At 38.1% G+C, this 65,073-nt stretch overlaps 2 protein-coding genes and 1 long non-coding RNA gene across 4 annotated transcripts; 1 reads left to right on the forward strand and 2 right to left on the reverse strand.

Annotated features, from left to right (window-relative positions):
* The first annotated feature begins 12,116 nt into the window (after positions 1–12,116).
* LOC135475638 (uncharacterized) lies at positions 12,117–30,549 on the forward strand. The gene is made up of 12 exons (XM_064755570.1): positions 12,117–12,189; positions 17,496–17,647; positions 19,405–19,507; positions 20,205–20,351; positions 20,803–20,940; positions 21,292–21,364; positions 24,385–24,533; positions 25,580–25,619; positions 26,187–26,302; positions 28,201–28,653; positions 29,389–29,484; positions 30,386–30,549. Exons 2-12 carry the CDS (start codon positions 17,585–17,587, stop codon positions 30,547–30,549), a joined length of 1,542 nt encoding a protein of 513 aa, XP_064611640.1. The 5' UTR covers positions 12,117–12,189; positions 17,496–17,584.
* Positions 30,550–36,055: 5,506 nt separating this feature from the next.
* LOC135475903 (uncharacterized) lies at positions 36,056–41,993 on the reverse strand. Its single transcript, XR_010445072.1, has 3 exons — positions 41,823–41,993; positions 37,293–37,383; positions 36,056–36,639 (listed from the first exon to the last, which is right to left on the reverse strand). It is a non-coding gene; the product is annotated as an uncharacterized LOC135475903 (long non-coding RNA).
* A 2,027-nt stretch (positions 41,994–44,020) lies between these two features.
* Positions 44,021–58,044, reverse strand: LOC135475935 (tumor necrosis factor receptor superfamily member 9-like). Of its 2 annotated transcripts, none has more exons than XM_064755900.1 (7): positions 57,992–58,044; positions 48,777–48,871; positions 47,735–47,858; positions 46,120–46,257; positions 45,575–45,727; positions 44,758–44,830; positions 44,021–44,174 (listed from the first exon to the last, which is right to left on the reverse strand). In XM_064755900.1, exons 2-7 carry the CDS (start codon positions 48,813–48,815, stop codon positions 44,042–44,044), a joined length of 660 nt encoding a protein of 219 aa, XP_064611970.1. In that variant the 5' UTR covers positions 48,816–48,871; positions 57,992–58,044; the 3' UTR covers positions 44,021–44,041. The 2 variants fall into 2 exon arrangements, with proteins under 2 accessions (XP_064611970.1, XP_064611971.1); XM_064755901.1 differs by lacking the exon at positions 57,992–58,044 and adding an exon at positions 52,572–52,607.
* Positions 58,045–65,073: the final 7,029 nt, after the last annotated feature.

Here is a 65,073-nt window from a genome sequence, read left to right on the forward strand (position 1 = left end):
AAAAATGTTCAAAACCTTTACTGTGACATAAGCTCAGAAGAACTGATTTAAACCACGTTCGGCTGAGTCACTTCCGCTGAAAGGAACGCACAACATCAGTTCGTCTTGTTTCAACAGAATTTCATTTATATCACAACGGTATCATCCCGTAATAGGAGACACTAGGCACGACACGTACTTTACCAAGTATGACTGTACTGAGAGATGACCGTCAAGGACATGGCGTATCCTTTTATTGTCAGAATGTATCAGGAATCCATCAACATTCTACGCCAACGGTAAAGTCTTTACAGTCACATCACATTGACGTAGAAACTCCATTTCAATGAGTTTTATGCATAGTCTGTTTTAAACTTGTTATATGTGTTTCTTTCAATACACCTTTATTGAAACACAGAACGTATTATGACAAACATGCAGTGCCTTAGGAGAAAAATGCTGTACAGTATAATATAATTTTCTGCTCGATGATTTGATAATCGAGGATTGCAGAGATAACGAACGCTATATTTAGCCGTGAGATTTTCATAGTAAAATTAATATTGTGTTTAATAAACAAAGAGAAGTATACAATCCACCCTATTAAACTTTGACTATTGCAACATTATTCAAACAACCCTCACCCTCACCCCCAACCCAACCTCCAACCACCACCCACACCACTAAAGTTTTAAGATTGAGTTCCTTGGTGTTTGGAAAGCACCTATTAGATTTTAAAACCTCCATGTATGTATACAGCTTACAGACGAGTGAAACCATTATTTTCTATATGGTTGTCCACACTCTTGGGATGACATTAAACAGTTTCTGTGATTTACACCAACTATATAGTTGCTACTTGTAGCTTTCAATCTTCCTAACTTTGGTGTAGGCCTATCATTCTATCATATTAAATTCGAATTTCTTCAAAACTCCGATAATCCTTAATTTTTAATGGCCTGACTTATTATTATGACTTATAACCCCACGTCGACAGTTTGGCAGCCCTACTATGACCAGAACTAATCAAATGAACGAGGATATATTTCCAGCACAGTCTGTGTTGATTTAACTGCCAACCACATGTATTTCCAGTGAAAGTTCATAAATATTTAAGATCACCAGGATAACACATGCTTTGGAATTTAAGATCATACACAATGAATGTTCTTAGATAGTTAAGTATTTATTGTCAGTTCTTAAAAAAGCAGGAAAGGTGGTAGTCTTCATCACTATACTTTAAAAATCCGAGTGGCTTTTAAATCAACCATTTAACTGTAACCATACTTGATCTCTCAAGTACGTTCAGAGAAAAATGTCAAAATATTAACATCCCTAGATAAGCATGACTTTAAATTGTATTTACATTAATGTTGTCAGTCCTGGGGGAAAAAAGCTGAAGAATGAAGCCTGTACAAAAATCCCGAAAATGTCATTACTACACTTTAAAAACCAATGGCTTTAAAATTAACTATCTCATTTAAATGACCATGATACTTCACATCCGAACAATGTAAGAGAAAGTTTTCAAGATATTAAACAAGACTTGGACATGTTTCTTGGAAATTCATATGATACGCATTAGTGTTGTCAACTCTCAAAAATGCAGGAGAGTCAAAATAAAACATTGCAAAACTTCCCCCACAACATGCTACAATGGCTTTAAAATCAGCTACCGCATTACAACCATACTCTAACTCGAAACAATGAAGGTTTTACAATTATTGTATGTCACCAGAATAAAACATTCAGAAATTTTTACCAAACATTCAACATCATGGAATAATGAACCAGACAGATCTGCCTTGGATATCAAGATGTCTTCATTCTATTTAAACTTGGTCAGTGAGTGCAGCTGACATGTCTGAAAGTCATTTGTGTGGTATTTTGCATGCTTGGAAAGTTTAGTAATAAAGGTAATGACTTTTCTCGGCATTGGAGTTTCATCCTTTAATCCAACAATAATCTCAAACAAAAGTTAAACTATTATAAACAGTTGGTGGGTATGCCAAAAGTTATGTGCACGACTGCCGTCAGTTTCTAAATTTAGCTTGCCACTGTTTACATACGCTGAGTTCGGCGCCTGCAGTCTGCCTCTGCCTTAGAATATTCCAGAATGCGCTCAGTTCGGTGCCTGTTTACATCAAGTGTTCAGGAATTTTCTTATTCTAGACAATTCCACCAGGCTATATAAGACCTATGAAAGCAGGTCAAAAGGGAAGAACGGAGAGAACGAGAGAACGGAGAATTATTGAGAGTTTTGGATGCTTTCGCTGTGTATTACCTTAGTAGGCCTTTTGTGCTGAATTTTGGTGTCTTTATAGTCTCTGGCTTTGTTATATCCCATCTCCACGGAGCACTTGTTCAGTCTGAACTTGTATGTTTAATTTGTGCTCTTGTATACACAGTGCTTATTAGTACACGGACCCTGTCTGTGGAATTTTGTGTATATTTCGTCACACACTCAGCTATACTGTGGATTTTCCCTCTTGTAAATTTGCCTCTGAGCATTTATGCCTGTGTGGTATATATTGTGGAATATATGCGTCCGTTTGGACTTTTGACACCGTAAGTACTTTAGCATTTGTATAGATACTGCTATCCTTTCTTGTTAAACTTAAGTACTTTAGTATTTGTATAAGTCTTATTATCTGTTTTTGTTAAACCTAATAAATTGTTGTAAAATAAAATCTGCTGGTTTTGGTTACTTTTTTGTGCGGCTAAACTGTCATGTATTTCGAACAAGCCATCTCTTTATAATACAGACAGTTTGGGTCGTAACACAAATTAAAAATATAATAAACTGCCAACTAGCACACAAGTCCTGGGATCAGATCAAAGGGATGAGCAATTGCTTCATTGTCTGCAAATAGGATATACTCTGCTGCACCATCATTTCTGAGGTTGTCACTACTGTACACCAGCAATGGTGAACTCACATGCTCTGGTTTCTGAAACATATAACAGACACAGCGTCTAATCAATGCAGCTAACAAGGTATTGTGACAAAGACTACAAGGCTAAGAATAATAGAAAAGTAGTTCACAATGAAGAATCAATAGATGAATATATATCCCTTCCTATGGAGAAAATATGTTAAATTTAGAGTGAAATCTTAAATATGGATTATTGCTCAATTGGGTGTATTGGGCTCCTTAAACACAAGTCATTTAGAATTCATTACACCATTTAACTTGATACAGTTAAAGGATATACGAGAACCTCGATTTTATTTCTTAATACATGTAGCCTGCTGTGGTAACGTCAAATGTAAAACAATGAATAACACATCAAGAAAGGAAGCTAATATTCGACCACAAACACATGGTCTATTTCGTTAAATGCACTGACACTGAGTACTTGGGTGAACTACATTCGGAAATTTCTCCACCTTTTTTCATGCCTCTATAATAGGTTTCAGGCGATTCTCACCTACAGACTCACAAAAATAGTTGTAAAATGTAAACTTACGGATCTTTCCTCACAAAGGTTTTCTGGCAGGCATTCCTTCAAGACAGTTGGTGAGACAGGCAGTGAGCAGTAAAAACCAGAAAGCAGAAAATGAAAAATGGTGAAGTCAAGATACTATGTACAAAACAGATACATGTATGTAGTCATTGAAAATAAACTCAGCCAACTGAAGTATAGTCTCCACTGACTTTGTCTTGAAAGATTTTTTATCTGTTCATTGACAAAAATATATCACCAATGATTGAACATTAATTTGTTATGTCTGACCAACAGATTTTTACATTAGACCTTGAAACATATTAAAGTACTGATTTCTTGATTATTTATGATTGATTCATTGATTGGTGTTTAATGCCCTGCTTGAGGAGTTTATGAAAACAAGCGTAAACCTTTTCCAGGGACCTGACAATAAAAGTTTTATTGTGCTTTTGGTAGAGTTTCTTATTTTTCTCTTAATGTCAAATTCTTTAAAATCCCTCTCTTTTTTATTAGCCAGAATAAGGAAAAAGAGATTTTCATACCCGACTTACCCCACTTTTTTGACAGAGCTGGGTTATGTCCAACAAAGCATTTTTTTAAAGATGACTTCATGTAAATATTTTCATGTAGTCACTTCTTTACTATGATGAGTGGGCCAGCACCGACAGGAGACATGTTTGAGCCAGTGATCTTGTTGCTGACAAGCAAAAGAAATTTTCCTACATGCACAACAGGTCTCTCATACAATATATAACTACTGTGTGTCTTTCACTGGCATTAAAAAATTTTTATCGGCTTCAGTTTTAGATGTTTCCATAGCATTTAGGATCTTCTCTTTCTCAGAATTTGTTGACTGGGTCACATCCAGTATCCTTTTGCTGTAAGTATTCAATCAGGCCGTCCACTTCGGGAGCGGTAGATCCAGGATCAACTTAAGACTTTAAAAGAGGAAGTTGTAATTTCCTCGCTTAGCGTTTAGTATGAAAGGGGTAGTGCTACGACTGGTTGACCCGTATCAGTATAATGGCTCGGGCTTACTTGCCCTCGGTAAGTCGTCTCAGTGAAGCCGCCCTAGTTAAAAGAGCCGGGGAAATCCGTCCTGCAACAAGGACGGCACATTACATACACCCTAAGGATTCCTTCGTCGTCATATGACTGAAAAATTGTTGAGTACGACGGTAAATAATGTGTGTAGCTGAAACATTTGTCATCATGTCTTCACCAAATTAGAAATTTTATCCAGGTTTGGATCTGTAATACACATAATGGTTCTCTTACTGACAAATGCTTATGGGTGTGTAGCTCACATAAACCTTGACTTGTAGACAAACCTTGTTATCTTCACCGCTGTCTGAGGGAAAATGCTATTATTTATAGCGTGAATAAAGAAGATGACCCAAAGAAATGTGCCCGCATATTCATTTAAACATCGCTCAGAAGTACACATAAAATTATTCTCTTTCAGAAAAAAATGTTCTTTTCTGTAGCGAATAAAAAAAGACAAACGTGGCACACCACAAAGAGTAACATCTTCTGGGGACATGCGCACCTACAAAAAGTATTATTTTTATCCATAAGAAGGTTTCATACATAGATATAAATACCAGCATCTAACAAAAAGAGATTATAATTATGCCCGCCACAGTTATATTGTTGTTTACAAGGAAGTTTTGTCCTCTCGCGCAAAGAGTTGATCCCTGTCAAAGTATTATTTGGGACAGAACATTGCCCTCTTCTAGCAGTGTATTTCACGGCTTGGGGACAATTAAAATTGCCTGGGAGTCAATGGTAGCACTAATTACATAGAGTACCATTTGCCCAAACAACAATTCTTACAGGCCCCATCAAAAGCAATATTTGTTCGTGGGGAAAAGGTTTTGTACACTATAAAACAATATGATTTGTCTGGAAAACAATAATTAGAGACAAGAGAGAGAGAAGCATTTATTTCGATATGACAGTATGATAATGTACTCAACAGACAACCACGTGTGTCGGCCGGTCGGGATTATAATTATGCTTATGTGGCATTACATAGAATAACATTTCTCTGGAAGAGAAGCTTATACAAGCAGTATAGCAATTTTGTGGAAGACAAAGATTACATGTACATTATTTACGGCATCAGCTAAAATGTTATTTGAGCTACAAACAGTAATATTTGTCAAGAAGATAATATAATCATTAGTGCTACACACATTCTGTAGGCTAAAGGCAGTATAGTATGGGGGATGAGGAATAGACGGGCCACGGACTAACAACTACTCTGGAAGACAAAAATCTGCGATATTATTAGAATTACGGATACTCACATTTCAGGGAGACAATAATTATTTGTTGTATGTAGTTTGATCTAACGTCAAACCACCCACAGTGGTCCGAACATTTCTAACCTAGTAATACACTTATCCCAGCAGGACTGCATCCTTCAGGTGTGGCTACCTTTACAGCATCATGGAGTGGTGATATAGTAACGGTCAGTTGGTGTAGTATTAGCTATGGAAACCGAGATGTCCACAACGGCGCTATTTCGCTGCCTGGACAATATCACAATTCCAGGCCCTCGCGAGTTTTTATTATACGCGTTCGGATCAAAACGGACACAACCACGCGCGAAGGGGCGAAAGAGCAAGACTTGGTTTCAGTTGTTTCTAGATCCTCTTTCATAAACATGAAACTTTAACATGCTTAAATCAGTTTTAATATAAGCGATTAGACAATGCAACAACAACAATGTAATGCTGTGTCAGGATATAGGCATACACTGTGTGGCGATGAGCCAGAGGTGTGCTGTAGCTATTGGCGAAATATATGTGTATTAATCATATCAGAGGCATAATTAATCGCAACACTTACGTACATGTGGTGTATATATGCAGCTGATTACTGTTTATAAATCTGCTCATATCTTGCTCACGTCAGACGCCGTATAGGCCTACACACGTAGACGAGGCCTATAGCCTAACCTATATGCATGTATGCCTTCAGTTTAGTGTTATGACAACTAATAGTTTTGCTGCCGACAACTGAAAGCACGAATGTTTTTGCGTAATTAAACTTTAAATGTAGGAAGTCACCTGTATATATTATTAGCAATTTTAATATACGTTATTTCTTTGGAATATTGCAAACTTATACAAATCATGTACACGGTCGTCAGTTAAATCCCACCCAACACGTGCAGCGTGTATTCAACGATGGTCACGTCATCTGAAGTACAGGCCTAATGATTTAAATCAGCTACACCATGATACAACTTTTTATCAATGAAGGCATTTACGAACAATATGTTGTTCGAGATATTTCACCCAGATGGCTTACCGTTCCTACGGCTTGGTTTTGGGTGAAGGAAATGGGGATTAAGCCCATGGACTCACGAATACATAATATATGCATGGATATAAAAAATAATGAAATAATCTTCTCGTTCTGCTGGTACATTTATTTACTGTTCTTATCAATTTCCCATTTGGTTGATTTTACTTGAGCATTGTGCATTTTTATCTGCTGGCATTATATATGGGGTACATTATATTTTACCTATCCTACACCATAAAATAATATTTCGTCGCTGTTACTCCATAACATTTACAAATCCATAAAAGTACGAAATACAAATTCATAAAAGACGGCTTAGAACGGACTCGGAATCTACGTTTATACTTAAATAGCCATATATAGGTAAATGTTTATATGATGTATATGATGTAATTTTTACATATCCGCCTCAAGCAACGCCAAGGCTCAGGTCTTTTTCATTCGAAATTGAAAGAATGCAGTGCATGTTAAAATTTCAGAGACTCTTAAAAATGAGTTTGTCACCTCAATTAATAAGATGATCAACGAATACAGGTCCGAAAATTTCGCACACGCGCCTATGAGTCTGGCGAGATGGCGATAGAAAGCTATAGGCTTTCATAATTTGTCGTATACATACGTGATATATAGACCTATATGTAGGCGGGAAACTTTTTTCCGATTTCAACCGTGAACATGGACCGTAAAGCTGTCAACTTGACCACTTAAAATGAGCTGGTCCAGTCCGTTACATCTGGCTAAGTGAGTTAAGCTAAGGCACATTTGGTTGAGACACATTCATTATCTAGACTATATAGTAGTATCTGCCATAAAGTCATTGGTTATCTGCACAGCGGCATGCAGCCAGCTTTGTCTAGAAGACAGCCATTAAGTCAGTAAGGTTTGTCTACAAGGCAAGGGTTAAGTGAACTACACGCACAAGAATTTGTAAGCTCTACAATAATTATGTGGAAGACAAGGGTAATGCGAATTACACATTTGCCAAAAGAACAATATTTACACCTCCCACAGGCAGTAATATGTTTTTTTAGGGACAAGGGTTTGTACACTATAAAAACAAGATGTCTTATCTGGAAAACGACGATCTTGTGAACTACAGGAGTCAGTAGCATTTGTCTAGATATGACCATATAATAACGTGCTGAGCAGACAATCACGTGGGCCTGGGTTATTATTATGCTGATGTGCATTATACTGACAGTTACGTTTAACCAGAAGGCACATGTAGTTTTGTCTCGACTATAACACACATAACATCCGCCGTATATAGGCGAATAGCTCGACTGTTGTGGATCACTTCACTTGGCGTGAAACCACCCCCAGTGGTGTGAACAGTTCTAACCTATGGCTATAAACCTACCCAAATAACTCACACTGACAACTAAATCCCAGGAACGCTCGAGTTTTTATTTTGAACTCGTATGGACCAATATCTTTTGGTCAGTTTTTATTTTCATCATTACTTCAGTGTTTTATATTGAATGGTTAAATGTCGCATGCTTTTACACACTTTCCTTACAAACTGATGTGAATGTAGACAAGCAGAAAAAGCTAAGCACCTCCTTCTTTATACACGTTTAGACAATGACATATTTAAAAAGTAGAAGCAGGTTAATCACGTTTTCTTTTGGTTTGTGTATAGGTATCAAACATGTTTAGCATACCATGTGTTTGAGGAAACATGTTTAGGATTTCCCGACCATATTTTGGGCCCTCCACGTGGTTAATGCCTCAACATTTCATCCTAAACACCTTTTCTCATCGCATGTTTAGCGAAGCATGTGCTTAAAAAGGGAAAGCAAGATTGTGTGGAGCTTTGTGTTTTAGGTCCTAAACACATATTTTAGAGTGTATGCGTGGGTTAATACTGAAACATGTGGGTATTAACCCAAAAAGTTGCTTCATTCATTATTTAACTGACCATGTATACTGACTCTCAGAACAAATGAGAAAGAGAAGACCATGAGACTACCCCATTACACAATGTGTAAGCTCACTTTAATACAGGCATGCATAGCCGTTTCCGACTTACAGCTCTGAATATATATAATAAATGGTTCGCAGGGATATGGGAAAGAAGACAGAGGAAAAGATAAACGTACAGAGAGATTGTGAAATATGAGAAAAAGTAGACTATTTCAGAGCAGAATGTCAACATACATGAAGTAGTAAAACAAGTTTCACATACAGAGATCGGAGTGGACTGGGCCGAAGGATGGACGAACGTTGGACAAACGGGGCAACAGGGGAATAGCAAAGGTCTATTTTAAACATGGTCCAATGTTCAAAAGAATAAATGTTCGATGCTCAGTACCACGCATTTTGGAAACAATTGGAGGTGTAAAACACCGATGTATCCTGTTGTATTTCCATTTTTCAATACATAAGCTACGAAATTCAAACAACACACATAACTTTGTGATCAACATTTTATTTTCAACCATTTTTATGCAGATTTAAATAAGTAAAATTTAAAAACAATTATTAATAAGCAGAATCACGAATATCATGAGTAGCAAGGCTTGACTCATCGTAATGATGTATGACCATGTAATAACAGTTTGAATGAAACTTTTTCTTTAAAATACACACAAGCCTAATACATCTTCTTCAATCAGCACAAGATATGTAAAGCAATTTATTTTGTTGTACTGCATGAGCAAATTATAAAAAGAAATTTATAAAACTGCATGGTAGCATATCTATAATGCGCACTCCCATGCACAGTCACGTTTATGGTAAAGTTCAATGTTTTGCGGGGGTTGGGGGGGGGGCGGGCGTTAATGTTTTCTTCTCGATTGTTTTTTATTATTATTTGTTTTCTCAGTTTGATTACCATATTTGTTTTTGTAGAGGTAAAGGTTACAATATCCCATGGTATACATTTCGATACATTTGTTGTTTATTTTCTTCTCTGAAAATTCTCATATTTTTTCCGTCGTTTTCTCCTTAATGTCCTATTTTAAGCCGTTTTGGAAAAGGTGTGTTAACCTCTATCCTCCCCTCACCCATACAAAATAATAAATAAGAAAAAAAATAAGAAAAAAATTAACAAACATTTCAATTTTGGAACCGTGTATTTTTAAGCTTGATGTTACACAAATACATATGAAGTAAAAGAGATAACATACCTATATTTCAGTAGCTTTTTATTTATAACCACAACTTTCTACCAGACTGAACCACATTTCAAAAATATGATCAAATGAGGATCTTTCTGATACTTGATGGTTACCTCTGTGAGTTTTTTTCTTTATTTCCATGTATTCCCGCTGTTTGCATTTTCCGATATGTGCCAGTGAGGGAGCAAAAATTCAGTGCTTTTTTTTCTGTATGACAACACATTCTCTGAAAGGGTAATAAAACACAGAGATGTTGGCGACAAGCATTGCATCTTCGCCAAAAATTTTGATAAATTTAAATAAGTTAAATTGAAACAAAAACATCCAAGATTTAATATTTGCAAACTGATAACATACTACAATAGAAGAATATATAAAACAGTTTGTTTTCCCATATTCTTTGTGTAAATGGTTACACATGCAATGCTCATCTTGTTCTTCAATCCATTAACAGATGCAGGACTTGTTTCATTTTTAGCATGGAGTTACAGATATAGGAGATGTATAAACAAGACAAGAAATGAATTTTAATATGGTAATACCCTATATTCTACAATAAGTATCTCTTAATAACAACCAAGGCCAGATTTCAGAACAATTTTATTGATTACAAAACACTACCAACCACCACCACCACCCCCACCCACTCTTTTTTTTTCTTTTTGGACAAATTTAATACGTATAACTCAAACGAAGACATTCATTGGAACTTATTCACTCAACAAAAGATGTGTAACATGGTTTGCCATGTTGCACTGTACTAATTTTAACTTGTCGATAAAACACATTTCCAGGAGATGCTGTCATTTTTTCCTTCCTTCATATATTTTTGATGATTTGTTCTCCAAGTTTCTCTTCCTCTTTATTTACAAGGTTAAATATACAATTGTCCGTACACAAACGTATTATTTTAGTACAACTTTCATAAATCTGTTTGGTAAACATCAACAAAAATAGGACCAAAAAACAAGATCACACGAACTGGTTTGTGTTATATAAGGGTTTTATTTTGAATCCTACAAAGCTGAACTTAAAATATAATACCGATACAGTTTTGCTGATAACAATTAACATTAAACAATTAAACTGGCCATTTCATACAGCTGGGAGGTCAGTTATCAAAGGCATAGGCCTATAGTTCTTTAGTATAACTGAAACAACTGACTTCTGAAGGTCTATATGTACTGTCAGAAGTACATTACGCTACTTAATACTCTCTTAAAGTACTTCTGGGATGGTGTAATGATAACTTGTCTGTCCGTCTTATCTCATCCTCAGCCTGCTTCTTCTTTCAGCGTCTTTGTCGTCAAAGCGTTGCACCATGGATACTAGTTACTAGGCGACGGGTTCTTGACGTCATTGACCGTGTTCGTCATTCCTTTTTTCAAAAAATGTAGCAATTTGGATGACGCCATTGACGAGGAGATGATTGAACTAGCGCCACTTTAAAGTCATGACGTTCCAATATGTAGATCAAGACTATCCATTTGTGCAGTTTATTAGCAGTTTGTATACGGTAAAGAAATTGTATAAACATATAGGCCTATACAAAAAAAAATCAAAAAAAAAAGGTAACGCAATTATCAATTACATTGATCCCGACTAACATATGCAACAATCGCTGGCCCACCCTGATACACAAGCGTACCGAATAGCCGGTATCAGCAGCCCATTGATTTAACAATAACATAACACAGGAATATCAATAGCTTTTTCCAGCTGTATGTCCGTTTTTGAATATGTTTATTTATTTATTTATTTATTTATTTGATTGATTGGTGTTTTACGCCGTATTCAAGAACATTTCACTCATACGACAGCCCACATTATGGTGGGAGGATAGCGGGCAGAGCCCGGGGGAAACCCACGACATTCTCCCCCCCCCCCCCCCCCGACTAACTTTTCACAATATTTAAGGCGTTACTCAACCAAATAACGTTACGAAAGCTCTGCAGAAATACCCAGACTATTTGGAAAGCTGAAAATTTTACAAATTCATGCATCGGATACAAGATCGATGACAGCGAATCGAAAATAGGCATTTTCTTATGCAATAACGTTGAGACGACCGTTTTCTTCACCCACGCCGTTTGTTACTGAGAATTCATTCAGAATTTCGCACTCGAAATAAGTGGAAATATGCACTCCGCACTCCGTTAATTTCACTGATCCGTTATAGTAAGTACAACTTTCCCAAGCTTCCTGGTTCCCGGGCCTCACATCACGCGGGGTCCCTTATCCAGGCCCGGGAATCAGGGTGGCACGAAGGATGGCTCGGCAGTATCGTTCACACACCAGCTGACAAATTGGCTTTGATATGGTAAGTGGCATTAACTGGAATGATTGCATTTATGCAGATCTTGATACTTGTGTAATAAATTAAAATACATGTGCATACATCTTGTACATGTGCATAGATCTTGTACACTGAACTGTGGAAGGCTTTGATAGAAATGCGTGGGTACCGTAACGGCCATCACTGACATTGCAACAACAACAACATGTCACTGTCGGTGTCGACATGTTCCCTCGGTTCCCGTTGCAGTCAGACGTGAAAACGAACTAGTGTTGTTAAAGACATAGCTGATGTCATTTTGTATACACACATGAAGCATGAATGTGTAAATGAGAAAGACAAAAATGAAAGGTGAAATTAAATGCCTGCCTTCAACCGTCTGTAATGACCCAGGAGTCTCTCACCAATGCGGTCGCTGTGAGTTCAAGTCCAGCTCATGCTGGCTTCCTCTCCGGCCTTTTGTGAGAAGGTCTGGCAGCAACCTGCGGATGGTCGTGGGTTTCCCCCGGGCTCAGCCCGGTTACCGCCCACCATAATGCTGGCCAGCGTCGTATAAGTGAAGTATTCTTGAGTACGGCGTAAAACACCAATCAAAAAAAAAAAAAAAAAAAATCAACCGTCTGTACGTTTGTAACACAGGACGACATTCCAAAAGGTACTGTAGTTGGCTGTGGGCATCAGTACTTGGCTGTAGCCCTAGCCTTAAGCTGAGTTAGACATTCCTACCGTAACGCCCAGCTGTGGTCATATACCCTGCCACGCGGACATTTTCACTGAAAAAATCAGCTCAAACCCAACGTTGTTTTTGCTATGCACCGATTTCCTAAAGCTCCCAAAATGTAATATGTCAAAGTCAGCCTTGGTAAACCATCGTTCAACCCACAGCCTTTAAACTTTCAAGCCTGACAACTCATATCAACTGATTTTTGTCTGCCATGTTTGGAACTTTTTTTTCAACTTCGGGCAAGGTGATGGGCCTTATAAATTTTATCCTACCGCAAATTCTCTTTAATTAAACGCTTGTCGTGATTGTTGTAATTTCTTAGTGAGGAAAGTATGGCAGCTGTGTATTCCTGTATTTGTTTGAGACTTGTAAGACGAACAAGACAGTGTCCCATATTTAACCTGGGTAGGCAGATCACTGTTTTGATCCAACTAGCAAAACTGATGTTGTCACTGGATGCTTGGGTCTTGCTAAGCAATCATAGCATCTTAGGGGAATCTCACATTGTGGCTTTGCAAAACCATGGGCAAATGAGAACACAGGACCTCTATTGATGCATAACAATTCATGTGGCTCGAAATATCAATATAATCACTTCGAAAGTTCATCCAGTTGCGCAGTATACTCTGCATATTACTTACATTTCTGATTACTGTGACAATTAAATAACAGTTATGACATTGTTTTGCAATAAGCAGATCTTATGTCTATCTGAATGCATATAAAGTCTTGTGATCCATAGTCATGTAAGGTTTCCAAAGCAAGTGACTTGCATAAGGCGAGTAGTATGCATTGATATTCACAACTGCTTTTGGTGGAGGAGAGAGTACCTCTTTTCAAGGCCGTTTTGGGTCGGATTTTTCATAGCCAGAAATTATACGGTTTCCACATTGTTTCTGCCCTTGTTTGTGTGCTTGTATACGCGCACGCAATGCCACGATGGCCTGTGAGTGGTCACAAATGAGTTGCTCATCCACATCCTGGTAGACCCTCGTAGCAGCGGTTGTTGTCAGAGTATGATTTGTACGGAAAGCAGATATTCCGCAGCTGCGACATATTCTAGCAACAGTGCCGCACAAAGTATGCAGTCCAGTGGGTTGTGTGGAAAACTGAATATCTGATGTGGGTTTTTCTAACAGCCATAGGCAGAGCACAGTTGTAGTTGATAAAATACAAGATATAAACATGTTAAAACTAGTGGCTCCATTTTGTATTGAGGACTGTAGCTTATTGTGCACTATGTGGACTATCAGGGAAAGATTATAATAGTGTGTTTTGATGCGTTTTTATTCCACTGTACAAATGACGTATCCTTTACAAAGGAGAATGAATTGGATATCAAAGGTGGTTGAAAATGCATAGGTGTTCCTTTTTTGATTGTTGCCTCATTGGGAATACTGTTTCAGTGTTAAATATAAACTTACCAATGCTGTCTGTAGGCTTCGAAGACCCTTAGAATACATTTTTCAGTATTGGTCCAATTTTTGTAGACATACACAGTTTTACGAGTTTGTCATCTGTGAATCAGTCCTGTGTTAGTTTTAGAGGAATCTTCAACATAGTGTAGATACTTTCCCCCAGTGTCGTTTGTTATTAGTTTGATTTGACAGGGGTTCCAACAAAATTGGCGATGTTCCTGATTAGCTCTTAAAGCAAAGTGAAGACCATTTAAAAATAACATTGTGTCTACTAATTTCCTTGGAGTGTCTGTTCCAAAAACACGGCTACTCCACAACACCTTGCCCGCCAACATCTGCAGTTCAGCTTTCCTTCTTTGATCAGTTACGCTCTCCTGGACTCGTTCTTTCATAACATGGTCTAGTATGTTCTTCAGTTGAAGGAATGACACATCCTGGAGTAATTTATTAGGTTTTCCTTCCATCTCTAAGACAAGGTGGAGGCTGACAACAATTGTATATAACGTGTTTGGCGGGTATTCATTACCATTGGCTTTTTTCATCTCGCAAATGAAGCGTGAGACAGTGTAGCAAATTTCATCTCTTGTCATTTCGCTCAATGTGAGGTGGATAATGCTGATGGTTTTGTCCATTCTGGTGATAAGATTACGCTGAACTCGCCATTTCTCAAGGATGCCCACTTGCACTTGGATTTTGTGGAAGAAACTAAACTGAAGAAGAGAAAAAACAGATTATGTCTTGCACAAAACTATTCGTGCATTAATAGCCAAGTGTTATAAGGAATGCCAGTTGATTGTGTAAGTTGTGTCACTGATGTAGATTGTAATACCATCATTTTGTGGGACTTGGTTCATGTCCATGGGAAGTGAAAAAAAACAGCAGTGGTATATGATATGCTTCTGTGTTTTATGCTTCTAAAGTGAAAGTAATGTAACTGAAGCGTCACAAAACCATAAATGAAACAGGTTATCCACCCTTACACAATTATCATAACAATTGTTGCCCAGTACTTTCAGCACTCCCTACACCAGTACGGATAGAACAGACTTCCATAAGGTATCCCAGCCAAGGTTATACTTGCAGATTTAAAGTTGCACACAGATTTTCATAGCTCAGTATCGTAGAGAGGCAACTTGGTTTCGAAAAATCGAAAGGTTATAAAGATACTATTACTCTCTGAATCAGACTTGATACAAGCTTTGACAGACACATGAGCAACTAAGTCTCTTGTATAGGATTAGGAGTCAAGGAAAAGATTTAACCACCTGCGTCTGAATTGTCGATTCCAGGATATATTGGCCATGTCACCATACATAAAGAATCAAAGCTAAAACGCATCCCCTGTGCTATTTGCACATTTTGTATCCCCATTCCCTCCAACTGCTAAGCACAGAATTAGTGCATCATGTAATACTAATGCAACCGTTTAAGTGGAAGACTCAAACCTTGTGCCTCGTGCTTCACGCCTTGTACTTTCTTATTCAGGAAGGTACAGTTCCTCGACCTTTCTCCACACCGAATTAAACAAAATGTTGACTGGGATAAAGTTTTAACTGCCCATCACCCAGCTCGAAGATCAAAAAAAAATTTCCAAACAAGACAGACGTTGATTTGAGTTTAAACAGCAGGATTACTGTTGAAGGATGGTTTACCAATGCTGGCTTTGACATATTACATTTCAGAGGTTTTAGGGTAACCCTAACGTAGGGTTCGAGTCTTTTTTTTTTTTTTTTTTCTTTTCAGTGAAATTGTCCTAATGGAAGTGCATATGGGCGAAGCTGGGCGTTACTGTAGTAACATGCAGCTTAGCTATGGGCCACCGTAGCCCTGGATAACTACACTCATCTCGAGTTTGCGTAGTCATGGATTGCTCCCTTTTAACCATGAAGGAAGCATCATAAAATTTTGAAAACAGTCTATTACTAACCTCTCCAGCCGGTCCAGTTACCAAGCTTAGCACCCTAGGGCACCTGACTGTTAATATCCCTAGCTGTCGATCACCCAAAGGTAAATATCCATCCATATTTCAGCAAGCTTAACCCGTCTGCTAATATCCAAGTTCCCTAAATGGCCGCTGTTTCTAGTGCCTTGCGTTTGCAAACGATGATATGTGTGTACTTGGAACCCAAATGGTTTATGTGCTTTGTGGCCATCTTTGAGAAGTTAAACTCTCTCAGATATGGATGGCTATTTACCTTTGGAGTGATCCACGACTCAGGATTTTGACAAGTAGGTGCCGTGGGGTGCTAAGCATTGTTAAGGAGTAACTGGACAGGCCAACGAGGCTAGTAATGTGCTGTTTCCTGAAATTTTATGATTCTTCTGTTACAGATGAATGGGAGCAATCCACAGCTGTGAACACCAGCAAAGTCACCCAGAGCTACTTGGACCTTGGGACAGCATTTTTTGCAGCATAATGATGCAGGTCGAACTCATGCTGACTTCCTTTTGGACTCATACCTGTGGATGGTTGTGGGTTTCCCCCGGGCTCTGCCTGGCTTTCATCCACCATATAATGCTGGCCCCTATTTTAAAGCAAAATATTGTTGAGTGCAGATTAAATAATTTATTTATTTATTTGATTGGTGTTTTACGCCGTACTCAAGAATATTTCAGTTATACAATGGCAGCCAGCATTATGGTGGGAGGAACCCGAGTTGAGCCCAGGGGAAACCCATGACCATCCGCAGGCTGCTAGCTGACCTTCCCACTTACAGCCAGAGAGGAAGCCAGCATGAGCTGGACTTGAACTCACAATCAAATGAATAAATATACCGGCTCTTCATTACTGTCCAGCTATTAACTAACCAATGTAATCATGTGTATAATCGAATATAGTACTTGCTTTGTTGACTGCGCTTTCAGTTAGGGGGTTTGTAAAGTACCTGTACATGTCAAATGGCTGTGGTTTTCCTCCACCTATGAACCAAAATACCTTTGCATTTAGTGAAATATTCATGAGCGTTAGACCAGTGAAATAAATAACATACTGGGTACTTCGACATAAGGGTTGCAGACTACAGAATAGTATTCAATGAATACTTATTTAATAGATCTAACATATTAGATTAAATATACCCAATTTGGTGACAAATGTTATTTATTAGTAACATGACAGTCATGTAATGGTATTGTAAAGCTTTCTTTGCACTTGTCTTTTCACACTTTTTGATTCTCTTTATCACCAGATTATCTACAGCCCTGCCCTTTCAGCAGTGACACTGAAGTTATGACAGCACCTACAATGCATAGACGTGCCTTTGATTAACAGTTGGCAATGTTTCCAGGAAGATGCCTGTTACAAGTTATCACTATCTTTTATATAATCATATTACCTGAGGTGGGTGTCATATGGTTTCGTAATTCAGTTCACCTGTATGTGTACTTGGTGCATATTTTGTGTTATTTTTGAAAGCATGTGAAGGTGATAATGCAAGCTTTTGAAGGTGATAATGCAAGCTTTTGAAGGTGATAATTCAAGCATGTTATGGTAGACATAAAATCGATCAAATGTAGTTTTATCTGCATAATCAAGTTAAAAAATCTGAGATTGCAATTTGCCTCAGAATTGCTGCTTTTTATAATAAGTTATAAAGAAAAAATGGTTGAGAAATTGTTGTGACTATATTTGCATCTGGAGCATAGGAACTCTACTCTGTAATCACCATCCAACAATGTATCAATATGTAAAAGTTTATTGTGTACTCAATGTAGGATTCATTGTGATAGGATGTTACCAATCATCACAGATGATAGACATAATAGTGATGGAATGATCACATGATATAGGCAGGTTCTTTGAGGGGCAGAGCCCGATTGTAATCTGTAATCATCGCTTAATCATGCTGTGACTTGTTCATCACTCCACCTATTGTTTACGTTCACTTTTTATTTGTGAGAACATGTTTCCTGCAGAGCAGACATATACTCCTGTAGACCTTTCCGAACTGTCAATCTTTCTACGACATCATGTTATCACAATGCTTTTCACCTGGAATAGAATGAAACACTATGAGAGGAAGGGTTCATCAGAGATCTGATAAGCAAAATCCATCAAGCAAGAAACAGTACATGTTTCAGGATAATAACCGAAACCAAAAGCCTGGGAATTACATTGGGCACTAACTTTATTTCCTATGTCAGTATAGGTAACAACCCCCATCCATGACTGGTGGAATGTAGTCAAATAGAAAATACTGGTCACTGTGCTTCAGTCATGTGATAAATAATCATGCCTGCAGTTCACAAATCGGGACAGTTGCACTCTGATTTATTGAAATTTTTAGCAATCAAGTACAAGTATAAAGCTTTGTCATGCTTAAAGTAAAATGTACACTAAACTCTTTCAAGAGAATACATTCATTAGATTTAGGAGGGGTTTTTTTTTTTTCATTTTTTTACAATTGCCTGCAAGGCTACACATAAAGTATTTTTCAAATATAATTTGCTCTACACAAAGACACAAACATCCTTTTAAAAGATTGCTGTAGTTTCAATCAGACATCAGTGAAAATCTCTGTAAATGTTACAGTTTCAGTTTGTTTCACCCAGAACTACGAGCTCTTATCACTCTCTTGTCTTTGTATAGCGATCAGCATAGTTAACATAGGTATTATGACATTTTATGCAAAAAAATACAAAACCAAATTTTTAGCAAATTGTTTGGAATGCAATCTGGTCTTTTGCAGTGGTCTTTCATATAATAGTTCTTATGGATTTTTTTGGTTTATAAATGCTCAATAAGTAATTTTATGCAAAGGTGGATATTTATTTCAATAATACACTGTGAGTGACTGCATAATGACAATGATAGACTGGAAATAGTCCCACAAGGCCTTCCTCTGCTGGCTTCCGCTGAAATTTTGTTGTTGTTGTTGTTGTTGCTGATTGATATTTTATGCCTCTCAAGAATATTTCATTTTATGTGTTTCAGTATGTACATTACTACATACAAAACAGAAGGCAAAATACAGTCATCTTGGCAACTTGCCAAAGTGCATTTTGATGCATGGACATAGTTCTACATGTGAATAGGAAAGCTCATTTCAGCTTTTTGTACCAATAACCATTAACCTTGTCTGTATTTAAACATTGTAGGTGGCCATGAGAGCAGTCCGCTGTCCAGCAAGTCAGATTGGTCACAAACTGGACATGGGTCAAACTCGGTGCTGTAAACCATGGATTTACACTTGCCCTCCAGGTAAAAATCTGGTGAAGATGTGAGTTTGTGTAAAGTACATTGAAAAGAGAAGTCCAGAACTGTATCTGTCCATATCAAGAGAGATAGAAACAGTAGAAATGACAGAACTGGGTATAATTGCCCTAGCCAGATATCTTGCCTCATTAATTTATAAACATTATGAATGACTATTGTGACATGTGTACAGTATTAGCATTATGGTGGTTGGATTGAACAAAGAGGGTTTAATCTCAGTTGTACCTGGGTCAGGTCATACCAAATGGTACTTGCTGCTTTGCTTGGTGCTCAGCACAAAGAGGACAGAGTAAGGAAGCCTGACTGGTTGGCGCGGTGTCAGTATAATGTGACTGGGCAGGGTGTCATGTTTGGTGTCTTCGGCATGATACTTCAGTGGCAGCACTTTGTCGCCATGGACTCACCCTACCACAAGAAGACAGCTCACATACCTAATGACACGTCGTCATCATATGTCTGAAAAATTGTGAAGTATGACATAAAACCCCAAATGTTAATACATACACACCCTCAGCCATGACCCGTTCCACTAATATATTTAAATTATGAATTGATAAATATGACATCAGAACGTCATACTTAAAAATAAATCTAATTTGACAGGAGAATCTGTGTAAAGTGTTGAAAATTTGTTTTACCATTACAAAAGATATTTGACAAAACTTGTGTTTTGATTTTTCAGGGTATCCATACACGATCTGTGATGAAGAGGGTGGATGGGATCGATGTGAGAAATGTCGAAACAATCTCATTCAACCAAACCCATCAAACTCCAGCAATACTAGGCTTGTCTGTTTCATGCAGAAAGACGGAGGTTGTCGATCGGAAGGTATATATACCGACAAAGACTGAGCTTTCGGGGATTACAGCACTGTTTGTACAAAGTGTATAACGGTTGGAAAGCTGCTTGCGTTAGACATTAGACTACATCACTCTAGCATATGTAATCATACCACGGCATATGAAATTTCACAAAAGCATCACAAATTAAGGCATCATTTAGGTCATGCACCATTTACTGAAGTGGCCAATATTAGCTTCACACCATCAGCTGATAATGGCTAGTGAATGAATGAGTGATTATGTCTTAAAGCTACATTGGTAATATTTCAGCCATATCATGTCGAAAGGCTAGTGAAGTGCCGTAAGACTGCTACACTGGTACACTAATAGTGACATGGCTTTTACGCTACCCTGAGTTGTTTTGTTTTACATCCAGTCACAATTGCTGGATCATTTTTTTGTTTTATAGTGTGTCAGTGTGATTTCTTTCTTTGTAGACATGGTTCCACTGAGTGTGTCCCCTGAAGGCCGTTCGGAATGTGTGTGTGACAGATCCAAAGATTATGTTTCACACTTCGTTGCATGTGATCTGTCTGCTAAACCCTGTGGTATCGGCAAAGAGCGGCAGTTGAATGGTTAGATTTTCTTTAGCTGTGTTTAATATTTGTTATGTAGAAGGGTTGCAGGAGCTTATTTGTATTTTTGTTTGGTGTGAAAGGAGCATAATCTTTTGACCTTAAGACAGATGTCGTAACAGGTGTGTACAGGTGAAAAATTTCTTTGAACCTGTCAGACATGGAACAACAGGTGAAATAATTTTAATATTTCATCCCCTTTCTATAGTAGTATTTAACTTTGGTGAAAAAATTTTCGGTGGGAAAGGTCCTTAAAATGTTTCGAATTTGTGGTAAGTTAAAATGGAAATAAACAGTTCCTTGACGTTTACTGCTATATTTTAGTAAGCGTTATATTTATATTGTTCGTAGAAAGCTGTTCCACCTGTGCGAATGGAACTTTCAAAGACTGGGAAGGCCCTGGACTGTGCATTCCTATAACAAAGTGAGTTCTGGAAAGGTATAAACCTCCATACAGTCATCCACTCTTGTTTGATGATAGATTCATTACTTTTGTTTATTTATTTGGTTGGCGCTTTACGCCGTACTCAAGAATGTGGGGAAACCCACAACCATCTGCAGGTTGCTGCCAGACCTTCCTACGTACGGACGGAGAGGAAGCCAGCATAAGATTCATCAGTTGGATGGAGGAGCATGCCAAGATTGAGTAGTTGCAGGTTAAAACCCGAGCATGGACATGATGGACAGAAAATTTGTATATTCCCTCTACAAAACAGCTTGTAGGGCCTTCATCACAATAAGCTTTCAGCACTCATGTGACCGTTGGCGCTGTCTGATGTTTATTGAAGATCACTCGTCTTCCACGACTACAGATTTTTTGTGTAGGTCACATGTGTGAAAGTTTGTGAGTAACTTGCCAGAGATCACACCCTGAGCACTCTGGTTTCCTCTGCCCGTGAGCGTGAGTAACAAAGTCTTGAGTATGGCATTAAGCAACAGTTGAATAAATTATTAAATAGATGAATTGGATTGATTTTTGTGCTCCCCCTCCATTAGGTGGCTTGTATTATGCTATAGCGATTTTATCTGTCTGTCCATATTTGTGTCTGGGCTATATCTCAACTTGTTTTCCACAGAGAGTTTTACTTTTTGCTGGATGCATAGATACACAGATGACAATAGCCATTTTCCTTATGTATACTATATCAGTAATGTTGATAGGTTTTCATTAAAGTGAGCCTCCATGACCCGTAAATGGCTAAATGAGTGGGTTCCAATGGAAATGAGTGGGTCCCAAATAAAGCTTTTTTCCTTGGAGTTAAATTTCTGTTTGATTTAATAATTTTAGTAATTATTTGGTTTTTGGATGACCGAAACTATGGACACGAGATCTCTTCTGCGCCTGATAGATGCCCAACAAGGGCAATATCTAGAAAAAAATTATGCTTATTTTCCCAAACTGTGAAGAATTATTTAGTGACTGAATGTATGTTTACATTTATTTATTTCGAAATATTTCGAAAAAGCAGTCTTGTATTTATAAGATAAATGTTTATAAACAATATACAACAAGTAAATCGTATAGGTCTAGTTTGTATGTGAGTTATCACATTGAGCAGTGTTCAACCACAAGATTTTATGTGCATGGATTTGTTAAGGTTTACAAAGAAATTACACACAGGTTGTTGTCTTAATATTTTCTGATGTACTATAGTTTGTCTCTGAGCATTTGTTGTGTATTTTGGGCTTCAAAACTACGTGGTAAATATCCACGATCTGAAAAAAAAAAAAATGGCATCGTTTCTTTTAGAGCGACTCTTGATGGAGAAAAACTTGCATCATTTGAAAGACAACAACTTTAAATAATAGTGACACAAAAAAATACATCTGTGCACCTACATAGGACCCTGTCTGTCAGTAGATTATACATATTTATACATTAAGGTTCAGTTTGTTTATTCTGTGATTTTAATTTGGGTTTGGTGCTCACAGTATGTAGCCTTACCATACTTACCGCTCATGCTGGCTTCCTCTCTGGTCGTAAGTGGGAAGGTCTGCCAGCAACCTGCAGATGGTCATGGGTTTCCCCAAGGCTGTGCCCGGTTTCCTCCCACCATAATGCTGGCTGCCGTCATATAAATGAAAAATTTTTGAGTACGGCGTAAAACACTAATCAAATAAGTAAATAAATAAATACCATACCTACCACATGGGGGAAGAGTGGTGTGTCCTCAGGATGCATTGGTAGTGAAACTATTGTGTCCTTTCCAGTTTGTTTACATCATAGACGCAGGACGCGTATCTATCAACATCATGGCTATATAAGGACATGTAGATATGATTTCGTGTCTGGGTTATAACTCCAACTGTTTGCTGCGTAGAGCTTTAATTTTTGGTGGATACATACATGCATACAGCGATGACGATGTATTGCAACTCACATTTGTTTATTTCCACAGTTGTCATGGTTACCAGTTTGCCCGTTTCCTTATATATACTATATAAATAGATATGATTTCATGCCCGGGCTATACCTCCATCTGTTTTCATTTTTGGTGGATACATACATAAACAGATGATGATGTTTCACATTTGTCCTTGTGTGCTCTTGTCATGCTTACCAGATTGCCATTTTCTCTATGTGTACAATATGAATAGATATAATTTCATGTCTCGGCTACAACACTGTTTTTTATGTACAGTTTTAATTTTTGCTGGATACATAGATACACAGATGACTATGTGTTGGAATTCACATTTGTCCATTTTAGTGGTGGTCATGGTAACCAGATAGCCATTTTCCTTGTATATACTACATAAATAGAAATGATTTCTTTTTCCAGGCTACAACTCCAATTCTTTTCCGCAGAAAGTTTTCATTTTTGTCAGACACATTTGTCCACATGCGTGGTTGTCATGGTAACCACATACCTATCATTAACACCTATGAAGATTCCCCTCAGGGGTTATACTCACCACAGTGCTGCTGGTATTCTTTTATACATTTCAAACAAATGCATTTGTTGGGGCATATGTTGTGTTCACTTGAACTCTTGTTACTTGAGTATTTTTCATTTCATACACAAAAACAGTTAGATTTATGGCTGGAGGATAAATTTTCCCTCATATGTCCTATGTACAGGATACAACCGCAAGGCAGATGACCCTCAGTGCACTCCATATAAGATTATCTAAACCAGTCATTGCCTTAAAGGCCTCAGCAAGGTGCTGAGTAATAGGTAACCAGTTTTCCCACAAAATGTCATCAGAACTGTAGGATTGAACAATAGACTACATAGCTTAGGCTGAATCATTTTCAACATGGTGCCTTATTCATGGACGGGCCCTAGTTGATGTTCTGTGAATGCCTACTCTACATGTAAATGCATATAGTATGATGTGTTTATAGTTTGAAAAGCAGATGTGCATTCTGTAGTGAACCCAGGCATTGAGATTTTAGTTACATTTTCTGCCAGCATTACATGTATCTTTGTACCTTGGCAGTTGTGCGGTACGTGGACAGAAGGTTGTCAGTGTGAGCACTCCTGAGAAGGATAATGTGTGTGGAGAAACTGACCAGACTACAGCACCAAGGTCAACAGTTACCACAGAGCCCCAAACATCTCCCCTTCCAGAACCTGGACCTGTTACAAGTTTGTATTTATTTGTTTGCCCGGTTTCCTGCCTCCGTAATGCTCGCCGCCTAGATATATAAAGTGAAACATTCTTGAGTGCAGCATAAAACCCAAGTCAAATAAATACATAAATCTCTTGTTTTGTTTTTTTTGTTCCTTCATACATGTACGTTTGTTCGTTTGTTCACATTTTCCCAGTAATAATAGATTTTTTATTTTTGTTACCTAGACAGCACTGGTTGTACCAGTGACCAGACTTATCTTTGTGTACAATTTCTCTATTAAGTTCAATATCTCAGTATCCAAGATGGCTGCAACAAACACCAACGAATCATTCCTGTCTGTCTGGATAGCTCAGTTGGTAGAGCAGTGGTGCTAAACTCCCAAAGTCTCACTCTAGCCTGTATTCTCGCTGGTCTTGATTTATCAGTGTACGAAATTATGTCTACTCAGTGTATTCGCTGACCATTGCAGTCCTATGTTTTGATTTCAAACTAACATAGGACGAACATGAAGATTGTATGCATTCCGAGTGTGCTTCACCTAAAAGCTGTATCAAGTAGCTCTTCTGCACTCTGAGGGAGAAATGGTAACAATCACAAAAGCTCCTAAAGTCATTTCGGCTTCATACAAGGCCATCATAAGCGCGTAAAGCTGATGGCAATAGTGCTAGCAACCAAGTGACTGCAATAGCCAAGGTTAATCAGCCAAGAAGTACTCATGGAAAATTATCCAAGGTGTTCATATCTTTGGCAATCTTGTTAGAAGAAATGAGTTTGCTGCCAGGAGTAACACTCAGCTGGTAGGCCAGTATGTTGCAGTGCAAGGCTAGAAGGTTTAAAAAATCTAAAACGAAAAAATCTCTTTTTTATATAGTCATTGTTCACACAGCTGTGGCCTTTGAGACACTTTTAACAGTTGTTGCCTTCTCTTTTGACAGGAAGAGTGGTTATCTCCTTAATCAGGAAATTTTATTTTAGGTAGTAATGGCTATTTGTGTGTTGTAGTTCAGTTTGATTGATTTTTATCACTGTTCAAATGTGGATGTTATGTTGACATTTCAGAGCCCACCAAAAAAAATTTGTATACAGTAAACCTGAAGTGGTAAGTTCTTAGTTTTACATGTTGACCAGGATATATGTAAGGCCAACTCTTGTCATAAGCTGCAAGAACTACATGGAAACAAACCTTAACTTAAAATTAACTTCTACATGCTAACCCATGTCACATGTGATGTACCCTCTAATATTACATAGGAGCTAGCTGAGTGTGCTTGTCTTTCAGTCGTTAGGACTCTTGAGCTGTGGGCTCAATCCCGGTCTTGGTCAAGGAATTTGTGGATTCTCCCCATTCTCATTGTTATTGGGGCCTCAGTTGTCTAACATTACTTGAAGACCAATTGTCTTAATCCATATACCAAAACTCGTCAGTAACTTGCCAAAGGTCAGTGGTTTAATCCAAGGGCTCTGATTTCTTCCATCCTTAATGCTGAATATCATCATACATAAAGTGAAAAAGTACGGTGTTAGTCAACGTAAGTAAAATTATTACTATTATCATTGCTATAGGGATTTCAGAGTGACATAAATTGATTTTGGTAAATGTCAGACCTTTTTGAAAGTGATGGAAGACAGTGTAACGAAGTGTGTGTACTTTTGTTGTGCACTGTAGGCTGTACAGCCTCTTCTTGGGGCTTGTGGTTGCTGTAGTTATAATGGTGATCGTGTGTATAAAGAAGAGATGGATCACTTGTAACATCTGCCAACTCTCTCAGCTCAAATGTACAGGTATGTATTCCTAAAATAACTGGATAAAAACAAACAACGTAACTACTATCCAAGGTGTACATATATTTTTGCATAGAGAATTTTGAATTTGAATTTTACTGTAAATGCAGGAGTCTTGTTCGCACGTACTGAGGTGCAGTACTTAACAAAAAGTTTAAAGTTATGTTTTAATGTGTTTTACGTTGCTTAATATGATATCATTGTGATTATGTGGGAAATTATCAGTTTTGGTGTCTGGTTAGGAATTTCTGTCAGATACCAACTTCTGAATACCATTGTCAGAGAAGCAAAAGATACGATACAGACACATAATATTATGTCTGAACCAACGGTTAGCCATTTAATCATAACAGCATGTTAAAGGCAAATGTGAAGTATTAATCTAATGTTCTAATTAATCTAATAATAATTAGCTTTTGTGATATGATATAACAACACAAACAAACATGATTGTGATTGTGATGTTAATCGATTGTGATACTGTGAAGTACTTAATTTTCCCGTGGAACCAATTTTCGCAGTCAATAATTTACCGCAAAAAAATAATTCTGGCGAAAATAATTCCAATGCTAGTATTGAATCGTATACTATAGGTGCCTGTAGTAGTATTAATGAAGTGAAATCTTTGTTATCACAACTTATCACAACTGTCATCCCAGCGATCCAACTAAATTTTAACAACAGGAAGGGAAAATTAGGCTTCCTACAAAACACTTGTGATGGGGCTTGGTGGGTATAAAACAAAGTGGGAGTTCTTCCTTGGTTTGATCAGCATTCATTATGCAGGTAAAGTGAAAGAAAAGTAGTTACCAACACATGCTGGCTTCCAGTGAATGTCACTTTGATACATGCTATCCCATTGGGTGTGTCTCTTTTGTGGACTACTGAGTGAGCTTCTAACAAATTTTGACTATGTACAACAATGGCCGTTTGACAGCTACTTCAGTGTTAGCAGTTTCGGCTACAGAGGATGAATGAAACCTAAAGCAATCCAAAACTAATCGTGTTGATTGATAAAGAATGAATAACTGGCGTTGATAATAATGAATTCATTTGTTTGCGTTGAACTGTTTGAACTGTGACAGGTGACTGATGACTTTGCCAAAGTAATCTTACATAGTTGATAATCCATCCCCAATTGTTTTAATCTCTGATCCAGATTAGGAGGATTAGAGACACCGTAGGAAACAAAGGAGGATTAAAGCCACCCTTGATAATACCTGTTTGACATGCTTGAGTAATTTCGGCCATTCTATAAAAGCTGAGGGAAAATTAAACCATTTTAAGACTTTTTCAGCATTCACTTAATAAAATATACGCAAATTAAGTCCCGCAAACATATTTTTGGAGTAAATCCATGAAAATAAATTCCACTGAATAATAAGTACTTTACAGTATGGAGATTGAAGGCAGTGTATACTGTAATAGAGTAGACAAATATTTTAATGTTTCAGTTTTATTGTAATTTGTTGTGTTCAGTGTTGTTGAATTGAAACTAACTTGGTACATGGCTTCAGCGTGACAAGTTACACATCTGTTCTGAGCTTTGGGCTGTTTCATCCATTTTCAACAGAATTGTGGCCGTTTTTGTCCTGTTTTTTGTACTCTTGACAGTTTTGTGGACTTTAATCAAATTAGTTTATCACATTGAATGGAAATTTCGAACATCACTTCAACATGACAATCTACAAATCAGGCTAATACTAGCTTTCATATCTTTGACAGTAGCCATTGTTGCTTATGTAGGCCTGTGAAACACTTGAGCCATAGAAAAGCCATAACTTTATTTAAATATGTATGTGACAGTGTTTCCTGAATATGTTGTCCCACACCTGTAAATTTGTAGGACAAATGTAAGTTCTTGTACATGTAAATAGTTGGATCAATTCCTTTTTCAGACATTTGTACCAGATGTTTTCGCTGGCAGAGCGATCAGAGCAATCAGAGCAGGGAGGATATTGAGATGCAACCATTCACATCCAGTAGACCAGATTTGAATCCAGAACCTGTCTATGATGAAATCCTGCTGCCTTGGCAACAACCCCAAGGTGAAGGTCACCAATCTCTGGAAACACCTGGCAATCGGTCTGTCTCCCAAGATCAGCATTCAACTGAAAGTATGCCAGAAGGCCAACAGTCTTCTCATAGATCTGCTGAAGGTGGTTTGGAGGCTCGAAACCATCCTGAAAGTCAAAGGTCACAGGAAGATCACAGTACACAGAACTTTGAAAATAGAATGCCCTGGTCCTCTGAAGCTGAAGGCACGTTGGGGAATGCCAGGGATGAGATTGATCCAGCACAGATGACCATGCAGCAAAATCAACCAAGTAGACCTGTTGCAGCTGTAAAACGTAAGTTTGTTTCATGCTTAGCTGGGTGTGAGACTGTATTTGAACAGATATGTACATGTAGTGGTGTCACTATCAGTAGAAGGTTTTAGCTACTTGTAGCTATTATAATCTGAACTAAGGCAAGGATTTGAGGAGAGAGTGAAAATTGGTATGATTTTATTTCCAGTCTACAACTCCAGTTAGTTTAATATTTGGTTGATACATAGATACAGATCGAGGTGACGATGTTTTGAGCCCTTCTGCAGTTGTCCTGATGACCAGTATCTACCATAGATATTAGGATATGTACTAATCCTATACTATGTTAATAGGATTATATTTGTTTGGGCGTATATTGGGCTCACCTCAACTGTTGTTTATTTTGGTCACACAGGCAATGGTGAAGCTTTTGTGTTTATAGGTAAGTTATAAATAATAGCAGATCTCTGATTGATTCAAGCTGATAGCCACAGGACTACTTGGTAGTTCCAGTAAGATAAATCAGGCCTTCATTTTTGAGCAGATGTGTGAGTATCACACCCCTTACAAAAGACCAGAAATGTGATTTTCACACATGAAGTCATTTCCCCAAGACTTTTAATTTTGCTAGGTGTGTCTTGCTAGCTCACCTAGAAGTGTGTGTTAGTTGGGAATGTGATTGGCACATCTCAGATTCGATGGCCTGGGTAATGACTGTGAGCTATTGAAACAATTTGCATTCACTGTGAAAGAGCATTGCAATTCTCCTATTTTCAGCTATGACAGCTGCACCAGACGGACCCATTCCTGTGTTACGTCCTCTGGTTGATAATGAGGAATACTCACGCATGGGTGAAGACTCTCATCCAGCTGGTAAGTTTGGCTTTTTGTTTAGGGTGGCAGTGATGGAAACATATTGGGTATAAATTTGGGCTTCTGTGTAGGGTACCAATGAAACCAAAGTCTGATTAATTTGGGATTTTGTTTAAGTTATCAGTGAAGCCAAAGTCTGTGGTGAGTTTGAGGTTTTATCTAGGGTACCAATAAAGCTAACATCTCTGGTCAGTTAGAGATTTTATCTGCGGTATCTGTGAAACCAAAGTCCGTGAGTTTGGGGTTTTATTGAGGTTATCATTGAAACCAAAGTCTCTGATGAGTATGAGATTTTATCTAGATTATCAATGAAGCCAATTTCTCTGGTGAATTATGGATCTTATCTGGGGTATCCATGAAACCAAAGTCTCTGAGTATGAGATTTTTATCTAGATTATCAATGAAGCCAATTTCTCTGGTGAATTTGGGATCTTATCTGGAGTATCCATGAAACCAAAGTCTCTGATGAGTATGAGATTTTATCTAGATTATCAATGAAGCCAATTTCTCTGGTGAATTTGGGATCTTATCTGGGGTATCCATGAAACCAAAGTATCTGATGAGTATGAGATTTTATCTAGATTATCAATGAAGCCAATTTCTCTGGTGAATTTGGGATCTTATCTGGGGTATCCATGAAACCAAAGTATCTGATGAGTATGAGATTCTGTCTAGATTATCAATGAAGCCAATGTCTCTGGTGAATTTAGGATTCTATCTAGGGTATCCATGAAGACAAAGTGTCTGGTGAGTTTTGGATTTTATGTAGGTTACTAATGATGAGGATCAAATTAAGAGATAAAGGAATAGAAAGAAATAAAGTTTAGAAACACTTGGTATTTATGTATAAAATGTCTTACTTTACTGATCATGCTGGATGTTTCCTGTTTTCTGTTTTCAGACCATCACATGCTCTACCAAAGGCCTAGTCCAGGAATGGAGGACTCGCTGGATGACCAGCTTTTACCTAGTGATATACATAACCTGCCCCCCATGCCCTTTGAGGACCTGGCTCCAGACATGCTGGCTGCTGTCAGACATGATCCCAACACTAACACTTCATAATGCACACCAAAGCCGTTGTTTTGTCAGCATGTTTAACAGGCAGCTCTCTTTACAGTACTAAATACGTGTCATTTGGTCAAATTATCAGGCTAGAAAACTTATCTGTTATACTGAAATTACCATGGATCAGTGTTTTAGTTTTAAATTACTTCTTTTAGAATGTTTCTTTTTATAATGCAATAATTTTGAAGACAGTTATGTTGTTGTTTTTTATACACTGTAGGACAAGTTGTCTTTCTTTTATAAAGGACGGCTATTCAGATTCTCTCTATGAAAAGCTGAACCTTTTTTTTTTAGGGGAGAATATGTCTCAATTTCTTCTTGTCATCCATGTTAAGAGAGCAGCTCAAAAATATGATTTAGATGCTTTTGTAGGTTTAGCATATGTTGGACTTTCAACCCTTTGGTTAACTTTGACTAAACGGTATTGATCATACATGTAGTCCATCTCTAATCTGAAGTGTTCTTCAACACCATCTCTTCAAGCAGCTTCGTTGTGCACGGAATAAGCCTATAACTGAAATAGTACATGTATTACTGATAACACAAGAATCCATTTCTGAAATATTAATCTTGAAAGGATGGATCCAGGATTAACTTGCAATGGTCTTTTTCAGAAACACACAAACTATTTTTGAACTTAAATTTCCATTTTATCCCAGATTATTCTTAAACTGAGTTTTGTCATTTTAACTTTGCTTTTGAACTTGAATATCCATGAATACATCTCTTTCTCAGACGTAATTGTTTTGATAGTAGGCTGATCTCAGGTGCATGGTTGCTGTGGAACTGGTTGTTCAGAATGTCAGTATCAATGTTAAGATCAGAATGGATCCAAGTGCAAGATCATTTTAGTCAAATGAACATTTGTGCAGTCGCTGTGAGTTCAAGTCCAGCTCATGCTGGCTTCCTCTCCGGCCGTAAGTGGGAAGGTCTGCCAGCAACCTGCGGATGGTCGTGGGTTTCCCCCGTGCTGTGCCCGGTTTCCACCCACCGTAATGCTGCCCGCCGTCGTATAAGTGAAATATTCTTGAGTACGGCGTAAAGTGCCAATCAAATAAATAAATAAATCAAATGAACATTTGCCCAAGTTGAGCGTAGCAGTTTTGTCATAAAAATTGTGCGAACTCAAAACTTATAAAGTTGCAAACCTATGAAATTGAGAGAACAAAATTAAATTAGTTGTGGGTTTTAAAATTTGAATCCATTTCTAAACATCAAGACCTTGCAATGTAACTTAGTTTTCTATTTTTTTTTTTTATATAAGTACATTAATATGATAAATTATGTCAAGAAATCAAATCACACATGTACAGGAAATGTTGTAATGGCATCTTGGTGGAAATAACAAAGTACTTGATCTGAACAAGAGAGGTTTTCACATAAAACAAGAGTACAGTGTATGTAGTACCAGACTTGTATGTAAACATTCTTTTCTGGGAATTGGTACAGTTTGTGACAACAATGTGGTGTTTAAACATGTAGGATCTGTATTGTTTATTTATATATTTATGTAGTTGATTGGTATTTTATGCTGTACTCAAGAGCATTTCACTTATATGATGGCGGACAGAGTTATGGTGACCCAGAGGCCTCAGATCTGTATTGGAATCTCATTGGAAACCTGTTGAAGATGCTGTGGTCTGACACTTTTTGAATTGGGCCTGGGGTTGGGGAAGGTGGGGAGGGGGCATCAGGGTGAATGCAACGGGGCTTGAATGCAGCACCATGCAGGTGGATCACCTTACTAGGTAAGTCAGGAGGATTGCCCGGTAAACTGCCTAAGCATGAATACTACCGGCCATAAACCTGATCTACCATTATGTACATTTCATTCTCTGTTCATGATAAACTGTTTGTATGCAAGATAGGGCAGTAAGCTGCAGTGGCACATAAAGGGTGCCCATACTGTGTTATATATTTGACGAGTTAATGTCCACATTCATGGCATCGTAACTTGTACGCCAAAGCAAGTGTCCTGACTGACGGACGGCGCACAAGGTAGAATATTCAGGGAAATTTTCTCCACAAATGATATTCTTGATGTACTGCAAACTGAACTCTTGTTGGCGCCTTGTGAAAAGGTGCTTGTGAAGAAAGTATTTAATATTTAGTTTTGTGAAAATATCCTAGAATATTGTTCAAGAGCCAGTGATACACTTCACTGGCCACCGTTGTATTGTGGCTTTTTTTAGCTAGTGTAATTAGAATATCCTTTTGTAGCATTGAACCAAATGGTGCTGTATTCACTAACTGTTCTTTGTATTGCTTGTATATTAGGCTTTGCTTTTAATGTCCACATTTAATCTTTTTTGTCTGATGTTAGTTTTTGAAACTGTCCCTTGGTGTTAAAATTGTGTCAAACATCAGTAGAGTATTGTAAATTTTTTGAAAGTAGCTGGATACCTTGATCTTGGTAAAGTTTATTTTTGTCCTGTTTTTAGTCTTTTGATCAGTTCCTAGTCCTGAATTTTTTTTTTTTTTTCAACAGTTTTTATTCTTGTTTTTTCCTTTTGTTGTTGGTTTTATTCGTATATTAAGTTTGTACAAAACCTCACATTTTGATGCTTATAGTGCTTTGTGCCATAACTATCTTTAACAATTTTATGCTTGTGATAAGTGCCTTGAGCAGAATTATTTTTGGATACTTTGATGCTTAATATAAAGAAAGAAATAGCTTACTGCTGTTGAAAATGGAGTCTACATGACATGGTCCTAACCCTGTCTTTTTAAATAACTGCCATGCATAATATATATATATTTATATATACTGTCCATTATATATTATGTGTATGAGAGCTGGATGCAGAAGATCATGTCTCATTCGATTCCTATTTTTCACCAAATATTTGTCTCAAGTTGTATAGCTCAATCCATCTATTCTGAGTCTGTGACCCATTTTTATTTCTGCAGAGGAGCAGTAAAACTCCAGCCCATGGATGATAGCCCACAATTTATAATTTAACCTAATGTATACCATTATTTTCGGTAATTATATTGGGATCCCAAGGCTCTGTTTATGGACAAAGAGGTAAAAATTTGTACTCATTTGTTGTATTACTTTAAAGACATATATTGTATAATCATAAGAGGCACTCATAATACAAGTTGTGTGAAGGAAGGTCTACATACTGCTAAACGTTCGCAAAGTAATAACCAAAGTTTAGGGCTCTAATTCAGGAGTTTTACAACTTCAACGTTACTTGTTTGTGGAAACTGAATGCATATTTTGGATACATTGTTCTGTTCAGCATTACCCTTAAACTTAATTAAAGCAAAATGGAATGAGTCAAATAATGGTTTTATTCACTCTAGGTGAAAATGCATGTGTGATGCCTTAAGCCTCATGCCCCAGTAGCAATACTGATATGTTGGCACACAAATGAATGTAGTTAAAATTTGTGTCTAAATCTGGCAGAATAGGCACAATGTTCAAGGTGGCAAAGCAATATTTCTTGATCTAAAATGAGGTTCTATTTGTTGTAAGTGCTAAGATCCTGTTTTATGTAGATTGTGCTAAGGTTCTGTTTTATGCAGATTGTGCTAAAGTCCTGTCTTATGCAGATTGTGCTAAGGTTCTGTTTTATGCAGGTTGTGCTTAGGTTCTGTTTTATGCAGGTTGTGCTTAGATCCTGTTTTATGCAGATTGTGCTAAGGTCCTGTTTTATGCAGGTTGTGTGATGTAAAACCATTGAGAATGCCATCAATATTGAATGATATTTAATATCACTTATGATGAAGAAACACTTATATGGAATGTGTAAGTAAAAACCTGGCACTATTCACGCCATATCGTTACAAATAAATATAGTGACATGTTTATAGTTGTTATTTTATGATGCAAATACAAGCCATTAGTGATAACTGGTGGAGTATTGGTGGAAATATTGTAATTTTTTTATTGTTTCATTAAGTACTTTTGGTTTGGTATAACTGTTAATGAATTTCGTAGTTATAGAGAGGACAAAGATGTAATTATAGGATATGAAGTAGCAATTCAGCATGAAACAGAAAATATTCCACTTGGTGTTTGTATGACATGTATTCACAGTAACCCGAGACGATACGAAATAGAAATCCGTCTGAATAATGAATACAGCAAGAATTGTGATAAATAGGATAATTAATGTTGTCTGTTCTGTCATTACCCTGCACATTTACCTCGTTGGTCTAAAGCAATCATGGCTTTAAAGAATGAAGCCGTCGTCTAGAGTTTATCATGTAAATTTCAAAAGAACTCGCGCACTGCGTGTTTCTTTAGTTACGGTGCAAAATGCTGCTGCTGCTGCTGCTGCTACATAGTTTAATCATGTTAAATAAATTTTTATTGCACAATTTAAGTTTAACTCCCGTGTTACATTGTTGTTGCTTTTGTTTCGCGTAAAGCCTGGTTTACATGCGCCCGGCGGATGACCGCCAATGGCTGGCGGTTGAGTGCGATGGGACCGGCTGCGTGCATGTTTTCATGGCGTTGATTAGCCGGCGCTGACTGGGAAAGTTGAACACGTTTGAACTTCACCGGTGCCAAATAGCGGTGGACCACTGGCGTGCGGGGACAGCCTGTTCTGTGAGAACCAATGGGAGGTTGTTACTCTGTATTGAGGCAAACAGGCATTTATTCTGACCAGTCCGTGTGGTGATAGTGGGCAGTTCTCAAAACTGTTGTTTGTAAGTACCATGGTGACGCATGTTAAACATTTCAATCGCTAGCACACACGACGTGTGCGATTAAACACGGTTTTGGTGATGGAATTTGTTATCTATTTGATTCGTGTTTCGCAGCATAATCAAGGATATTTCACTAATACGACGGTGGCCAGCATTATGGTGGGAGGAAACCAGTTAGAGCTCGGGGAAACCCACGACAATGCGCATGTTGCTGCAGACCTTCCCATGTACGACCGGATAGGGAGCTGGCATGAGCCGGACGGGGAATTGGTAGATTCCCCCGCTCTCGGTGCTTGACGACAATAAGTGGTCTTGGTGTGCCTGTCTGTGAGTAGGACGTAAAACCCTAACTATACATACATACAAACAAACATACATATCTGTACTTCACGTGTGGGGAAAGTTCGCCAGTAACTTAGCACAGATAGGTAGTTTACCTCAGGCACACCGGCTTCCAACATCGATGAAAATGATGGCCAGTATAAGAGAAATCCTTATGTATGGTGTTAAACCGACGTTCACTTTGCGGCCGATCAGGTCTAACACCTTAACATTTTTAATCCTAGTGCTCACAGGAAGAGGGCAGGAAATGGGAGAGAAACGTTCTTGACGGAACAGCAATCAAATAAAGAAATAAGTGAATTCATAAGAGAAAGCGTCCCAGACTAACGGACAGATATTTGCGGTCAAATCAATTACATGAGCTAGAAAGAGCCCAGAATAGATGCATGCATGTGTGTTAAACATGATCTAATGTGGCGCAAATAAGTAACCCACAACCCCAAACACTTACACGCATGCGTAAATATTATAAGCTGAAAGTACCTTGGGATTGAGTTAAGTCATTATTTATTGTTGATCAAACAAAGTGTATAGGTTACAAGTTGCTGGCCATGTTGACAGCGACAATGTCGTCTAACCTATAAATATAATAAAAGTAAGCCTTTACTCTTAAACTTGGTCCAAGTGAGGCTTGAAATGAAGTGAAGCCAGAATTGAACAGAAGAGGCTACCTGATTGAAGGACATGCATTCGGGTGCGACTTGGAGTGTGATACACAAAATAAAGAAAAAAAAACAGATACTGAAGATATTTTGGCACACAATTTACAACGTAATTCAGCTGGATTGCATTGTCGTCAACGAAGTTTTCCACTACTTCCTGTTTTGAGATGTCTACCATAGATAATTTTTTCATCCAAAAATAATAATATTGTAAGGCCAGTTACTTTGTAGACATTCTCCGTCAGATTTTCAGCCTTTCGGCATTTGCTGAAACGTGTTTTTATTTCGTTATTTTTATAGCAGATTCATTCGATGCCGATATGAGATTTAGTGGCCAAGTCTTCGCTGAGAATATGATGCTGGAGTGGGACACAGACTTCTGGCTGAGTTATGTTTGGTACTCTGGCTTTCTTCTGACCTACAGATTACAGAATGAAAATCAGCAATACAATCTTTCTTCTCAGGTACGGGTTGCAGAAAGAAATTGGCAATATAGCCTTTGTACTGAGGTACAAGATACAGGAAGAAAATTAGTGATATAGAGTCTTTCTCCTGTTTAGACTGATTGTTACGGAAGGAAAGAGAGCAATATAATCTTTCTACGGACCTGACTCGATTACAGAAGGAAACCTAAAAATATGGAGTTTCAGTGTGACAAACGATCACAGCCTTACGCATCATGGCAGTCAATGTTGTAGGTGTGATTTTCGTCAGGGTGGTTACGTGCAAATAAACAGTAGGTAGTTACGATATATGAAACGGAGACTGGACGTTACAGAGTTGAAAATGAAAAAAGTGTTCATCAGTGAAGTAAAAACCAGAGGTTAAACTTGAATAAATTACATGTATATTCGCGCATATATTTTATATCTTATATTGACTTGTTATTCAGAGAGCTTTAACGAGTTGGGGTTCTGTTGGGGTTGCTAAATCCAGGAACAATTTTGTTGACCAGATGCAAAAAGAGTTTGCATTAAAATGACATGCATTCACTTGCGAATCTGTTCCATGTTTCTGAAAGCGTATCTGGGCAGAACCGAGTGGCCGAGTGGCCGAGTGACTGTAACTTACAAGAATTTATGTTCTTAGCCGCCAGTTTGACAATGAAAAGTACCAGAACAGTCAACCCAAGGAAAACCATCGCAAAAGAAGTGTAAGAATCCTGAGGGACGAAAGTATGACAGTAATCAGTACAATGTGAGTATCTTATTTTTTCAGCGGACTATTTTGTTGGTTAATAATTTACAGTGTCTGGAAAAAAAGACGTTAAATTTGAATGTAGACAGAGATAAATATCTTGGAATATAAATAATCCAGCGGGTGATAGAACGGGGTTAATGAGTACATTTGCTCAAATGGTTGATTTACGCCAAAGATAAAAAAAAAAAAAAATCGGTCATATGACAAAAACTAGCGGGGGATGGATTCGAACACGCGACGTCATAGATCTAGGGTAGTAGTCTTAATGTGGTCAGCAAGGGACTCTTGATGGAGTTACTAAGTATTCTTGTCTGAAAACCTAATACCATATTTATTTACGATGGAAGTCAGTTGTATGGGTGGTGAAAAGCCGAGTGCTCTGCGTAAACCGACCTTCAGCCAGTTACTGACGGACTCCCACATGCGCAAAGGGCTACAGGTGTCACCAAGGCTTCACAAGCGAGTAAATAAATTTGACGCCCCGTTCCACACAATACACAATACTACGAAGTGCCTCATATTTCAGATTATTTTATCCACGTTCCGATATGTACCCTAGGAACTGGTATAAATATATATAGGTCAACCTATTTTCTTCCGCATTCTCTGACTGGCCATGTATGGATGAACCAGCCACATTTTCCTTGTCACATTTCGAGACAAACTTGACACAAAGTGAAGAGTTCAAGGACGGTGTATGTGAGTATGCCGTGTACTTGTTACTTTGTACTATGCATGGACTTACAAACCCGGAAGAAGTATTTATTCAGTTATTTAGCCTATTCATTTGATTAGTAGTTGCAACCCAGTACTTCGGATTTCTCCACTTTTAAAAACGGCCGTCAGGTATATACGTGGAGAAAAAACAGAGCCCGGAATGCACCAAAACCCTTCGACAGGTATTCCTGACAAACTTCCTGGCTTATAAATGCAGTGGACTCGTCGAGAGCTGGATTCAAACTCGCAAAAATAACACTGCGACGATTATTAAAACCAGTTTCGACCCCAAAAGCGTCTGATTTATTTGCTCAGTAACATGTGCACTCAAAAAATTAAACTGTTAATTTTAACAGAAAGTCTGTTGTCTGAGTGGTGCAAAAATGTATTTTGTTATTATAACACAATATTCTGTCAAATTCAACATAATAGTCTACATTCCAGCATCACTCAGACAACAGAGTTTAGTTAAATTTAACACTCTTTTTTTGAATTCCAACATTAGGCCTACTATGCAAGTTTTGAAATTGATGAGAATTTGAAGTAGTCAAAAATCTGAGCCACATGCAGTCCAGCTAAGGTTTGACTCATAAATAAATTCACATGTATAAGAATGCTTTGCAAGCTATATATCACTTTATATGTAATAATCACCTCACACCTGTCACCACCCCACATTTCACTTCACATTCACCTATCACGGCTCATACAGCCCGACACAATCCTCACCATCGCACCCATGCCACCTCTTTTCTTACCGGCTGCAAAGACATCCATACCAACTAAAGTAAGTAAATTTGATCTAAAAATCTATAGCTTTCCCCACTCACTTAGTTACAACAAGGTGTACTCTACATTTGATGAGGAAGAAACTACAGCACGCAAAACAGTTCAAATACTGGTCGATTTTTTGTCAATTCTGTTTGTGACTGCCGGTCGTTTCCTGTTTACAAAGCTTAGCTTTACATTGAATTCCATTTGCCTTTTATATATCCTCGTCAAGACAACGTAAACATGTATGTATATCACCATCGCTGTCGCTAAAGGCGTGTAGCTGTGACAAGCCTACTTCACACTCTGAACCAATTAGTTACACTTCCCTGGGTACATGTACCTAAGTGACATACGTTATGCGGCAGAATACCAGGAAGTGAAAAGGAATAGTTAAGTTTTGGTAGACTGTAAACACACATTTTACACAGGAATAACGGAAGGTTCATGTATTTCACCTGGTTCGATTAACAGATAAGCTTCTGATAAGATCCTGGGCATGGTTCTGACGGGTTTAAAGTGGCAAACTTTTGTCTTTGCAAATTTCCATTACAAGATGTAGGTAATGAGAACAAAGCTTTATGAATATAAATGCTTGTCGTTGTTTTTAATAAAACAAGTGTTCTGAAAACCTTCGGAGAAAGACGCGAATAACAGATATTTTCGTATCACGCAATTAAGGACGTGACCCTAACCAAATCCCCGAATTGTACAAACCTGTGAATAAATTCTATGACGTTTGGAATGAACGAATGATCATGCATGCCTTAAGGCCACATTGGCAATAGTGGTGAGACTATTTCGAATTCATTGTTACGTTTTAACCTAAACGAATTTCTAAAAGATATACTAGCTTAATATATTAGATTAACAAATTGTATTTAAGTGAAAACCACATATAATTTAGTTTTCCACGGAGGTTTTGGTTCCAACCATGTTTAGACAGCACTTTTATCTTATATTAATCGGACCTTATGCCAAGGCGCCTACAGTGCAGCAACAGGCAAAGTAGATTCAACATGAAAAACTAAAGCGTAGGATCTAATATCGAAGGTCGTAGAATGAAAATAAAATCCTTATAAACTTTGAGAACAGGCCATTTTTTTTTTGTAAATAGCTTTGGCTTATAAATTACTACATGCGTATCCACAGATCTATTCTGTAATGCTTGGACTAAAATATTAACACAACATTCAACACCATTCCACACAGAACTGATAACACAGTAAACGAAAGTTGCGAAATAAACCCTTATCATGCAAAAGTGAGCCAATCATAAGCGCCCCATGACATTTAAGTGACAATCGATAAATATTTGTGGCGTCAGATTTGTTTCAGTTTCTAAGGTGTACATAAACCATGATAATACCTGTAGACGTATCTCAACGGGCAATATGTATCAAACGCCGTTAAGGTGCACTTTATCTCTTACGTACATGTATATATACGCCATGCTTAACTTAAAAAATGTGATGCATACGCGGTACCACTGTCAAGGCAGCTTCTACAGTGGAATTTCACTGAACGATGAACAGGTTGCCAATCTGCCCTGTATTTGTCAACAAGAGTGTTATGCTACAGATTGTAAATTTCAGCAATCGTTTAGGGTATAAAGCATGCTACAACCTAAATGTATACATCATCATCATGTACAATGTTAAATTCTAAACAATGCCTACATCTATATTGTCGTAAAAAAAGGCGTGGTTAATGGACATTATTAGTTTATTGGGTTTTTTTTACTAACATGAGCGTATGACGTACTAACTAGATGATCAGTTCTTACCATCCTTCAAATCGTCGAAGTTAATTGTCTATATTCCTTTCACCACTGAATATAGGTTACTCACTTTTTTTACTTATTACTAATTACTTTTTTAAATTGTACCAGATTACAACAGCATAAATTTATTTCCTAACATGTTTGTGTTCATATGCAACTAGCTAATGCGACTAACTATTTTTGTCTACAAGCCGTACAAAATTCTATAATTTGTGTAATATGTTTACCATGACACGTGTACACAATGTGTGTATGACTGTTACGGATAACGAGGCAGTCGTTTTTAAAGATTTGGTTTTCTAAAAGAGTAGGTATATCCGTTTTATTGACTTTCACTTAATTTTGAGGAGCCCATTGTGCACACAAAAACAGCAGACGGGCGTTATTACCGCTTGCAAGACATCCTATTATTGTCACCTTTATTTTTGTGCCGTGATGTAAGCAAGGCTAAGCAAGGCACGAATATGTTCATATTTAAAGGAGAAGAAAACTTAAAACAATGATGCTATAGGCTGAAAAGAGCACATTTTTTTTCTACATGGTGGTGCCTGCTGCATAATCTTGCGATTTTTCCTCGCCATACACGTGAAGTCTAAAAACAGCAAGGCTGTCATAAATCGCTGAGCTCAAAGCGTCCTCCATCTTTAACACCCTGTAATTTATGCTGGAGTGTGTTGCCTCTCAGCCGATGAAATTCGTTAAAACTGCCGGCTTGTGCGTGTAAACTCTGAACTTACGTCCAACATTCCGATCTTCGCTACATTCTGGGAAGAAGAGTTCTACCGGAAATGTACGAACTGCACCTCGGCGGTTTCCGACGGCAATTCTCCTCCTAACACAGAAGACTTTAGGACTAGTTTTCAGGCAAAATGGAGTCACCCACAGCAGATTTTGGCGCCGACATTATTTATAATTTATCAACTTGTGGTACATATGAGAAATTTTTATGGCATGCACCTGTGAGAAAATGCATGCTCTTTTCAATGGTATTTGTTTGATACTTCAATTTTCTTCTCCTTTAAATGAAATAATGAAAACTTGGTTTTAGCCGGATCAGTGAATAGTTAAGAAAGTGTGCGTTGAAGTGCATAGAAGTCAAACATGCACGTGAAGAAACCATCTGCACTCACGTGATATGTACGAACCCGAATTCTCCCGGAAGTTGAAATTTATCAGCATGCATGAGCGGTGTTGACCCTAAGCATAATAATGTAAAGTATTATTAGCTCAGATCACCCAGAACTTTCAGTAATATACTCGTATTCTACTTACATTTACATGACCTGGTATAGAGGTGACCATCAGTCTATTATTTCATTTGTTCTGTTATTACCCTAATTGCTAAAAAACTTGATCTTTATTTAATCATCTCACTGTTAAATACCGTAAAAATCATACACATATTTTTTGTGATGCTAATGTTTTTTTATGAAATTGGTCCCGGTTGACCGCCTGATCTGTGATTTGGACACTTCGATTATCACTGGTTTCAAAATATCAATGTTTCACACTCGGTAACCAAATCTGGCTAATGTATGGGCTGTGACTATCATAGTTTTGTGATATCAACCTTTCAGCTAATACTAAAACTGATCTTTGCATGATATCACCCCATTAGTCTTCAACCCTTTAGTACTGGTTACAGCTAGGCCTGTGTGTGTAAGCTCCGAACTGGATAAATTGTGTATCAGCTCATTAGATGAGATCATGTACTTGGTGAGACACGCATCGTTCCTTCAACACTTGCGTCGTCATTGTAAGTATCGGATTGGTTTTTGTGCTATCAGTCTTTTAGGTGACACAGGATTACCTTAAGGCACGCTACATGTACCCGCTACATGTACCCGCTACATGTACCCGCTACATGTACCCGCTACATGTATATACCTTAGTTCAGAACTTGTTTTTTTAAGTAAGCACCTAGAAATTGGCTGTAGCCAAAGTAAAGTCTCCACCAGTGACCACTAAATTACAAGTAACATCACAGCATAATTTACACCTAATTCTCCTTAACCCATTCTGCCAGGGGGACGTACACGTTACTACTTTTTAAGCATATTCATGAACAGTAGGAATAAATCCGTGAATGAGTTAAAATGGGCAATCGTAAAACTCCTTCCAGCCTGTATCAAGGCGGTCCAAAGATCTGAATTCATTTGTCCTTTCCTTTATTACGTCACAATTGTCGGTGCACGTTTGCTCATAAAACATATATGAAGTACATACATATTGCAAAGTCACAGAAGAAAACGATGTGTTCTACTAACATTTGGACCGGCTGTGTAGCTTGTCCTCGAGTTTCCCATTGACAAGAAGCAGGATTTCACCGGTATAATACACCGGTCCATTTGCCAACTAGCATTGCTCTGATTTTACTCTATGCTGTGATCTCTTGTTTTTGTTCTACATGTATGGGCTGTTGACATGCCCCTTGTGGTTACAGCAATTGATACCTTGGTTGAAATTAAGTTGGATAACTATTTGTTTCGTGATATTTCTGCATATGCTTACACATCATGAAGTTATGTAACATCCATCCTAGTCAGCTCTGCATTAGTCAGAAATGTTTATTAATCAGTTACAGTATGACTTTCATCCTGAGTTCATTTCCCTACAGCCAGCCACCTGCTGTCCTGGAGAATTTGGTTGTCCAACAAGCCCGGCCACTGTCATGCATACATAGCCAACATAGCTTCAATGGTCTAGTCATAAGCAAAATTACTTGCTTAGTCTTCCCTCGAGTCAATATACCCAGACAGAATAAATGAATTATTATGGTTTAGCTAAATTTCATCTTTGTAATATGACAAAGATTATTCAGTAGGCCTATACGTTTCTGACTGGTTTATCTCAAAGTGAAGGGTGGGGTTACACGCTAACTGGTGGTTCTGTACTGGTATACCCTCCATAGTGTCATTTTGGTAACATCTTTGAGAAACAGAACCAGTTTAACACACGCACGATTAAGGCGTCAGTATCCCAAGAATGACTGAGAAAAATCGTTCCAATTTCGAAGCTATAAATGTTCCAGAATTAGAATGTTCTTTATTTGTTATTAATTTTATTTGTTAGTTTAGCGGGAGATTAATGCTTATATGCTAGAACATATCACTTATAAGACGGTACGTCAAGTAAATGGGTTGAGGAAACTGGGGATAGCCCGAAGAAACCACCGCCCTTCGCCAGGTGTACAGGGAGCAGTCTTCCTAAAGCCACCATAACCGCAGCTGACAAACGTATGTCATTGTATGTGTTTTTATTATCTTTTAGTTCCGTCTAAACACATTGACAAACGTCTCCATATTTATCAGAAGCTGGTATTCAGGTGTCGTACTACATCCTTCATAGCTCACTCACCTAATGTCCTGTTCATTGGCATTACAGACGTTACATGCTTGGAGATCACTTTGCTCTGCTTCTCACATTTGGCGTCTGTGGATGTTGTACCATTTAGCTTCAAGGAAAGACGTTTACTTTCACAACTGAAAGAGAACAATGAGCATTTGCGTAAGGGGTCATTTCCTGAACAGATATGCCTTCCAACACTGATAAAGTGGAGACAATTTTTGCGGGTTTCCTTCGATTTAATTCAGCGATCAAAACCATATCTATATTCAGTGTATTTCTGAAAGATAATTTGCAAAGACATTGTATCTTTCCATGTGTTTCTAATGTCGAAATGACGTGTGTTTCAACAACATTTATTGCAAAACTCGTGTGAAGAGCTTCAGAAAGTGTACCATTTAATACTAGTAAAATGTTGGTCCAGTGTATTTTTTCAAAACTTGGTCTGGTGTTAATTATCTTGAGTCACTCAATTAAAACTATGCTGCCTTCATTCTGGTAATTCTATGTAACATTTGTATTTTCACGTCACAAAAAGTTTGCATGCGTTCAGGATGTTTCTAGTCAACCGGTCGGAGGTGCAAAATATAGTGCCTTCGTTTGATTCTTGGCAGTCTCATATCTAAAGTCACGAAGCAAAGGAATCGCTCGTTTTAGGGGAACAGGTTGCGTTAATAGAGTTCATTTAAAATACCGTGATTATAAAACGGGATTTCATACTTGGTCCAAGGCTTACACAAGCCGAAGCCACCCCAATCTTTGTAAGTTCCCAAAAGACATTCTCCACAAGTTCCTAAAATAATAAAAGTGTAGACAACAATAGCTTATAAATCATAGTTTACCTTGTTGATTGATCTGACTGTAATGACAATGATGAATATTTACGATGATTATCTAGCGAAACGAGGAAACATGTCTCAGTTTGAAGAAAATAAACATCAGGTCCTTACACCGGTAAGTTCTCGGTAATGTGGCGCCGACTATAACTGTAGATGTTTGTCAGGTACTTGGCAAAGGAAATGCACCTGACTCACTTGTTTCACCCATCCATATAAACCAGACCTCCGCCAAGCGGCGCTAAAATACTAGTCTAATAAATGAAGAAAACACAGCAGAAACAAGAAAGGTTGTCGTGGGTTTAGTGCAACAATGAATTGTCTAAGGTAGGCGCAATGTGGCTGAAGGAAACGACAGGGTGATACGATCGAAGTGGGAAACAGGGTGTTTGTGAAAAGAAAGTGCAGACAAAAGGAGAAAAAGGTGTGATTAAACAAAAAAATGTAATGAAGAAAGTTTGTACCAGTATAAAAGGTTTAGGATGGCAAACAATTCCAAGATTAGCAGACAACTAACTCCGGGATAACGAAGAGATTTAATTTAGATTAAATTTTAGACTAAAATTCTTGAGCAAACAACAACTTGGCGTTAAACAACATTCAAATCAACAAATAAATAAATTTACCAATTTTACACCTCGCATGTTCATCAGCATTATCTCTAAGGAGACAAAAAGATTTGTTCGATGTCCAATCCTTACCATTCACCTGTAGTTCCTTTCCTTTTGGACAACCCCGCGGTTTGAAGTCACATCCAATGCCACCCATTATAGGGAAGTAATTGTTTGCTCTGTCACAGATGCAGGATGGTCTCACACCCCTGAGCATTTCCACCCGGTTCAGTGGAACTTTGTCTGGAACAGAGTTTGAAGATACTAAGATGTCAGCCCACAACCTACTCCAAGACATCCAAATCGCAATAAATTTTTGAGAAATGGACGGTAAATTTATTTCTTATAAAATCTTTCTATACAGAAAGTAACATCAATAGGCTTTCTTTACATCTGTTCGATGTTTGAAAATATTAGCGCTAGAATGGTTTGAAACATTTCAACAATTGTACAAAATAAGTTGTCCCTGTTTCTAAAAAACTCCAGAACGGTTCTCGGTTACAAGTAATCTATATGCAAAGTATGTATGAGAAAGCTCAGGAATAGGATGTGTGTCATTCCATGTAATATCCTTAACCGCTTTTCTAACCTTACTTTCTTTAAACCGATTAATCGATTAATGTATTGATGTATACCTTCACTACATATCGGCCTGTTTTTGAAACAACTTTTCGGATGGGTTGAGTTGGAAAGATTCGGTTGAATGGAGCCTGAAGGACATTTCCTGCAGACATCCGGGCCGCCATCTTTGTCACAAATCGTGTAAGGGTAATCTGTGCAGAGAGCAAACCCAAAAAACGTTTAAAAACTTTTTTTGACTGGTTACCTTATATCTGAACTGTTGGTGTGAATGTCGGTTTTGAGGTCACGGGCTTTTCATAGATGGCCACAATGAATTGTTTTTTGGGGGGTTTTGGGGTTTTTTTTTTTGTTTTGTTTTGTTTTGTTTTTTATTCAGATAGAATTACAAATTAGGACGTCTCAGACTTGTGGCGACGGTAACCGAGTGAACATTAGGGAAACAATCCGCATGACAACCTTTCTAATCGAAAACCGAAGCCGACCGAACATTACCAGGATTTGAACTCGTGATCTCCTTTGAGAGTGTTAAATACTAAACAGCATACCCGTGAGTATGGCATTCTCACACGATATTTTTTCTTCTCGGGTGTCATCAGTCTTTACGTTTACTTTTGCCTCATGCATTTGTCTGCGGTTGAGCTGTACTGAGGAATACAGCTCAAGTTCAAGGGTGGACAAACTGGGTGGAATTCAGTAAAAGCACACGCTCTTCGCCAGGTATAGCCTATACGTAACAAACAAGTAAGTAACAGAGCCGAAACAGACGGCCCTAGATTCAAACAGGGGTCACTTTCATTGGTCACGATTCCTAATATGATAATTATAGAAGTACAGCATATAGAGAGTAAATCCAGAACAGTGACGACAGTGTGATATCTGACAAATGGTCACATGTAACCGGAAATTAGAGCCTTTTGTCAGTTAGAGTTTTATTTCATGTAAATGCTTAAATAGTAGCAAATTATATGCCCCCTAGCACCGTGGCTTAAGCAGAATTAGTTAAAAAAAAATTGCAGTGATGCTAATTGCAATTTATTAGATGTCACTGGTATAGAAATACTCAAAATGCTGTTTTGTCATCACATTTAACATACAATACATACATGCATTTTTTTACCTAATTGTGCATAAGTCATGGTGATATTGGATGTGTAAGTTGATGGTATTTATATGAACAGCTAGAATAAAACTCTTATTTATTTATTTATTTTTTTTTATTTATTTTTTTTTTAATTATTTGATTGGTGTTTTACCCCGTACTCAAGAATATTTCACTTATACGACGGCGGCCAGAGTTATGGTTGGAGGAAACCGGGAAGAGCCCGAGGGAAACCCAAGACCATCCGCAGGTTGCTGCAGACTTAAATCCTAATTTAGGTAAAATTACAAAAGGTGTTTCACCGGTTAAGTGTGGTTATTTGCCAACTATCACACTGTCATCGCTGCTCTGGTTTTACTCTCTATGTTGTAGTCGTTTATATTGCATTGTTTTATTGGTGCGTCGATCTTGTGGGTAAAGGTTAGACTTACTTGTGGGTAAAGGTTAGACTTTCTTGTGGGTAAAGGTTAAACTTACTTGTGGGTAAAGGTTAGACTTACTTGTGGGTAAAGGTTAGACTTACTTGTGGGTAAAGGCTATACTTACTTGCGGGTGAAGGTTATACTTACTTATGGGACAGGTATATGGCCATGGTATACAACAACGGGCACTACCATTTGGTAAGATATGGACAGTCTGACCTGAGTTACAATGACCACTTTCACTTTTACTCACAAAGATCACAAAACATATCTGAAAACATATTCATAAGAGACAGGTAATCTGGAGAGCTCTTTATATACACTGCTTTACAAAACAGATTGACATAAACGGATTATTGTCCAATTTACATTTTACATAATTCCTTAAATGGTCGATGTATTTCGCCTGAGATTTATTTTTATTTATTTATTTGATTGGTGTTTTACGCCGTACTCAAGAATATTTCACTTATACGACGGCGGCCAGCATTATGGTGGGTGGAAACCTGGCAGAGCCCGGGGGAAACCCACGACCATCCGCAGGTTGCAGACAGACCTTCCCACTTACGGCCGGAGAGGAAGCCAGCATGAGCTGGACTTGAACTCACAGCGACCGCATTGGTGAGAGGCTCCTGGGTCATTACGCTGCGCTAGCGCGCTAACCGACTGAGCCACGGAGGCCCCCTATTTCGCCTAAGAAAAAATTACTTTATTTATGCAACGCTTTCAACTTTATTTATTTATTTGATTGGTGTTTTAAGCCGTACTCAAGAATATTTCACTTATACGACGGCGGCCATCGTTATGGTGGGAGGAAATCGGACAGAGCCCGGGGGAAACCCACGACCATCAGCAGGTTGCCGCCAGACCTTCCCACTTACGGTTGGAGAAGAAACCAGCATGAGCTCTTTCAACTTATTGGGCAGCTGTGGTAGTCAATGTACTGAATACTTTAGTGATCTGGTTGGTGTAATCTTACTGGTGGTGTAAACCATCCTTAAGAATATATTTAGCTATTTGTAAGACAGGATAGGTTACATTTAAGCAAGTATGCTTCTAAGGCTTGTCGTAGATAAATATAGCCTTTATATGGTATAGTTAAGACGATATATATATATAATCCTTTCTATAGATTATTTATTGTGCTTTTGGAAACGGGGTTTGAAACAGAGGTACAAAAAATACATACCGATATGACAACAACAGCAGATAGCTTGCTTCCTGCCATGGAGCGGTTTCCCCTATTCTGGAAAAGCTTTACCGCGCTTTTCTCTCTCTCTCTCTCTGCGTATATAATAAATTCAGTGTGGGGAATTTTAGCATTTTCCGTGGATATGAAGGGTTAATACATTTATAATGTTTGCAAATGAAATGTCTTTTTTTGTCACATTTTCACGTCATATATTCTAATTGTACGGAAATAAATGTATTGATTTTAGTTACAATTTTAGTGTCCCGTTCCCAAGTAGCTTCCTTTATACGAAAGTGGTAAAGTGTGCGTTCGGAAATGCCACTGTGAAGTGAGCAAACCGCCCCTTCCTGACAGACATCTGCTTTAAGTCTACAGCCAAACCAGCAAGATCGACCTCATCTGGCCTATTACCAATCAGTGGCTACAACGAGGACAATTTGCAGCAATTTCAGTTAGAAAATCTAGGCGTCAAAACGACATTCGTACACAAGCCGTCAATCAAAACGGACATTTCAGAATAATCGCTAGACCAATTCCAATTATAAAATACCTGCTTTCTTGCATCATTGAGAACTGTTGACGTCTTCTTCTCTCTCTATCTCTCTCTTACATGTTAACAGCTTTAATTACTATTTAATATATCATTTCTTACACACACCTTTGGAAACTGGTGTGTTAAGTTTTTTGGGGGAAATGCATCTTGTGGCTATCGACTTGGATTGCCCATTCATGATGTACGAAAGGTATACTGATTGCGGACTTGGCGATCAGATTTACATCTGTGATAATGCCGTAATTAACAAGAAAGTCGACATATCATGATAAGATGTAACTGAATATATCCAAAGAATCCTGGCATTAAACTTTGAATGTGTATTATGAATATATGAATTATAAGGTATAAGATTTTTTTTTTTTTTGATTGGTGTTTTACGCCGTACTCAAGAATATTTCACTTATACGACGGCGGCCAGCATTATGGTGGGTGGAAACCGGGCACAGCCCGGGGGAAACCCACGACCATCCGCAGGTTGCTGGCAGACCATAAGGTATAAGACAATTACAAAGTTAACGCATTCACTCTAAATGTGGATATAATTTTAGATGGTAAATAAACGTTAAGTACGGTTATATCGTGTTAATCCGATGTTTGTAGTCCGTGTGTTAAATTATAGAAAACATATAGTGGCTTACATCAAGAATCGAGTCAACTGAAAATGTCGTTTTATGCGATGCTCGCCTGTCTGGTGAATGCGTCTGTTTAATGTGTAAACAGATTGATTACCAGTAATTTGTACGTTTCGTACGTGGATCTATGTTTTGCATACAGGCATTATTTTTATACCGTGCACCAAAAAAGATATATTATTAGCTGAATAAAACCCGCCAGTTTGACCAAAAACAAATACCTGTTTGAAATTGCGGAATTTTTATTGTGCCACCAATAAGAAATGTAGTAATTCAGTAATATCCCACATTCGACATCTCTTAAAAGGAATATCTCTTTACCATACATATACACAGTATGCAAAACGACAGTTTCTTATGTGTATCTTTCACGATTCTAATGTTGTTGTTTTTAACTGGATTTTTATCTTACCAAATCGAGCAGGTGCGAAGTGATGCACAACGAAAACATATATTTCTGTATACCATACATGCCGTGTTTTAGATTTTAAAAGAAAGCCCATAACCTGCATGGTTATACAAGTGCAGTGGTCGATGAAAACCTGGTTCTACCCGAGTTCTACCAAAGACTTGCATTTAAATAAATAAACTTGTAAATAAAAACTGGATTTGTTGATGCCTTGTTTACCTCCCAACACCCTGAGGTTAGAGCAAGGAAACAGGACTGGTTGGCAACCCAGTGTCAACCCAGTATAATGTGACTGGGTGAGGTGCCATGTCTTGTATCTTCGACATGATACTTCAGTGACGACATTAACAGTAACACTTTAGCGGCATGGACTCACCTTCTTACAATATATGTACACACACCTAATGACTCCAAGTCGTCATATGACTGGAAAATTGTTAAGTACGACGTTAAACCACATACATGTATACATAATGACATACACACATACATACAAACATACACAATGACATTATTACGCACCTACGCAAAGGTAAACCCAATCATGTTAGGCCCAATCACCAAAGTTAAAGCCAATCATGTTAGGCCCAATCACCAAAGTTAAAGCCAATTATGTTATCCCCAATCACCAAAGTTAAAACCAATCATGTTATCCCCAATCACCAGTTAAAGTTAAACTTCATCGTTATTGATTTGCCTCGATAAATATCTGATAATACTGATATATCTGTGTAGACATGTACTTTTCATTTCCTTGACTGCCGGAAAGTTTTGACCTAAACAGACAATGCTGATGTCCAAACAAACTGTTGAATGGTCATATTTGCTTTTTGTCCTTGTACCCGAAAGCTCATATTTACCAATCTGATGGTTTACAAGTATTCACCATAAAAACCTGACCTTACCATCACGTTAAGCCCCAATTGAAATATAAAACAATAAATGTTTACACAACAACCTGAAGGAAATTAAACCGAGGCAGTACTCTAGAGCTATTGTGAATTATGTATGCACATTGTATTTTTTTTTAATATACAGTAGGAGATTAAATGACTTGTTCACAGAGATGCGGTTTTTAAAAGTGTCTCTCTTCAGTTAAGTACACATGAATCACTTTCGATTCAAACACTGTTCCATCAACTTCAACATCCAATGAGAAATCGTAGGCCTAAGTAATTGAGGTCTGGTTCGATGTAAAATCTGATTGCCTCATCTAGATTTGACCCAGGTCGGATATAACAAGTTGTGTAGACGGTAGAACATGAGCCGATTTGTAGGCCTAGGTCACAAGCTGAATGTTGAATAAGGTCAGAAACATGAAGTTTGTTACCAGGTTATGAATCGAAGCACTGTCGATTTGAACAGGTCTCTTTGGCTCAGCATATTCCCCAGCCAGCTTATTTAAACTGCAAGTTTTTTTGTCTTACACGATGCTATTTCATAGTTGCAAAATAAATGTGGTTGTTACATGGTATACTGTCAACCGCAACATCCGTATACGGTATCACGAAACGATCTCGGCTTCAGGCCAAATGATCACAAATACCGTTATATATATAAAAAAAAAAACCTTGCCATTCGTAAACATCAAAATTCTGGATTTGTCTCATTATTACCATACAGTGTAGATGCAAATGGAGGATATCACATATACATAGACACATAAACAAAAAAACAAGATATCACATAGACAAACTCATACACATAGATCAACAAATATCACATAGATACATACATATAGATGCAGAGATATCACATAGATACAAATTTATACACATAGATGAAAATATAATACATAGATACAGCAGGATATCAAAGGATATAAGACCCCAGAAAACACTGTATGAAAAAGGAAATTAAGGCTGAGAATAGGCGACCATTACTGTACTGTTAGATGTATGACTATCACTGGTCACTGTTGTATTATATTTATGAATGATATATGTATCTGAATAAAAACATACATGTATATGTCTAGAGCCTATACGATAAGGCGATGTATATTATACGCACGGCACACCCAGCTCTATTTACCAGCTGACAAAACCGACACGTTTTTCTCTGCATCGTACAATGGTGCTCATTTTTGGGACCTTTAACCGAGTTAACTTTAGTCGGTGGACAAAAGCGCAATTTACAATATTCAGTGGAAAGCGCCAACAGCAGGGTAGAAAAACACAGATAAACATACTCACACTGCAATCCAAATTGATTTCCACTTTGGCATGGACATGTCACAACAAAAATCAAGCTTTACTCCTTGATTTGGATTCCGGTCCAAACTCTTTTATATACTCCATAATCTCTACGCATTAAGCTTCCGTGTCAAAAATAAAAACCAAAAAACAATTCACCATTTCCAAATATATTTCTTCCTAGTTTAATTTAAGAAAGTCGTGCATGTCACTTTAGTACATGCATGTATCGTCTTGTTTCTGTAAGTTATTGTGACAGTACTTCCTAAAAGCTATATGTAAGAAATAAGTATCTGCGCAGTAAATGGTAAATACAAGATTGACAACATGTAAGAGGCAAGCAGTCAGCAGTTTTCCATGATGCAGAGACAGCTGATATCCCTGGTATAATATTCCATATAATTCCCATGTCAAATATATGACACCGTGTCAGCGTTATAAACCCGACTAATCGGAATCAGATGAAGCTATTTAACATGAGTCATCAGAGATCCTATAGGCTCTGTTCATATTTCCCAAAATTTAAGAGTTTATACTGACGGCAGAATTTAAGACTCTTACAAAGGGACACGCTAGTTTTTTCAATCAATAACTTGCATTCACCCTGTGAAATTATCCTATGACCAACTGTATAAATGGTGTTGTTGCGAGATGGCGAGGTAGGCCTATATTGTTTTTCGTATGTATACTTTTATTTTCAATGAATATAAATATGTTAATTTAATTAATGTTTTATAATTCTTGCATATACACGTAGAGTTCTTAACCACGTACACCATGATCGATCCTAAAACCTGGCGACCAGGGTCATGAAAGTCAAATACTCGTCAGTATACGGTTAACTTGAATCAATCAAAAGCTAATCATGTTATCCCCAATCACAAAAGTTAAACCCAATGATGTTATCCCCAATCACCATACTTTCAGGATAGCTGTAGACAGAGAGGCGAGGAGTGACGTCATACAAACAGCATCATAACATGACATCCCAAGCGCGTCATAGCATGACAGAGGATGTCCATTATATGAATAACGAGTATAAACAGAAAAAAAAACCAAAATGACTCTGTCACAGTACATTGACAACAAAGTTTCATATGACATACACTACAGTATGTGCGTAAAGTATGGGACTGTTCACCGCTGTGTAACTGTTTTGTGCTCAAAAGCCCTGTAACTAATTTTTTGCTCTGCGTTTTAAATATGCCAAGGAATTTTAATGATTTTCATGTATTCTAATTTTGTTTTGAGCTTTGTCTGTATTTCTTTTCACTTAAATCAAGATTAGGTCAGTACGTACACTACGACAGTAGGGACTCATTATATTCTCAATTCATAAATGAACTGATGTGGCCATACGTAAATTTACACAAGTAAACCCGTCATAGACACCCGGAAGTTGTTTTAAAACCTGCGTGTTTATACCCCGGGCACATGCCTTCGTTTGAGGCGACAGGCGCAAGTTCGTGACTATGGGATTAAGTTATACATACTTAGTGACATTCTGTGAAAAGAAGAGAGAGGCTCTCGATCCAGGGAGGACAAAGAATTCTTTCTTGTGAATCGGGCGGGGGGGGGGGGGGGGGGGCTATTATATAAGCACATAAACAGGGCGTATAAGCAATCCATAACGTATTAACACATTAAACCTGGGGTTGTTGAAGTACATCTCAGACATATGCTATCGGTGGAGAATTTATAGGTTTATCCCTCGTCTGTCATGAAGCAAATTTTTAAAATATTCACCAAATTATTAGTCAGATTGTAGCAAATATCGCCTGGCTTATAAAATATTCACAAATTAGCGACAATGGCGAGCGGCAGCTGAAACTCTGACAATGTTAAGGCTGATTCCCACATATAGAGGTTGTATTTCCGTTTCTTTGAAACCAATTTTATCAGAAAGACTCTTTTTCATGAACTTGTATGAGCGTAAATTTCACGTCAAGCTCTTGGGCGAATGGTGAGGTGATTCCCCCTGAGTTTTCCTAAGTTTTCTCTACTCACACCCGTTACTACCGTCGCGTTAGTGGGACTATATGCAAACTATCACTCGTCACTGTGCCAGGTGGGTGACGGGTAGGCCTGTAAGTTGTTACTATCTTAGCCTTTACATGAACCGTTATTTATTTGCTTGGTGCTTTACGCTGACTCAAGAATATTTCACTTATACGACGGTGGCCAGCAATATAGTGGGAGGAAACCGGGCAGAGCCCGGGGAAAACCCACATCCATCCGCAGGTTACTGAAGGCCTTCCCACTTACGGCCGGAGAGGAAGCCAGCATGAACTGGACTTGAATTCACAGCGAACACATTGGTGAGAGGCTTTTGGGTCATAACGCTGCGCTAGCGCGCTAATCAACTGAGCCATGAACAGTTACAATAAACCATAACTGGATGGGGTAAATTGACAGGAGGCCGGATTTCATCGTTGCTCTGGATCTACGCTCCGTGTTGATGTGTTTTATAGTTTATACCAAGCGTTTTCCTAATTAATAAAACTGGTAATTACGTGCGTATATTTGACCTTTGTTAAATCTCTCTCCATTGTCAGTGCATGGAATTCAACAATTCGACAGCGACACGTTTTGCACTGCCGACCTCACTAATTACACTAAAACAAATACAGGACAGAACTAGGTTTATGGCCAATCATGCCAATTAGCTGACAGTGAAATTTGCAACCAATGGTCCCAGTTCTGCTGCATTTACCTTATGCCGGTATATGAATGTCAGTGGTATGCATGGAAGGGTGTTTAACTATATTTACATGTAGGCCTACATGTGTATACAGTTGTGCTTCCTTGAGCCCATGACAACAGTACATTGACAACGACATGCGTCCCATTCATGGGAGCCATGACTTCCTCCATTCACTATTATAGCACATAGTACACCTCACACTAGAAGTACATACATACATATCCCCAATGCCTACATACACTAGAAGTACATACATACATATCCCCAATGCCTACATACACTAGAAGTACATACATACATATCCCCAATGCCTACATATATATCCCAAAACCAGAAGTACATCTATATCCCCATTAATAGAAGATCACATACTTATCCAGACTACCAGAAGTACATACATATCCCCATTAACAGAAATACACATACATATCCCATTACCAGACGTACACATACCCATCCCCATTGCCAGACGTGCACATAACTATCCCCATTACCAGACGTGCACATTCCTATCCCCATTACCAGACGTACACATACATATCCCCATTACCAGACGTGCACATACCCATCCCCATTACCACACGTGCACATAACTATCCCCATTACCAGACGTACACATACCTATCCCCATCACTGGACGTACACATCACTTATCCCCATTACCAGACGTACACATACCTATCCCCATTACCAGACGTGCATATACCTATCCCCATTACCAGACGTACACATACCTATCCCCATCACCAGATGTACACATCACTTATCCCCATTACCAAACGTACACATACATATCCCATTACCAGACGTGCACATAACTATCCCCATTACCAGACGTACACATACATATCCCCATTACCAGACGTGCATATACCTATCCCCATTACCAGACGTACACATACCTATCCCCATTACCAGACGTACACAAACCTATCCAGACTACCAAAAGTACATACTGTACATATTTGTGAAAGAAGGGACGATGCCATGTCACCGACTTATATCAGCATGCATATACAGGCCTAGAAGTATACCACGGACGCGGCATTCTTAGCGTGTTTCCCCTTTCATTTGTGTTACTACCTCTGGTCAAAAAGTCTGTTTATATTTAAAAAAATCTTTATGTGAGACTGTGACCTCATGATTTATTTTTCAAAATGTGGATTTACCTAGACCTAAATGGCGTAGGTTTTGGTGCCCTTAAAATCACACGTTACTCGTACGATGCAGCCGTATCGTGTTAAATATAATCATGTATTACACATTACGGTCGCGCTAACTAGCTGTGGTAGAATGTATCAACCTAAAGATAGAAAATCTAAAATTATTCATGGATTGAGACAGCTCAAACAGGTTGGAATAATAAAATTCATTTGTTATTTCAGGTAACATTGAACACACACATGCCGCTGATGAAATATCAAAACCCAGTATGAGCATGGCGTTAAACAAGGTAAGAACAAGTATTTTGTATGGCGAGGACAGGTACTTTGCGGATTCCTGCACTCTCAGGACTTGTCGGGCATATTGACAACAATCGGTCAACAACGCTTGTGTGACCGTTAGCGCGCTCTAACGGTCGTTGAAGACTAAGCAGTTTGTATAGCACCAATATGCTGTTCATATCTGACCGCCATTACATAGGGGAAAATTCTAGAGCATAACTTTAATAAACAATCCAATAAATAAATCAAATAGTGTGGCTATTGGATGCACATATTGGACGCTGGGTACATGAACAAATACAAACAAAGCGCAACTGTAGATTGATGTACGAATGCCCCACTAGATGCCACCCAGTTTTGTAGTAACAATATTTCTTGTTTTTACTTTGTTTTACCTATAAGGTGAGCCCTTGGTGTTAAGGGCTTTTACTACGTTGTAAGCATTCACATGAACAGTTGGAATGTAACATTTGACCATTTGCCAATTATCACTCTGCTGCTCTAGTTTTACCCTCTGTGGTGTTTCCTTTTACATTGATATTACCTACATGTGTTGGAATATAGGGAAATGATCTTCTACGTGGCCCATTTACTAGTCGTGTTCTGAGTTATGCTTACAACAATTTACACTGTACATTCTCAGCTTATCCTCAGTATATCGGAGCTCTGATTGACTCAGATAAATTAAATGTCTTAATTTTCACTCCTCACTCTCATAATATCCACTCATTACTTTAACAGTAGTTATAGTGTTTCTTCATCAACAGTTACAGTGTATACACCATACCATGTAACGTGCCCAATCTCCATCAACAGTCACAGTGTACACACCATACCATGTAACGTGCCCAATCTCCATCAACAGTTACAGTGTATACACCATACCATGTAACGTGCCCAATCTCCATCAACAGTCACAGTGTATACACCATACCGTGTAACGTGCCCAATCTCCATCAACAGTTAGTGTATACACCATACTATGTAACGTGCCCAATCTCCGTCAACAGTTACAGAGTATACACCATACCCTATCAAGTGCCCAAGCTCCATCAACAGTCACAGTGTATACACCATACCGTGTAACGTGCCCAATCTCCACGAACAGTTAGAGTGTTTAAACCATAGGCCTACTGTGCAATTTGTTCAATCTCTAACAACAGTCACATTGTATACACCATACCGTGCAACAGGTCCAATGAAGTTTGTGTTGATCCGTTTTCATGTAGACTAGTTTATTTAAATTCACCATATCGCATGCGTATACTTACCAAACTGAGAAGGGCAGTGTTTACTTATACTGCGACAGCAGGACTATCCGGCGCTAACTACAGACAGCAATGGAAGAGTTTTGGAAAGTACTGCAAATACCCTGCTTCTTTTGCATGTACTGCCAAATATATGCGTTTCTAACCGGATTTTATCTCCAACGCAAGACAATCCTTCAAACCGAAAATTGCTTTTCTAAATATTTGTTGAAAGTGCACAGCTCCCATCCCAGTTCTGTTGACAGAGAGAAAAAATAGTGTATTTATGATTGTTTCTGTAAAATGGACTTAATATTCCGAAACGGATATTGTCAAAACGACGCAAATACCGGAGTGTAGCGTTAACAGATGGGGAATGGAAACAGTGAACTTTATATGCAGGTCATTAATTGCTCATGAGTTGCCCACAATACAATTACTGGGTGGCCAATTTACATGGAATTCCGGGTACAAAATACCTTTAACAATATTCTCCACATTTTCCCATAATTACCCTACTTATCGGTAAACCAATGTCATGTACAGACCATGGTGCGAAAAACTCGTGTGTTAACCTTTGTGGGGCGAATTCTATAGAACTCTTTGAAAACGTAGGCACTTGTGTGCTGTGTAAACATTTGTTTGCCATATAAGTAAATGTAGGTAGTTTACCATGCGTGTTTTATGTGTAGATTAATGCTTTAAAGCGAGAATATTTAGTCTAGAATTTTATCAAATAGGTTTTTTTTTTAAATATTTCATCATGTAAATCAAAGGAGGAATACTGATTGTGAATTAGAAGTAATATGAATAAAGGAAGATAAACATGTTCATGAGGAAAAGGGACATGCTGTGATGGATTTGACTTTGTATTGGTTTATTTATTTATTTATTTGATTGGTGTTTTGTTTTACGCCGTACTCAAGAATATTTCACTTATACGACGGCGGCCAGCATTATGGTGGAAGGAAACTGGGCAGAGCCCGAGGGAAACCCACGACCATCCGCAGGTTGCTGGAAGACCTTCCCACATACGGCCGGAGAGGAAGCCGCATGAGCTGGACTTGAACTCACAGCGACCGCATTGGTGAGAGACTCCTGGGTCATTACGCTAAATAGGTTCATGCAGTTGGTACAACTGTAACTCAGAATTGATTAAGTTTCATTGCAGTTATGTGGCAGTGACAGTGATTCTTGTATTATTTACATAATTTAAATGATTCTTCCCTGAAATACATTATTATAGTGCTAATAGAAATTTCTGATCATCCTTTCTTTCCATATTTAAATACTTACCTCAGCTACAAATTGATCGCAACTGTTCATATATCTAACGTGGTGATTTTATTCAAACAATGAATCCACGACACCAAATCCATGGTTAAGCGGGATTTGACATAATTAAGAAGCAGGATTCTCCGTATACATAGACTTACAAGAGAACTTTGCCAATTACAATACTTCAAAAACTTTAGAGTGGAAACGTTTGGTTGAATATCAATGACACATTGTCTTTTGCAGTAATAATTTGTGACATTGACTGAAATTTCATGCAACACACAAATGCTACAAGGCGAGATATGTACACGTGAGATGCATTACAATTCAATATACTGCTATCCATGTCAGGATAATTAATAATGTCAGTGCAAGTATCACTCTTGTAAAATTGTCGTGAAAGAGAAAGCGTTGTCGTGTGAGCGCGAATACAAGTCCAAATAAGCTCGTAGAGTGTATCAACTGGATAGTCTGTATATAAAATATGTTTTTTTTCAAATCCAGTAAAGGTAGATATATTCCATTATAATCATTGCTTACGTGTTGCTTCAAATATGAGAATAAAAACAAAAATTTAAGCAGCAGTAGAGAGATCATTTATATTTGTATCTGAAATTATCGTCACATATTTTTATTACATATTATTCACCAACTTAAGCGAAGTGAAATGTTAAGATTTGTTAAGATCTCGTATATAATATAACCGTACTGCATATAACCGTAGTCATACGCATGTATGTATGCCCGAGGTTTTACGTCGTACGTAACAATTTTTCAGTAATAAGACTAAGGGTAGTCATTATGTGTATATAAATACACTGTGTCATCTTGCGCCAGGATGGAGATTGAATACGTCCATGTGAGATATTATTTCACACGAAAACATTGTTTACAGATTGAGATGTTTGATTTACACTTTTTCTAAGGTGGCGTTTCTTCAACTCTGATATGTTTCTGTTACACTGAAATATTTTTTGGCAATCAGCTATGCTGAATAGCAAAGGAAACGCAATGTCAAAAACAAATGACATTACAGTATAAAACAGTGCACCATAACTAGTAAACCCAGAGCTGTCAGATAGCTGAATATGGGCGACTGGCTAAAACGAATAGACTATATTATTCACGCTACAAGTGTACACTCCACAAAAGATGCCCGCAAAGAAGAATGGCCTTTGGGATGTTGCCATTCAGTAACTCTCCTGTCGTTGTGGCCAAATACTTTGGATACCATGTCACTGGCACCATCACACGACTTCCTTTACGTCACCAGCAAAGAGAGGTCGTTTTCGCGGACTGATCGAACTCTCATGACGTAATTTAAACAGCCTCTGTCACCTCTTTAATAGACACTGTTTCCATGTGGTAAATAAGTATATGGTTAGAGTAGGTTACGGCATGGCAAGGTTTTTGAAAACAGGACAAAAAATCGGACTTGCCTTTCTCTTGAGGTTCAGTATATATTTCGTTCACACAGAGAAGTTTCCATAACCTTACAGACATTCCACATTATTTTACTGCGATCTTTACAACTTGTATAAAACTGGCAATGATCTCCTCTAAGATCATAATAATAATAATGAAATAATTAGATTTTGACATAGTTTATTCCTTACTGCTCATTCCTATAGACACCAATCACGCGCTAACTTAAGCCCAATTCATATGTTTAATTTCAGAAACTAGCCTCATTTTTATATAGGTATCAAATGCCCTTTAAATATACATTTATTGGCCAGAACTGTGATTTTGGAGACTTTGCTTACTATTCATAATAATTCGAAGTTTCCAGGCGACGTTCTCTTTCCCTGTACTTATCCAGGTCAATTCCGATTTAATGGCCTACGCATTTACACTATGCCTGTATCCAAAGGGAACGTATCATGCAATAAAGTCACGCAGTTGGAACCCTTAGTCATAACAAAGTGGGCAGCCGTCCGTCATTCTAATCCTGAAGACACCAGACAAGACCAACAGATCTGTCTACATTAAGGCCTCCTAGATAACAGATGTCTAATAAATTACAGTTACTATCACTGCTTTTATTTTTTGCCTAACTCTGATTAAGCTGGGGGTGGGGGGGAGGGGTGTAGATTTTTGCAGAGTGCAAATAATGACAAAAGTTAAGTATGCTTTTTTCAGGATTTTATTCCTAGTCACAGATCTATTCTGGAACCAAAATGTCCCGTTTTTGTTAACTGGGAGAAGAAAGTTAAGATCAGCTCAACCCGGCGCCTGTGGGATCCTGGAGCAAGGCAGAGGTTATTGTCAGAAATCCAGCCATGAGGGAGCGCGACTTCAAGGACAAAGAGAAAGAGAAAGTACACTGTTACGAGCCTGATGCCCATTCCAACAGTAAACTGCAGTGACAACTTTCATGCACTCTTACACAAACTCTGCATGTTAAATTTTAAAAGTTTTTGGCGATTACGTGAATACCACCACTTATAATGGGAATAATTTTTTGAAATTCAAATCTTACTTCACACTTCATACCGTTATCCCAAGGTCACAGTTATCCCACAAGGCAATCAACACTAAATCTTTATCGAATAAATCTGATTTGTCCCTTTATACTAGAAAGGTCCTAAACTGTGGAAGAGCTTGCCTTCAGATCTCAAATCCATTAAGTCAATGTCATTTTTAAGTCATTAATTAAAAATTATGTAACTGAAAATAGCGCCATCTTTACACAGAAAAAAAACAAGTGTTTAACATTTAAACATATCTTTGCATATCTTTGATAAACATTTGTTTTTCAACGTATTTAATGTCTGTCTTACTCGATAGCACAAGATAATACTATTTGACAGTGTGGTACTGCAATATTATTGCGGTTTTTATGATATATTAATGTTCATACCTGTCCATTAATGGTTTCTTGTTGCACGTTAAATATTTACTGATGATATTCACCGGCCTGTTTTGATACAGTCTGTCTTGTCCACTACAAAAGATAGACCAAGCCCTATGGGGTTTTATTCCCGACAATTGTGTTTGTTTAAATTATTGTGTACAAAATCTATCTTTATGGCGAATAAAAATGAAATGGGATGAAATCCTGAGGCCAAGGAAGTAAGAGATTAACTTTGTCAGCAAAGAAATGCACACTATGGTAATAAAAATGACGAAAGAATTATAAGGGCAAATAAAGGACATGGTATATATATATATATATATATATATATATATATATATATATATATATATATATATATATATATATATATATATATATATATATATATATATATATACGGCAAATCAGAGAATCCCCAAGGCCCCAGAGAGGTACGATAAGACAGTACAACACCTCAGTACAATTCGTGTAAACTTTCAAATCAGAGGTATAAAACTTGGTCGAAGCACCCATAAACGTTATATGGCCATAAAAGAGGTGGTTACTTAGTAATAACCCGCCAAAAATGCACTCTGGATCAAAAACTTCAACTTTTCGTTTAAAGGAGGAACTGTGAAATTTCATGTGTGTATTTCTACGTGCTGTCAAAATTTTGTTTTGGTTAACATTTGTCTTTATATGTAAAACATAAATTTTATAATATGATCAGTTTTGTCATATTTTGGCTGCCACTGTGGAGAACAGGTTGCACCTCGAGGAAGAATTCGAATCTTTGTGGTTCTTGCTGGTTTTTTTTTCTTTTTACTTTTGTGTGAGTAAAGGTATAGACCGTCTTACATAAAATAAGTGATATCATGAATGAGAATTGATAAGCTATATTATTTCGTAACGTTTGGCAACTATAGCGAAATCATACGTGAATCGTGGTTGAGAGCACATGTGGGCTAGCTGTCATAAACATTAACAAATCATGCGTATAGCGGAAGTATAAGGCTGAAAGTTACATTTGCTGTGTATTTATTTAATTGACTGGTGTGTGCTCAAGAATTTTTCAGAAAGTCATGTTTGTGGTGAGGCCTCTGTGGCCGACGGGGTTAGCACGCAAGTGGGGCGCAATGACCCCACAGCCTCTTACCAATGCCTGAGTCGAGTCACACCTAAGACTTTAAAAGAGGAAGTTGTAACTTCCTTGCTTGGCGTTCAGCAAGAAGGGGATAGTGCAACGACTGGTTGACCCCCATCAGTATAATGGGGCAGGTGGGGCGGGTTACTTGCCTTCGGTGAGTCGTCTCAGTGAAGCAGCACTAGATAAAAGAGCGGTGGAAATACGTCCTGCAACAATGAGACACATTACTTGCACTCTAAGGATTCCTACGTTTACGATTCCCCATTTTAAGTCGATTTTATGAGCTATATACATCGTGTCAGTGAGTCAGTGCATGTTTGGAGCTTTATACGTCTCATGTTTGCCATATAACGGAAAAAGAGAAGAGTAAAACAGAACTGAAAAACAGCAGCCTTATGATTGTGTCAGCGGTTGTCACTCACAACTAATTTCGGTTGTTGAGGAGTACAGTTTATTGTACTGGGGCCGATTCCCCGCGTTACCATATCAGTTCTTTTACCATCCAGCCACGTTTACAAGGAATCGGCACTTTGAATTTTCATGTAGGATGAAAGTAGGGCGTCTGTTTCGCTAAGAAAATAGAATTTGTCGAATGCTACAATCGCATGCAATATAGCATGTCCTATTTTCAGTCGACACGAGAATCTTCCGGGTTCTGCTCGGTTCCCTCCCACTATAAAGCTGAATGCATGGCCGCCGTCGTATAAGGGACATACTCCTGAATACAGCATAAACTCCAAGCAAATGAATAAATAAATATTCCTAGGGATACAGTACGACCTTACCTGTTCTTCAGGTTCAACTCCGAATAGCAGTTCGAAAGTTTCCAGTAATCTGGCAACCCGTGGCATTACACACGAAAATAGCCCATGGCTTTAAGTGATAAGGCAATGTGTGCAGCCTCCAAATTCATTTCATCAGATGTACAATCTATGAATCCCTATTCCATTTCTCATGTACTGAGGAATATTACTTCTAAAATCGACATTTACATTATACCTGCATAGTTGCATCAGCCGAAGATAAATACATTCCACGTAACCCAAATAGCGCATGAGTGACTGGGAAAGCGCTATTAGCGTGTGTGAATGGAAAACGAAAGTAAACCGTGACATGGAAGTTCCACCAGTGTTATTTCTGTAATAACGGAGTGTGCATTCAAATGCAAATGTGGTGCTATGTTTCCTCGTTGAGATACGTTACATTGCTGCAAGAGTTATGTTTTTTCAGGTTGAAGAGCAGGCTCATACATACCGCTCTGTGACAGGTTTCCATGGTAACCAAGGTCTGGAGCATCTACTACTTGTATATACCGTATGTTTTCCAAACCTGGTAACTGTCACTCGTTCATCAATTTGGTTTCTTATAGGTGTGGGGCGGAATGGTTATTGGACCGGAAGAGCCCTGAGCAGAGAACTGTGACTCGACAAATAGCGGTCGGCACTTGATATACTGCCTGGCACAAAACCAAAACCTTTCCATTTATCACATGACATCGTTAACCTCACGACCTCACTGGTCTCAAGACTTCATTCATCACACGACCTCATTCATTTTACCATATTCTTGACCACAAGACAACATTGTTGACACGACCGCCCTGTCCTCCTGTATCATACGACTCTCTTGACCACAAGACCGCATTGTTGACACGACCGCCTGTCTCCTGTATCATACGACTGTCTTGATCACAAGATCGCATTGTTGACCCAACCGCCTGTCTCCTGTATCATACGACTGTTTTGACCACAAGACAACATTGTTGACACGATCTCCTGTCTCCTGTATCATGCGACTCTCTTGACCACAAGACCGCATTGTTGACACGACCGCCTGTCTTTT

Source organism: Liolophura sinensis, chromosome 9, assembly GCF_032854445.1.
Source record: "Liolophura sinensis isolate JHLJ2023 chromosome 9, CUHK_Ljap_v2, whole genome shotgun sequence".
NCBI classification, from domain to species: domain Eukaryota; kingdom Metazoa; phylum Mollusca; class Polyplacophora; order Chitonida; family Chitonidae; genus Liolophura; species Liolophura sinensis.

Coding starts and splice junctions, on each gene's coding strand:
- LOC135475638 (XM_064755570.1), top strand. CDS start 17,585: ATGTTTCCAGGAAGATGCCTGTTACAAGTTATCACTATCTTTTATATA. Junction 19,508..20,204: donor GATTTACACTTGCCCTCCAG/GTAAAAATCTGG, acceptor TTGATTTTTCAG/GGTATCCATACACGATCTGT. Junction 26,303..28,200: donor CTCTCAGCTCAAATGTACAG/GTATGTATTCCT, acceptor TTCCTTTTTCAG/ACATTTGTACCAGATGTTTT.
- LOC135475935 (XM_064755900.1), bottom strand. CDS start 48,815: ATGGCAGGAAGCAAGCTATCTGCTGTTGTTGTCATATCG. Junction 44,831..45,574: donor AAAGGAACTACAGGTGAATG/GTAAGGATTGGA, acceptor TTATTATTTTAG/GAACTTGTGGAGAATGTCTT. Junction 44,175..44,757: donor TTGTGTAAGCCTTGGACCAA/GTATGAAATCCC, acceptor GTTCTCTTTCAG/TTGTGAAAGTAAACGTCTTT.